The sequence below is a fragment of the Atractosteus spatula genome, chromosome 5 (genome assembly GCF_055471065.1).
Source record: "Atractosteus spatula isolate fAtrSpa1 chromosome 5, fAtrSpa1.hap1, whole genome shotgun sequence".
Classification (NCBI taxonomy): domain Eukaryota; kingdom Metazoa; phylum Chordata; class Actinopteri; order Semionotiformes; family Lepisosteidae; genus Atractosteus; species Atractosteus spatula.
Window position 1 is genome coordinate 43,964,263 of NC_142710.1, and position 72,089 is coordinate 44,036,351.

A 72,089-nucleotide genomic window follows, 5' to 3' on the forward strand; every position below is an offset into this window, starting at 1 on the left:
AGAATCAGCGGTTCTACAATATATATCGCCTTTAAAGGTGGCTTCTCAAAACGCTTTACGGGATAAAAACAACCAGAACAGCAGCAACAACAATATTGTATTTCATTGCACTTTGAAAATTGCATTTGAGCACGGTTTTTGACTTTTTTTAAATTGCATTTTGGGCGCGGACAGCACATACAAGGGTTAATGAACTGCGCCAAGAAATTTAAAATAGTTTTCTTTAGGTGTGAGGGTAGGAGTGGACCGCAGCAGGCATAATCGGCAAACCAGGAAAACAAAGAACAGGACAGGTGAGATGTGTATCCAGAAAGCGAGTGATCAGAAAAAGGAAATGGTGTTACGCCCAGGTTTTCGACCCAATTGTTTTAACTTGCTAATGCATCAGACACATTTCCTGGCGTATTGTGTTTTAAATAAAATAGGAGTGTCTTTCCCTGGCATTAGCTCATCGGTATGGTGTAAGTTTTATCTGTACCATACCATACAGTATATAGGTACAGAATTCAAGCTGCACCACTGTATCGCTTTGGTAAGGGGACGGACAATGGCCAAAATCACGAAGACTCTCTCACACCAAATAATGAAGATGAAAAGAAATGGGAAGTCAACACGGGACATTGTACAGCAGTTTGCTTCGATGGACATCTTCATTTCTGAAAGCACAGTGAGACGGCATTATAAAGGGGAGAGGAGGCAAAGAGAATCTAAACCGAGGACGATTCAAAGGTAAATAAATTTCTAAAAATACCTTTCTTGCATGTAAATACAACTACGCACATTATTTTTAAAACTAACTGCTGATCTCTTTTTTTTCAAGTCCTATTGTGCGAGCTATCGACAAACTGACTGATGAAAATGATGAGCTACCGGCGATGCAAGTCCAAAGACGGCTATGGGCTGACCTCGGTGCGAATATAAGCCCGACATCGATAAGAAGAGTACGCAGGAGGCTTGGATGGAGATACAGAAAAACCAACACATGCCCCATGATAAGGCTAAAAAACAAAGAGGAAAGACTCAAGCAAGCGCTCCAATGGATTGAACAGGGGGAGGCATTTCAGGATGTACTTTTTACCGACGAAACAACAGTGGCTCTGGAACAGTTTTCAACAATGGCATTTTGCAAAAAGGGGAGACATGTGGACAAGCCAAAGCCCAAACATCCACTGAAGGTTCACTTCTGGGGGGGTATATCTAGAAGAGGCCCGGGACCACTTCTTATTTTCGAAGGAATTATGGACCGTGTATTCTTCGAGGAAGTCGTGGTCACACAGCATGCTGCCCCATATATCAGGGAGCAGTTTGGATCAAGGCACCGTCTCTTTCAAGACAACGATCCGAAACACACAGCAGCAAGGGCGAGGCTTATAGCAGAAGGAGTGAACTGGGTGAAAACTCCAGCCGAATCCCCAGATCTAAATCCGATAGAAATGGTTTGGCATTCGTTGAAAGACTACGTTCGGAAAACCGCTAAGCCCGTCACAAAGCAGGAACTGATCGATGCGATCTATAAATTCTGGGAGGAAGAACTGACCGAACAAAATTGTAACAATTTTATTAACAGGCTGTTTCGTGTTCTTCCTAGGATTGTTGACCGGGGCGGGGGACATTCGGGAATGTAAGTCAGAGAAAGACAGTCTCACGTTTGTTAATTATAATTATTTCTTCGTAGCCTGTTCTTCAAGAAAACACCGCACGGGCGAAACGATCTACCACCAGGACAGTAAAAAAGAAAGCGGTAAGACGGAAAAAAAGAAAAGTTTATTTTGACTTCTGTTCCGCGACTGATGAATACTACTGTGTGAATTTATTTCTTACATGAATTATGTTATTTTGCCCCGCAGAGCACACACCGCCTCAGGACACTCCATCCCGGCCTCTCAGTTCACCACCGCGCAGGAATCTGTTGATGCTGTCCCCGCCGCCTATCTCCCCCCAGGAAGCACAGCGGAATTCACAGACGCCAGTGGGACGAATAATTCTCCCAGATGTCCAACTGCTACCCATCACCCAGGAGATGGAGGGGGGGTTGTACTTGCAGTGCATCGGCATAGACGGGAAAGCAAGAGCCAACCGCTACGCCGCCCTCGTGTTTCGAAATCTTGTGACTTTTGAAATTTACTGGGGGTGGACCACGTCTGTAAATTTCGATGGGTCCAGAGGCAAAAGTGCCTTGCCTTGCAATCTCCGGGAAACCATTAGTACGATGGTGAATCGGAGATTCTCAACCCTTGCTGCGTACGACTGGAAAAGAATTCGTGATCGGATCAACAAAATGCTTCGTAGGAGGAGGCGGTCTTTTCCTCTTGTCTAACAGTCTGTCCACAAACAAAACATTCCTGTTAGACAAGAGGAATTGAAAAAAAACAATTTTGTCAATGAAAACCGGTGTGTGTGTCTCTCCCTGCTGGATGTCCCTCTCACAAACTGCTGAATGAATAAAATAATTTTATTGAAAATGCGTTTGCGATTGTCTGGTCTTTAAATTCTTGAGATACGCGATTCCATATTATATTCCCTTTTAATCAAATTCTAAAAGTATGCTTGTTGACTCCGGTATCGCGTTAGTTAAAGACTTCGATGCTTAAAATGTTTAGGGAGAAATGGAATACTGGTGTGTATGTTTTCTTTAAAGTACCGAGACCAGCCATATACTGTATGTTTAAGTTCCAAAATTAATATTGTTTATGGACTTCACACGCGTTGCAGTATGCTCCTATTCTTTTTATGCTCAGGCACTAAGTAAAAGGAGATGCTTCATATTGCTTGACTAATTTTAAAAACTAAGTTATAAATGCAGACGCTCCCTCGGTGCGCTGCTCTGGTGCGCCGGCTCTTACACAGTGCCTGTCTGCCGTAAGCGTTACAATATACATACCCAACACTGCTTGTACCCATCTGTCATGCAAATAAAACACCTTGAATTGAATTGAATTGAGGGGAGAGGGGGGGAATACTAAAGCCAATACTGGCGACGTGCTAATGCGTTGGTTTAACAGTCCGGGTGTGGCAGGCTTCCAATGTCAACTCGACTCGATTGGAAGACAATGAACGTATTTTAGCCCTAAATGAATTAATAGCAAACATGGTTTACATAAAATACATTTTTCCAAGAAAGTTTATAATAATACGATCTATAGTTGAAATCTGAGCCTACTTTAAAAATAAAGGAAAAGCATTTTCAGAGAGCAATCACGCTGTGTTTATGTAGAAAAAGCGATTAGGTTTATGAGCAATCTAATTATCTATTCGCTTAAAACGCTATATAAAATAAAGTTTATTTAGAGATGAATGATCAGTGTCGCAGTTTAAATAATGGGAGTCAGGAAACTAACACACAGCGCCACCGGATTTAATAACGCAATAAAAACGCTATAAAATAATGTGACTAGGCACAGAAAAAGTTTACAGCACAGTACAATAATAAATGCTGACCATGACTTTAGAAGCATAAATTACCTTATACTCAATTTAAACACAAGCTGTCTTTCTGTATGAACCTCTAAGCTGGTTCATACAGAAAATGTAGAAATGCATTAGCCTGATTATGATTAAAAAACACATAATTAAACACGCGTTTGCGATTTAAATCAGAACACGATTTAAATCAATATAAATGTTTATATTGTAACGCATACTGTCCAGCCTCCATTTCTCTATAAAAATTTACTCTGTTGCACACACACACACAATAGAAGCAGGAACCGCTGTCAGAAGGGAAGATATGTTCAAAATATCGCAAATATCGATCATGTTGCGATATTTTGAAATATAAAAGTCAATTGATTGTCCATAATATCGCTATTCTATTTTTTCGAAGAAATGTTTGTTAAAAGAAAACTCCAGCACCAGCTGGATTCGAACACACAACCTGCTAGCTGGTAGTCATGCACCTAGACCAGTCGGCTACAAGACAGCTCGCATGAACAAGCAGGCGAAACAGCCCTACACAGCCCTGTCGCAGCACACGAATACCGTTATTAAATTCTTTAGATACGCGATTCCATATTATATTAGCAGAAAAGCTTAAAACTACCACTTTTTCACACGCTATTTCACATGCTAGTTAAATACTTCGATGCTTAAAATCGTTAGGGAGAAATGGAATACCGGTGTGTATTTTTCCTTTAAAGTGCCGATTCCTGGAATCTGACTGGCTGACACCCCTCTGAAGTGGTTCCATAAAATCTGGTATACGGAAAAGAAAGCGTTGATAAATACAAGTGTCTTTTAATACACTCTTTGCTGTGCTCTTGAGGATCCTTGTGATATTTTAAGCTCTAGTTGAATGATAGGTGTCGCATTTTAAACCATTTTCGTAGTTAGAAATTATGAAACGCCCTGTTAAAAGCAAGGAAGTTTTTATGCCCGTTGAAGTAAAACAAAATGCCTGACAAAGTATGGCTTGGACAGATTCCAAGTGCTTGTACAAATGTGCTAAAGAAATTATACTTTGAGTATACAGCTTGTCCAAAGTCATCCATTATTAATACTATTAGTAATATCTTCAGTAAAGGCTTTGATGCATAAATATTTCTGATAAAGGTACAGTAGGTTGTGTACTTTTGTCCAACTGAGCAATCTTGCTTTCATAAAATATACCAACATTTTAATGACTGATGATTAACATGCTGTAATACACAGTTCAAAATTAAAGGCTCAAATGCTGTACATGAGAGGTTAAGCTCCCCCTGGCGGTTTTACAAGGCGACGCCGGATAGTTAACCACGTGACACCACGTTAACTGCGTCATACCGCGTGATACTGCGACACGCCCACCGGGGTATGCCGCGAAATACCTCACGCATTTTGAATGGCTGCATCTGTTGTTCATGCTCAAAGCTTAACAACACAACATAGCTGTGACACTTTCTCTAATGACCAAATTAACCATCACTTCAAATGCTCACCTTGCTCTGCTGGGTAATGGGTCTCTGCTAGCTTACACATGGTGTTACGATGTCGGTTAAACAGATACCTCATACATACTATGTGAAAAAATCTCTTACAAATTGAAGGGAAAATCCTTTGTTTTCTCAAATTTAGGGTGAATTTCTTGACTTTGTAAACTCTTTTAATTATACTCAACTGCATCAAAGTACATAATTTAAAACCTTTTCTTTTTTCTTGTCCCCAAATCATAACTCCTTTTTTATTCATTTACCCATTTTTCTAATTTCCAAAGGGATTCTACATGAACCTTTGATGGTTCTGTTACTGTGATGGATCTTTGGTTATTTGGCAGCAGTGTGAAGTAATGGTAGAGATCTGCACTTCACTGAGATGTGTTAATGAAACCTGATAATGTAATTGATCTAAATGTAAGCTGCTATGGATAAAAGCATTATCCAAATTAATATCTGAAAATTTATTCATAACTGTCATCATAAAACACACAGCATTTTATTTTCCACACCACAGGATGATTACCAAGGTACTGTATATGTAGTTTATAACACAAAACACTGTATGAACTACTGTTTACAGGATTGTTAATAGTGCCATGGATAAGTGGAAAACAAATGACAAGTATTATTTTATCTATTATATCATAAAGTATCAACTTTATCTAGGATATCATAAGTTCACTTAAAGGAAAAAATAGATTTGGAAACAATGACACAAAGTAGTGGAACATCTAACAAACAGGAACAATGTTTTGAACAGCTCAAGTCCACATACCTAACTATAAATAACACTATACATGAAAATATTCTGTAAGAAAGTATGTTAAAGTTTCACAGAACTAATAGTTATGTAGCAAACACAAATTTTAGAAAAATTTCACAGGACTAATATTTATGTATCAAACACAAATTTTAGAAATTCAATTAAAACTACAATCTATGAATTAACCAATCTGATGCAACTTTATCCTCTTGCGAATAAATCTACGTCTCAAAAGAAATTTGCTTTAATACTAATGTTACTGTAATGTATTATCTATAAAGTGAATGTATGAGGTTCTGAAGGTCAGCAAGTTTTACACAGATACACAGGGTTTGTAAGAACTTCAACAGTCTAGTTGATAGACTGTTAAACAGATAGTTAATTTTATCAAATATATTTTTATAAACAGCTGCTTACACATTCATATTGGCAGTTATAAAAAAGGGAAACTACAGTAAATATAAAAAGATTCCTGAAGTGATAGCACCCCTGAGGAACTGGACAGAGCTTAATTTCGTTTTTCTTGCATCATCTGGGCTGTCACCAGTGTGTTTCTGACTAGAGAGCTGCCCACTGCTTCTATTTTTTTTTGCTTCTTCTCTAAGGCAGTATTGGAGCCACAATTAGGGGTGACAGAATTAATCAAGTCTGCGGCAAATTCACTGTTTGCCAGCTCCATCGGCAGCTTGAAAACACTGGACCACTCTCCTTGATGTTGAAGGGAATCAAGAGTCTTTGCTGTTGAAGTGATTTGTTCTGGATGGACTAGTGGTTGAGACCTTGTATCAAATTCCTTGAGGTTTGTCAAAGTGTGCTTATCCTGGAGGACAAAATACAAAGAAAGGTGCGATCAAGTGAGAACAGTCTAAATGTCTGCTACATTGTTTTTTTCCAAAGATGAGTTACGTATCTGGGATGTGATCATCAGGTTTATGCTGATGCTGCATATGCTGCATAAAACAGTTCCCCCCGATTTCATTTAATCTTTCAGTAGAGAGTATTCTTATTTTTTTTTGCTATTCACAGTTGAAATCTTAAGTATTCTTTCGTATGTACAGTATAACAACAATACAGTATATAAAGGCTTACCTTCTGGAGTCTACCTTCCGTGTTGTAAGATGTTGCTAGGAATGGGTGCAAACCCCATTAAAGGGTAATAATGTAATTATTTTAGATTTTACAGGGGGGATTTCAAAGCCTGTTGCTCCAGATCACAGTTCACTCCACATTAACTTAAGGTAACTGTAAAGCAAATCAAAGTCATTCAAATAGTTTAAAGCTATAAATATAACAAAAAACAACAGACACAAATACATTTTTATTGAAACATACATTTAGAAAATTATCCAAGGCCTATAAGGACTTAGAAGTACTAGAGCAAATACTGCAATGGACTTTGCTATTCTTCTAGCATCTTTTGCTGTCAACTGTCATCATTAATTAGACAAGCAGACTTCCTTTTTTCATGAACGCAGGACCAATGCCTCAAAATCATAATCCCTAATTATAAACAAGACTGTCTGATAAGGCAGGTGCCACCCTCAAACAAGAGGTCTATCGATATTGAAAACAGAATATGCAATTCCACATACTTTAAATGTCATCAGTAAGATCAAACTTGGACTTCAGGCACTGTTTATAGAAGGTTATATGTTATTTTTCTTTTTTTTTTAAATTATTTTAGAGAACAAAACAAAACCATTTTACATATGAACAACCATTATTCAGCCTTACATCGCAGGCACAAATTCCTGTTTGTTCCCCTAGTTTTTTACAATTATATAACTTTTTAACAAAACTATATACATTCAAAAGAAGGAAGATGTATACATTTATGAATATGAAAAGGGAGGAGACTATATTTCAATACTAACAGAGGATTTCTATAAAGAGTTAGTACAAAATATGTAATTTGCTACAAATCTTGTGTGTAGGTTTTTTTTCTGAGCAGTCTTATAAAATCCCTCAACAGAGAGAAAGACATTTATGACAGGTTTTTTATTTTTTTCTAACTTTCTATAAATTAAATTAAAGAGTAAAATGTATTAAAAACAGAAGTATACTAAGACAACACACCTCTGCTGAGTACTGTAGAGCTTCTGTTGCTAGACTCTCAGGAATACCTGCGTACAACAAAAGTGAAAAACTGAAATATTGCCACTACTCCTTTTAATCTAGGTCATTAGAACAGAAATGGGTTGAAAAAGAGAGGGGTCATTTGACTCACTTCCTCACTTGATAGTTTAAAGGGGAACTGTAATCCCAATTTCTCAGACAGGTTATTAACTCTTACTTATAGTATGGTATAAATTTTTTTTACAAATTTCACAATTACATTTTTCTAATTAATTTAATAATTTCAAAAAATCAGGTAAGATCAAGAGTTACCAGGAATTACGATGTGATGCAGCCCCTTCCTGCTCACTAGTTTCTGTAATGACTAATGTACAGTATGCGATGAACAGCAAATAAGTACAGGTTGTGCAGCAGACATTTCACCTCAGAATACGTCAGTGATCTGCATGCAGAGTTAACAAGTACTATCAGTAGTATTTGTTAACAAAACCATCTTGAAGTTGAGAGCGATATTTTTAGTGGATTAGAAGAGACAGAGACAGAGATGTGTTCACAAGCCTTGATTCCTTATTAGCTTTTCGCTTCATCTCACTGGAAGTTTTGTTGAGCTGTTTTGAATCATAGAATATGGCGCTGTGCATACCTAGAAATTTATTCTATTTTGTGATGTAAGTTGGAGATTTTACTGTGCACATTTTATTTTTATTATGGTTTGAAATGCACTCAAATCTGATTCTTTCAAACCCTAAAATATAAAAATAGTGTTGCAGTTCCCCTTTAAGAGCAATTTCAGGGGGCAGAATTCAGGGTTCTTGACTAATAACTGGGAGTTTGTGGGTTCATATCCCATATACTGTAATAATGTAATGTGTACATTTTAACAATGAAAATTTCACTTCTGTATTCCCTATCACAATATCTCAACTTATGTGGGGAAAGTTAAAATCTCTTTATGAGAGGAAATATAAAGCCATCTTTGCTATTCAGATTCCTGATTGCAGTATAGATGTTACTTGTAGTACTTTTGTGCACAACAGATGTTCTTAGAATTTGTATTTTCCCAGTTTAGCCCATATACTGTAGCTTGTAAACTGCCTGTACTCTCTTGCTTCAGTATTATACCCTGCAGGTTATTTTTGATATATACGTAGTCCCATACCGTCACCTCTTGTTATGACTGTATTTCTGAAAAATTGTGTACCAATTAATTTTATATTTGTCTACATCATCATCCCTAAGCCATATTTCAGTTATTTCATATTTCAGTTATTTCCTAGTTTCACATTAATGCGGCAGCCTTAAGTTCTTATAAGAGGTAGCATCACAGAAAATGGATAACACAAGCGTTTTATACAGCTACCATGTTTCTAATTATAAAGGTGAAAAACAAGATTCTAGTTCCAAATTGTTTCCCTATTACTTCAGTTAGATGAGTGGTCCACAGAGTTGCAGCATATACAGTATATTAAAAATGATTTATTTTGTGTACAGCATTAAATGTCTCTCGAGTTTTTAAAACAGAAATGTATATAAATCTTAAATGAGGTTTATATACAGTTTAAAGATTTTCATATATTTTGAGAAGGACTGAACACTAAAATTCCAACTTTTGAACATACAGTATAGTCCTTTACCAGTCTATTTTCAAGAATAGACATTATATTAATAACATTTTAAAATGTAGATCTGATTTCTAGTGAGTTTTTCAGTACGGACATACAGTACATTTTGGATGACTTGATTTAAATTTATTGCACAATCGAATCAAAGGACATAAGTGGTGAGTGACCCTGAACTATAAAATAGTTTGAAAATACTTGAATAAATTATTTATTAGACATTATACTATTCTCTGAAGTGAAACAATATGTTAAACCCCTTGATTTCATAAACACTATAATTTTTTCGAAAAAAAAATTATATGGTTTTCATACTCACTGGGAAGGGGTTCCCACTTATTCAGGCTCAGAGCGCTCTTTCCTTGCACTATTGAAGTCACACCAGTAGGAGACTCCACAACATTAGCTTTCAGTGACTTCACCTAACGAGGTAGAAAAAGATGTTTTATACCACAGCCTACTATATTTCTTTAGACTGAACTGTATAAAGCAAACTAAAGAGGGGTGGAAATTTTATAAATCACTTTTGAAAACGACAAAAATGTTGATATATTGCTGATATCAGGGTTGCCCAACCATTTTCCGTGGCTGGACTACACAGACCCAAAATCAATCTTACACTGCCCAAATAGAGATTACTTTTTCATATAGAATTTTAAACTGCTAAACATTTTTAGTATTTTTGTATTTGCTGCATTTACTGTTTCCTGTGTGCAAAACATTTAACATACAGTAAGTTATAACATAACTATCTTACATGTACCAAGTTATTGAGCACTCTGAACTTGTTTTTCACTAACCTAATCTCTTAAAGTGGGACTCAGAGTGAGATACTGACATCCATAGCACACCATGTACAGTAGATTGTCATCTGCCAAGCACAACCTTAATTTGAATTTGTTAAGGCTCATTACTGAGAACATTCCTTTGGTAGATACTGGAATTAATCACTAGGAAACAGGGTGTAAAACACAACCAGTTTCTACTCATTAATTTTATTAGTTGCTGCAGTACAATCAATTCCAACTTTAGAGAGGTGAAGTAATTTTACTGTATTGCATTGTATCACACAGGGGAGTGAAACACTGACTTTTTATCCTGGTGCAGTTCTTCACAAGAGCTTAAGTGATGTAGAGTACTGCATATTATCGGAAGAGTTCAGTTTTGCCTGAAAGAATTTTATGTCTGAGAAAGAGTGAGAGAGAAAGCTTTTTTACCTGAAACTTAAAAACGGAAGTCAAGTGATTTATTAAGTTTGTCTGAATCATAAGATACTACAGTTATACCCAGTCTGAGATATTTGGTCTAGTTTACAGATATCACTACACTTTTCTTACATTAAGTTCTAAATTGAAGTGTTGTCAAGTGTTGAGGACATGTGCTTGAATGAATCAGCTTCTGCCGTAAAGTTTGAAATTCGATGATTCTGTCTATTTGTTCCGAGTATATTTACTGTCCTAACCATGATTTGGATGATATTCTCCAAACTATGCTTTGTCATACAGTACTTGCTGGTGGACAATGCAATGCAGATCCATTGGCCCTTCAGCATTACAAGAAACAGTCTTCTTATGCAGCTGGCTAATCAGCACACTTCATTACCATGCTTTCTTACAAACCATCAGAAAACTCCTCACACTTCCAGTAAATGACCACTGGGGTAGCATGCCTTCACTGCATCTGCCTTTTTGTCTGCCTCCTTTTAAGAATCTATTGAATATATTTAACCAATTATATCAAAGTAAAGGTGCCCCTGTACTCATTGTATGTTTTGTATAATAGAGTTACTCAATATTGTATTCTTTACTCACGAGACACACAGAGTTTCCATGATGGGGCATAGAAAATAATCAATCAACCCATGTCTTCTGGAAAACATGACTTGCAAACACCACTTTTAGTATCTTTAATTAATGCAAAGTGAAAATACCCAGTACTCCAGCTTAATGACAGGACTATGATCAACTGAGCATGTACAAAATAAGTTCTCTTTGCTGATATCCATCCATCCATTTTCTAACCATTTCTTCCAATTCAGAGTCACAGGGGAGCCAATGGGCTTATGTCAAGATGCACCCTAAATGCCCTGAATGGGATGTCAGTTTGTCACAGGAAATAATGATGACAAGTGCTTTCTCAATAACACTGATTCACAAATGTGAATAGCAATAATATCTGGGGAATTTAAAGATGCTTGGTAGATGATGAGATTTTGATTTTGTTTTGTTTTCTACTGTAGCTTTTGTGCTGTTTACAGCTCTATACATACATGAAGAACAATGACATACACCCTAACATGACAGTTTAAGAAAAACAATGAATGAATGAATTGATTGCAGGTTGGTGTGTCGACAAGCAGATGGATGTTTGTATGTATCCAACCAATATGGTCATATGTTAGGCAACTCTAGCTTCTGTTTAGCTTTTCTGTATGTAACATCATTTTCTTGAAGAAAATGTACTGTTTTTACTGGCACAATTTCAAGGTCGCTGGAATAGTGAATTTTGTGCAGATTATTCTAATGTAGTTGTGAGGAAGGATTAGCTCACCAGCTCTTCATTCAAGCTTCAAGGGCACTAAAATAATAATTTGAATCTATCATATAAATTATAGTTATCACATTACACATTTATTTTGTGGCATATGGTATCATACATAATTTACTAAATGAAATGTACTGTAATATTATTTACAATACTATATTATTACTAATACCAACACATTATAATACATCAAGAAGAACCACAATCATTTTGAGGCATTTATTATTTTAGCAATGTATTATCACAGCTGTAGGTGACTGAGATGTGTCTCTTTTTAGGTAAAGTTTGTGACACTTGGAAGAGTAAACACTTATAGCTTCAAAGCAGAGAGGATGTTTGCTGAGGTCTGGGGGGGTCCCTTCAGCAAAAACAATCACAGAAACACACAATATAAGACCACATTAAGAGCATAGAGAAAAACAACAAGAAGCAGGGAAGAAGGAGGAGAGGACAGGAGAGAGGAGAGGCAAGAATCCAAAGGAGTTGGAACTTGTTGGAGTTGGAAGTTGGACGAGAGCCCCTACTTCAGGATCATTCAAACAAAACCTGACTTAAGTATTTGAACCTTGCTAAAGAGTTTTAGCTGTGTTTTTAAGGAACTTGGGTTTACAGGGCAAAATATCCCTCAGTTAGATATGTCTTTCCTGCTTAGCGTGCATTTTTAGAATAGGGAAATAGGCTCCCATTTATTTTGTGGCATCGAGGGGGGAAGTGAGAGAGATTTAACTGCAGATCGCACTGTATTTAGTTAGAAGGCAGCTTATCTCTTATGTGGCCTCTGTAGGCATTAAGAATTTAATGCTTAATAGCAGTCTAGGGTTTTCTGGGTGACCAGAATGTAAGGCCTCTGAAATGCCTTGTTTGTAAATGCTGTACATAGAGTAACTTGTGTGTTGTATGTTTTGCTTTGCATAGTGTAGTTTGTGTCTTGTCATTGTAATAAATATTTGTTTAAGCAAGTGTGCCTGGATTCTTACTGTTCTCACCCAAAGCTGTGCCAGAGAATAAAGAATTCATGTGCCTCTAATTATACTAGCCGCTTGGGTATGTTCTGGAGAGATCACTTACACGTTGGAGGTTATGAATATTTATTTCACTTACTGACTAAACCACTCAATCAATTCCTGATTTTGCTTACTGAAAAAATTTGTCTTTCAAATATTTTAATTTTCTTATCCTTTTCTTTGCACAATTATTATCGAAGTATACCTTTTGAAATTTTAAATATACTGTATATTGTATTTTTTATAATTTATTTAATTTTAAAAGCTAAAATCTTTTAAAATTAAAGTGACATTTTTACTAGGTACAGACACATGAAATAAAAACAGAGAAAACTAAAACTGACCATTATTATATCTGACGTTCCTGGAATAAGTGACTCTTCTTTGATGGGTCTGCCTTGTTGAGCAGCTGCAGAAACACTAGATGCTGCAAATAATGATGTGACATCCTGAGAATCTGAGGGAAACAATTTTATTCAGTTATTTTGTTTTGTTCTTTATAGGATGTAAAAAACACATATTGCTGCATATTGGGGGTGTAACAATGTCACAATTACATATAAAATTATAATATATTTAATTACAGCCATTGATGGGTACTCATTAAGTCAGCTTTCTTAAAGCATCAATAAAGACAATAGGATAAAAGACCATGTAGACATAAAATTGGAGAGAAAGATGGGAGATAGAAGAGAGTAGGAGAGCCATAGAGAATCAAATGGACAGTGAGGGTGTCCTGCATAGTCTGTGACTACAGAACTTCCAGGTAATTTGAACACTAAGGAGACTATAGCCATTACATACAGGACTGTTGATTTTATTAGAAATCTAGATTTCCAATTTGTGGTTACTTTTTGAAATAGGGAAAAAGGTACACTATTCCACATAGGATATATTCTTAATACTCTGGTTTAGCATCAGTTTTAGGTAGCGATTTAATCTTAAATTGGACTGTTTATTTATAAAACACAGGTTACCACTTTTTCCTTTACTGTAGTTGTTCCTTAAATCGAGCGCGAGTTGCATTTCTTTGTGTTTGTAGAAAACATTGTGGAACCACAATATTATAAACATCTGTAAAACTTAGTAATAATCAGTGTTGAAGTGTTCATTCATGTTTTTAATATATTTGTAATAAACAACTGTCATTTTTGCCACTTGGTTATTACTTTGTTACCACACTGTACCAAAGAACAAAGAAAATGTGCTATATTACTGCTCATTATTCCCAGATAAACTTGGTGGTCTCAATTTTTTACTTTTTATAATTTGTTTACATAGCAAGCTGGCATCAGGACCTGATATTGATTTGCTTATTTATAATTTTAACAATCCATCATTTTACATTTAAAACCTCCTATTCTGTAACAATGTTAAAAGACACAATCCACTACACAATAGAAGTTTAGCTAGATGTTTCGTAAATCAAGACATTTTAAGTTAGGAATAAAATAAATATCTAATTCAGTTCAAAATATTTATAACTATCATTGACTATCATACAACATGTAAAATATCTGCCTCAGACTAGACCCAACCAGTAGCATGCTCAGTTAGCTCCTGCCTCTCATTTTATAAAATCTGATAGCATCCTGATTGACTCATTATTCTGGTCATCTTTTCAGAGACCTATTCAGTTCCTTGTCACACCCAGTTCATTGACCCTCTCATTGTTTGCACTTCTGGGAGTATTCTTTGAAAGAATTCAGTACAGTATGTCCAGTTGTTTTGCGGTGGAGCAAAACACTCCAAAACATGCAGCTATGACAGCCAGGTATTTCATTTTGTTTGCCTGCCCCACCCATATACCTTTGTGCTCAAGAGGTTGTTGAAGCTTCTTAATCTCTTTGATTCTTTTAGTATATAACTTTAAATTAATGAATAAATATTTATTTTATTTATACATATACAAAAAATACCAAAATATATAGGAGACAAGTGATCTATTTATAATTAAATTGATTGCGTATATAAATATAGCATTCAACAAATATTACAAAAAATGTAAATAAATCTGCAGGAAATTAAATGAATTCAATTCAATTAAACTTTACTTGTTATTATACTTACACAGGTGCATAGAATAGTGAAAAGTGTTTCTCATTAGTCTCTCAGGTGCAGTATATATACATGTACAGTATAGAACAGCAGACAGGACAATAGACAGAAATAGAATAACAATAACAGTGTAAACACCAGTATGGTGGCAGTGCAAATTGACAAAACTGTGCAAATACACAGAGAAAAGTATACAAACAGGACCAAAACAGTGCAAAACTAATACAGCGAACAGTGCAGAAATAATACGGAGATTATTAAATAGTAAAACTTAACAGTTTTCAGTACAGTTTCGGCTTACTACAATTTTGGCTTACATTCAGTTGTTGTGTATGTAGTGGTGTAGGAGTACAGTCATTGTGGGTACAGGAAGAAGTGAGGAGAGATCATAGTATGATGGGATGGAGTGGGGGCATCACCAGCTTGACAGTTCTGGGGAAAAAGCTATTTTGGAGTCTTGTTGTGTGCGACTGGAGCGTCCAGAACCTTCTACCAGATGGTAGGGGGACAAATAAGTTATGAGTGGGGTGAGTGGGGTCAGACATAATTTTGGTGGCTTTTTTCAGACTCCTGGTGTTGTAGATTTCCTGGATGGATGGTAAGGCACTGCCGATGATGTGTTGGGCAGTTTTGACCACCTGCTGCAGTGCCTTACGGTCATATGCAGCGCAGTTGCAGTACCAGACTGTGATGCAGCTGGTCATTATGTTCTCCAATGTACATCTGTAGATGTTGGTGAGACTCTGTGGATTTTCTTTAGCCTTTTCAGGAAGTACAGCCGTTGTTGTGCCTTCTTGATAAGACTGGAGGTGTTGAGTGCCCATGTGAGGTCCTTAGAGATGTGAACATCTAGGAATTTGAAGCTATTCACCATCTCCACTGCAGTCCCTTCAATGTAGATGAGGGAGTGGACTTTTCCTTGTCTCCTGAAGTCAACGATCAGCTCTTTGGTTTTGCTAATGTTAAGACATAGGCTGTTGGTTCAGCACCAGTCTACAAGATGTTTTATCTCCTCTTTGTAGGCTGTCTTATCGTTGTCAGTGATCAGGCCTACATCTGTGGTATCGTCGGAATACTTGATGATGGTGTTTGAGCTGAACTAGGCAGTACAGTCGTGGGTAAACATGGAGTAAAGCACTGGGCTGAGCACACAGCCTTGAGGGGCACTGGTGTTAAGGGTGAACGTGTTGGAGGTGAGGTTGCCAATCCTGACAGTCTGGGGTCTGCTGGTGAGGAAGTCTAGGATCCAGCTACAGAGGGTGGTATCTAGACCCAGAGCCCTGAGCTTGGTAGCAAGTTTTATGGGTATGATGGTGTTAAATGCTGAGTTAAGGTCAATGAACAGCATTCTTGTATAGGTGTTCCTTTTATCCAGGTGGATTAGTGTGATGTGTAGAGCTAAAGAATGTCTAAAAAAAATGAGCTACGTGCATAAAAATATAACACATAATATAAAAAACTACCATCATAGTTGCACAAACACTCTCAAACTTTCTTTAAATATCCTAAATAAAAATAAAACATCACATAAGTTAATCAGAGGAAGAGCGGGCTTTAAAAACTTAGCCAATGATTATAAAATTACCATCATGCCACTGGATAAGTTATACCAATTATTTCTCAATATAAGGAAGACATTTTCACATCGCTCAAGTTGTTATACTAGTTTGACCTCTGTGCTCACTCTTTCTACTTTGGGTATGATAAAATGTCCTTTACATTTTTTAATATTACATCCACAATAAAATTATCTTTTGATAAAAATAAAAATCTTTTCAATATGATTTTTTTTAAAAAAGACTGACACAATCTCTGACAACCCTGAGAAGAGTTCAAATTTATGAAACCACAAAGCAGAATTGTCTGTACAAATCTTGACCAATTCAGGACCTATGTAAAAGTTAGGATTATTGGCTGAATTACCTCTCATTTTGTTTTCAACTGTTCTTAAAGCATTTCAATAACATATTCTTGAATACAGGAAGTACAATAGTATAAAAGACCAGTATTTCAGATGCCTCAATAAACAGCGGGCAGAAAAAATAATTTGTGAATCCTGTTAAGTTATATTTGACTGTGGCAATAAAAAAACTCACATATACATAAAACATAATTTTCAACAACATTTTTCAATGTCCATATATTGATCCGGGCAAGTTCATGCCCTGACTGAAATGCAGTGCCATGTAATTAATTGTTGGATCTTCTACAGCTACAGTGTTGCATTTCATTAATAGTCTTGAGGTTTTTTAGGTAATAAATATGTACAGAGCCAACAGTGCCACAGGACCTGAATAACATAGATACCGATAAACAGAATGCTAAGGAACACATTTAGCTTTGTGTTACTAGCGCAGCTACAGATGCAGCCATTCAAAATGCGCGGGCGATACCGCATTATTTTTCGGTACGCTGTACGCAGTCTACCGCAAGTTACCGGTAAATACCGCAAGTTACCGGTAAATACCGCTAGCAAAATAATAGTATCCGGAATTTCCGCAAGGTGGAGCTAATAAAGCTCAACCTCTCATGTTTGAGCTGTAGCCATCAAAGTCTTTAACGAAGATATTACTAATAGTATTAATAATAAATGACCTTGGACAAGCTGTAAACTCAAAGTATTGCCCTGGTCCACATTCTTTTTTTCATTGACCGTCTTTGTAAAAGTAACACCACAGCATTTCGCAATCACGCATTTTTTTCCAATCATGCAAAGTACAGTAATTTTTGAGAATCGATTCACCATGCCTTACACATGCTCATAAAAGAGATTGATTTAGGAACATAAACATATTACCGTATGCAAACTGTACTGTATACAGTATGTATATGTATATTTAATGTCTTAACTGTGCCCGTTTAAGTATTGAATATTTATATGGGATTTTACCACTGAAGGTAAATCTTAGTGCCTGAGCATAAAAAGAATAGGAGCATACTGCAACGCGTGTGAAGGCCATAAACGATATTAATTTTGGAACATAAACATACAGTATATGGCTGGTCTCGGTACTTTAAAGAAAACATACACGAAACATGGTTTCATTATGACCAGAATCGGTCTTGAGATATTTTTAACTTGATTTATAGTATTTGAGAGGTATGTCTTGACACCGATACTACGTAAGTACTGCTCACGTACTGTATATGTTTCTAGGTTTATATTATGCATTTCATACAGTCAAATTACTTTTGAGCAACTGATAAGAAGCGCGAAACGGTATGCCCAACGGTTTTAGTTTCGTTTTGTGCGGGGACTGCTTTAACTATATCGCCGTGGATTGATTAGAGATATCAAGTACATACAAGTCATTTTTTAAATGTTGTAGTTTGTCTTGTAAAAAGAGACACGAGAACATCATCTGTCAACAATTACACAGGTTCTGTTTCCATATTGCGGATTTTGGTTACGTAATATTATTTTCTAATTTCACGTTGTGAATATATGATTTGGGCAAACAGAGCTGCAAAGAAGTACATTATGGGTTGTTGTTTTTTTTTGCAGTTTTATCTAGAACAAGCGATGCTTAAACCTTTGTCTGATTCTTGTGAAACTATCCACACGACAGTTACCTACAGTAGGAGTTGACTTCAGTGATGTCACTGATGGGATGTTTCTAAAAATCCATCCTCTGTAAAACCTCTTCTCTAGTTGTCCTGCATATGTATTCGCTAATGAAGCTGTGTGTTCTGAGCCTGGATCTCTACATTTCTGTATGAACCAGCTTAGAGGGCTAAAGACAGCTTGTGTTTAAATTGAGTGTAAGGTAATTTATGCTTCTAAAGTCATGGTCAGCATTTATTATTGTACTGTGCTGTAAACTTGTTCTGTGCCTAGTCACATTATTTTATAGCGTTTTTATAGTGTTATCAAATCTGGTGGCGCTGTGTGTTAGTTTCCTGACTCCCATGTCACATGGTCTGTGATTGAATCCCATGGAACTACAGTATGACTTTATATTTTAACAAACATTTCTTTGAAAAAATGAAACATTTCCCTTGGTCAGAGATTAAATAAAACCTCACTCGCACCAAACAAATTTATATTTCTAAATATCACAACATGATCGAATTTAAGTCTTTTTAATAACAATGAATAGTCACCTATGCGTTACAAAATAAACATTTATATTGATTTGAATCGCGTTTTGATTTAAATCGTAAACGCGTGTTTAAATATATGTGTTTAAAGGCGATATACTGTATAAAAGCGCTGATTCTTATGGAGTGTGTTCCGCCGGGGATTCAAAAAATTTTTTTTTAATTGCGTATCTAAGGAAAATTGCAGTATAACTTTGTTCATGCACAAACAGTGGCATGTTACATTATAATTTGGGTGTCTCCCCTTGCCAGAAAGCTCTAAATTGCATTTTGAGTGCGGTTTTTGACTTTTTCTAAATTGCAACCCATAAATAAAGCTGATAAAGCTTAGACTAACTGTATTCTAAACTGTATTACAACGTAAATTGCAAAAATGCACTTGGAATCTGTCCAAGCCCTCCTATGAAAATTATTTAAACTGCGACACTGATCATTCATCTCTAAATAAACTTTATTTTATATAGCGTTTTAGGCGAATAGGTAATTAGATTGCTCATAAACCTAATCGCTTTTTCTACATAAACACAGCGTGATTGCTCTCTGAAAATGCTTTTCCTTTATATTTAGGCTCAGATTTCAACTATAGATCGCATTATTATAAACTTTCTTGGAAAAATGTATTTTATGTAAACCATGTTTGCTATTAATTCATTTAGGGCTAAAATACGTTCATTGTCTTCCAATCGAGTCGAGTTGACATTAGAAGCTTGCCACTCCCGGACTGTTACACCAACGCATTAGCATGTTAAAGCGACTTAATTGAGGTGCCCAGCTACCAGTTAACACTGTACTTCCTACTTTAAAAATACCTGTGAAACCGGTTTAATTCGTCACAGCCAGCACTCCTGCAGAGAGGGGGTTGTACTCGTAAAGTAGAAGCAGGCGAGATTTCCAGCGAAAGACACCTCCCCCAAAAGCCAGTAAGCAGTAAGGCTTTATGTTGAAAATTGAGGTGGATTTTGTTTATGATAAAGAGGAGAAACTGGGATGGGAGGAGGGTTTGATTTTGCATAAGGGGCAGGATTATGATAATTGGAGGAATTTGCGAGAGTATAATGGTTTGATATATTTGATTTTGTATTGTGGTCGTTATCTATGTTTTTGGTTGGTATTATGTTTATATGGTTGTTTTTGTTGGTTGGTTGTTATTATGGTTATTAATAATACGATCTATAGTTGAAATCTGAGCCTAAATAAAAAGAAAAAGCAAGTGATTAGGTTTATGAGCAATCTAATTACTTATTCGTTTAAAACGCTATATAAAATAAAGTTTATTATTAATTTGCTGGACAGAGCGGTGAACATTATTATGCATAAGACAAAGATAACGATCCTGATCAGTTTAGAAATCTGTGTACGCTGTAAGGTTTTTACTTCTTAAACTTTTAAAATACACGTTTCGAATAGAAAGAAATCCTCTTCCTGGTACAGTCGCATGTAGAGAGAGGCGAAACAGCCCTACACAGCCCTGTCGCAGTACACGAATATAATCATATCGTTATTAAATTCTTTAGATACGCAATTCCATATTATATTAGCAGAAAAGCTTAAACTACCACTTTTTCACACGCTATTTCACATGTTAGTTAAATTTAATTTATTTATATATTATATATTTATATCTCTGACCAAGGGAAACGTCTCATTTTCTCAAAGAAATGTTTGTTCACAACAGCGACTGTCAGAAGATAGGACACAGCAGCTCAGGCACCCGCTGAATGGAAAAGGGGCACTTTAATGTTCTGTATGGCTAATACTAAAGCCAATACTAATATTCAATACTTTAATATCCTTTTCTGTATGTTTAACAATAGTGGGTACTGGCCTAATTCGTCCCTGCTCCCGTTGTTAGGTGTTAATGTGTTGTTAAGTGTGAATTTGTAGCTGTTTCCCTGGGGTCTGGCTTTTTTTCTGGAAAACCATAACTGGTCTTGTCCAGATTGACTGTCGGCGCCCAGGTCTGACAGTGCTGCTCCAGCAGTGCCAGATTCTGGCGCAGCCTCTGTTCTGTGGGCGACAGCGGGACCAGGTCGTCTGCACAGAGCAGGAACTCGATTTCCATAATTAATGCAGATCAGTAAATCAAGGGACAAAACAATTATTGCGCCCGGGTCCTCAATGGGCTTTGACGTGCTAATGCATTGGTTTAACAGTCCGGGTGTGGCAAGCCTCTAATGTCTCCCGACTTTGAAAACCAAGTAATATCTTAACTATATGTGCAAACGTTTCATATGTTGCTGTTGTGGATGCCTGTGGAGTGTATCTTATTTGCCGCGCGCCCTCCCACCCTCTTTCCTTCTATTCAATTCAATTCAAGGTGTTTTATTAGCATGGCAGATGGGTTCAATCAGTGTTGGGTATTTACTTTGCTTTGAGATTCCACTTTTAAAGGTGATATAAATTTTTGACTAAAATAAATTGATATCTTTGTCTTCTAAGCTCTCTGTGTACAGTGGAGCCTCCTGTCCAGCCAGCACATGTCCACAGACATTCACAACAGCGACATATCATAAAACGTTTGCACATATAGTGTGCAAAAATGCACTTTATTTACTAAAAATAAGACAGAGATACTGTATCAATTTATGTTGCATTAGCCTGATTATGATTAAAAAAACACATATAATTAAACACGCGTTTGTGATTTAAATTAAAACACGATTTAAATCAATATAAATGTTTATATTGTATCGCATACTGTCCAGCCTCCATTTCTCTATAAAAATTTACTCTATTACACACACACACAATAGAAGCAGGAAGCAGAAGCAGGGACCGTTCGTGTCGCAGTACACGAATATAATCATAACGTTATTAAATTCTTTAGATACGCGATTCCATATTATATTAGCAGAAAAGCTTAAAACTACCACTTTTTCACACGCTATTTCACATGCTAGTTAAATACTTCGATGCTTGAAATGTTTAGGGAGAAACGGAATACTATTTTTTTTTATTTTTTTTTATTTTTCCTTTAAAGTACCGATTCCTGGAATCTGACTGGCTGACACCCTTCTGAAGTGGTTCCATAAAATCTGGTATACGGAAAAGAAAGCATTGATAAAAAAAGCCTGGATTCTCATGTATCTCATACAAGTATCTTTTAATACAGTCTTTGCTGTGCTCTTGAGGATCCTTGTGATATTTTGAGCTCTAGTTGAATGATAAGTGTCGCATTTTAAATCATTTTCGTAGTTAGAAATTATGAAACGCCCTGTTAAAAGCAAGGGAGTTTTTATGCCCGTTGAAGTAAAACAAAATGCCTGACAAAGTATGGCTTGGACAGATTCCAAGTGCTTGTACAAATGTGCTAAAGAAATTATACTTTGAGTATACAGCTTGTCCAAAGTCATTCATTATTAATACTATTAGTAATATCTTCGGTAAAGGCTTTGATGCATAAATATTTCTGATAAGGTAGGTTGTGTACTTTTGTCCAGCTGAGCAATCTTGCTTTCATAAAATATATACGCGATTCAATATTATATTCCCTTTTAATCAAATTCTAAAAGTATGCCTGTTGACTCCGGTATCTCTTTAGTTAAAGACTTCGATGCTTAAAATGTTTAGAGAGAAATGGAATACTGGTGTGTATTTTTTCTTTAAAGTACCAAGACCAGCCATATACTGTATGTTTATGTTCCAAAATTAATATCGTTTATGGCCTTCACACGCGTTACAGTATGCTCCTATTCTTTTTATGCTCAGCTACTAAGATTTCCCTTCAGTGGTAAAATTCAATATCTACAACGGGCACAGCAAAGACGTTTACTGTAAGTCTTTCTACGACAGACCAACGGACCACGAGTGCCCCTGTCGGTCAACCAATCACGTACCTGCGGTACGTGACTGTAACGCGCACTTTGAATGGCTGCATCTGTAAATGGCTCTATCAACACAAAAATGTCCGCAGTTTTCTGCAACTTTTATTTTTTAACTGAGACAGCACAGCACTACTGTGTTTCTATCATATTAAACATTTTACTGTAGTTAAGCTTAACCTTTACATAAAAAATTTATTATTCTTATTTTTAACCATGCATCATTATTAGGGTTTATTTTATAACTATACTGTATAACTATGTTTTAAATTATTTTAGAACATTTTTGAGCTGTTTGACATATGGAGCTTTCTGGCTGGAAAGGAGGATAGTTAATGTTTAGATGTTATCACTATTTTCACAGTCTTATTACGATATGTCACTATTTTAAAAAATTAACCAATGGAACATATCCAGACAATCCCTTTACTTTCCCCATCTGTTGAGGGAAAGAGTCTCAGAGCAGGAAAACCTTATACAAGAAGGAGGTTGGATAATAGGTAAAAAGTTACCTATAAGGTATATACTGTAAAATAAATTGAGAAAGAAGAAACTAACAAAAAAGATGAATAATAAGAAATACAAAACATACAGTGGGATGGCTCAGTTCTCTGGGCAGCCTGCTTCCTTTTCATCCTGGCAACAGCCACAGCTACAGCCCTCCTCCTGGCATTTTTGGAGATCTTCACAGTGTCATAAATTAGCACTGTAGGGAAAAAAACACTAATGTCAGAGGGCATACAGATACTGAGTCAACATTCAGACTCTCACAGATTATCAAACTATACACTCATACTGTATCATAGTGACAGAACTCTAGCCCACCTGTCACCTCATAAGTACAAACCTGTTTCTTGACAGTTTTCATACTTTAGATTATGTTTTTAAAACTGATTATTTCAAAGTATGTAAAACTATATCAAATAGCACAAATTTTATAATTTTAGGCGCTACAAATGGTTCCAAAAAGTAATTCAATTCAATTTAATTCACCTTTATTATACCACGGGGGAAATTTGTTTTATAGGTAGAATCAAACACAATAATACAACAAAAACAAACACTAACAAAGTATTCAGTACAACAGTGTTTAGTGGAGCGGTGGCTCTGAGGCTAAGGATCCGCGCCTTTGGCTGGAAGATTGCCAGTACAAATCCCGTGGCTGGCAGAGGAATCCTACTCCGTTGGGCCCCTGAGCAAAGCCTTTAACCCCAGCTACTCCAGGGGTGCTGTACAATGGCTAACCCTGCGCTCTGACCCCAAGCTTCTCTCTCTGTCTGTGTGTCAAGCTGGGGTATGTGAAAAGATGAATTCCTAGTGCAAGAAATTGTATGTGGCCAATAAAGTGATCTTATCTAATAAGAATAATTCGCATTTTTTGGGAATGAGATAGCAGAGGGCCTAAAAAAATTGCTGATTCTATTTCCATTACACCTGGGGGCACAGAGGTACAGTATCTCCCAAATAGAAATAGTTTAAATTCACAATGAAGGGGTGTACTACACACTCCATAATGCTCTTAGTCTTAAGTACAAGACTATGTTCGTAGAGGGCATTTAGTTTGTTCTGTTTACCCCAGAGGTTTTGCTATTTACCTTTACTACAGTATCTTCCCTACTTATTATATCTCGCATTACTGGTGTTGTCAAACCAACAAGTTAAAACACTTTCAACAAATGATTTGTAGAAAGTATTAAAACAGATCTGTCTACCCTAAATTGTCAAAGAAAAAAGCCTCCTTTACGAAAACTGCAGGGAGTCAATAAGGTCTTGTATGTTCTTAGCAATGTTTTTCTTCACTATTCTTTCCAGTCCTTTCATTGGGAGAAATGCATGTTAACTTGGCCTGTAATTTTTGAGTAGGAAATAACACCAGATTTTTTAACTGAAGGGAGGATTTGTAAATTTAAGGACATCTAAAAAAGCAGACTGCTAATGTCCTAAATATTTTAAATAAATCTAATGTTTTGACAAGCCCTGTGGTATACTTAATTATAGTTATGCGCACATTTCCATTGTGTTATATAACAATGAAGTTAAGAACACTGCAGACTGAAGCATCACCATTACTGTGACACATTATTAGAGAGAGTTTTAAGTTTCAAAAGAAGGAAAACCAAGACATCTACTTCTAAAAGTGGTGTCCTTTAACAGAAATTTAATCTATAAACCTGCCTAGTGATTTCCACACATAGCGAAGTGTTACTGAAAGAAACAACTTCTAACATGCTTGGGTACACAATTAAACTTGGGTGGACACTAGATAAGTGACTTTTATGATAAAATGTGCACTCCACACAAGTGTCAGACTTAATAATAGAAGTGTGTAAACAAGCCTTTACACACAGTTCATATAATTCAATGTAAATATTTGTTAACATGACTTGTAAAAATGTTATTATTACTCATGTTAACTGTAGAAGGAGGAATCTTATGGAATATTATAGTTTCAGTCTACATGAGATTTTGTATTTACCTCCGTTTTTTAAATTAAACAAATGAAATAAAAACAAATTACAAGCAAACGTTGAGTAAGATCCCATTAAGACTTTCCTGTTTCATCACACCAGGAAATAACTTGTAAACATATCTGTAAATCTTATAAGATGTTATGCATTCATTAACTGCAAACATTTTTAAGTAAGGGAGTAATGTAATAAGTTACTTCCATAACTTCATATATATATAGTTGAGTTTTAAATACGAAGACATGAAAAGAGAGACATTGCAGTTTATTGTAAATAATTATTAGCCATCTAACATGCCATCCAAATCAGAAACATGACACCCTCACTGGCCATTTATCACTGGAAGTTCAAGGTAAGCTTGGATTGTTTCAGCTCCAATAGATTTTATTAAATTGCAAACACATGCTATTTGTGGAACTATGTTCACTTTTTTTCCAGAAAACACTCAATCCTGAATATCACATGCATTCAACAGAACAATAATCTTAATTTTACTTTCATTAATCAACCTATACCGTTTTTCCTAAAGAGTATAAACATGATTAGTTGGGACTATTGCCAGATTTAAACATTTGCCTCATAAGTGAACAACACCGATTAATGGAACAAGTAAAGGTTTATTCCATGCTGAAAAGAAAAGAAATGAAACACAATGTTTTGGCTGTGGAGCCTTCTTCAGGTGTGTCGAAGGCTTTGCAGCCTATGCATTCTAATGCAGCTACTGTACCAACCTGAACTATTTCAACCCCAATTAATGACCTCACATGTTCTAAAAATCATGTCAGTTTCTATTAACATTTTACATTTTGTGATAATCATAAAGCAGATGAGTATAAAAACAAAACACAGAAGGACAAAGTCAAAGATGGCAGAAAATAGACTTTTGCCACAGGGTTCAGGCGGTGGCAAAATGCCCTATCAAAGTGATATACCTAATATAATGAAGACGAAGAAGAAAAGTCCCAAAACCAGGTTGACTGTTCTGAAGGACTTTGAATAGGTAGGGTCTGCCATGATGTTCACCTTTGGCTTAAATTGGGCATTTCTCAGAACACGGGACAACCCTGCCACAGGGTTTTCATATCCTGCAAAAAAGTACAACATTAGAACTAAATCATATAAAAAATCATATTATTACGAAATCATACCCTGATCGTCTAGTTACTTCAAATTTAATACTGTAGGTGGGAGCTTTAAAATAGTGTATGGCTAGCTAGAAGGGATATATAGTTTTATATACAGTAGTAATGAAAAAGTGTAACAGGTATTTTTACTACGGATATATTATGATAAGATTATCTTGGAAGAGACATATCAGATTAAAAATAGCATTATCTTTTATTTTATTTAAATTATAATTATACACAAATTTAAAAAGTAAACTCACTATTCATTGTGTTTAATATCTAATATTAACATTAGATTATGCATTAGATTAAGATTATACAGAATTATGCAAAAAATAACTGTGAAATTGTTTACCAATTTAGTAACTTTACCAAGAGTACAAGGTAATATGATAAAATGTCCCCCATTTCCTCCCCAACATACACAACAATCTCATCTGTAGGCAGTGAAAAAGATCAGAATTTCTTTCTACATTCCATCTCCATCACATGCATACTGTACATCCTCACAGACTTGCAATGTCCTCACAATTATGCTTGCATATATAGCAGAACATATAGTATATTCCTTGGCTTTTAATTAAACTCTTATTTTAAAGGTATCTGTGTTATTTGTTGTATGATTACACTAACAAGTATGATAATTTGATGTATGCATTACAGAAATTAATGAGCTATTTTTAGCTATACCTGAGTTTTATGGTTTATGACTGCAGAAGTACTGCACATAAGAGAAAAGGGAAAGAAACCAGATGGCCTCTTTACCTTGCCACATAGCATGCTTGACTTGCTGCAGGAGAACAAGCATAGTTACAAGCTCCTGGTCCAGAGGGGGTATACTCCTGGTGTTACCCAAGAAGAATGTGAAGTTCTCCAGGACTGGATTTGGATCACCTTCAGTACTTACCTCATGTTCTGCATCGTCTAGGAAACCATCAAATGATGGCCAACAAATGAAAATAAACAATAACACTTTAATTAATTTTACATAGCATAATATTTCATACCAGATAAAAAATAAGCAGTCTACTGTATATCTCTTCTACTATTACATAGCCATTTTATTACAAGAAAGAGGACAAAACATAGTGAATGCAACAATTCTTTGGTTGACTTTTTAAACCACTTAAAATAATAGTAATTATAGCTTAAGAGAATGCACTTTCTTCACAACCCCTTGTGTTATTAGCTTTAAGACAGTTATAGTACTACTTTCAATGTACATCAATCTGTTTCTCTTCTCCTCCTTGGAGGACGCATGGTAAATGTTAAATGCAGAAATGCTCCTTTCACACAGAATTGTAAATCATTCCCTGGTATATGATTATAGTGCAAAACAGACCATGCCAAAGACAACTCCGTGTTACATAAAACTTTCACTTTCCACTTTCAATCAATGAAAATATCAGACCTAAGAAGAGCCAACATCCCTCAACTACGTGCTGGTACATATGCTTTTTTACAGTAATCCCAATAGCTTAGCTTGAATCTGTGATACAGATTCAATGCACTTATAAACTGGGTAAACATGATTTTGTAACCAAAAAAGACTCTTTTATATCGGTAAGGTAATTTTCACTAGTAATACTTATAATGTATTTATAAGGTCTGGATTTTGGTTTTGGTAGAGGGATACCAATCTGACATTTTTATAACACTCCATTACATTATTTCAGCACTAAATGCATGATGTACACTGATATTGTTTATTAGCAATTAAAAAGGTAAGGAGTTCGAGTGCTTGTAACCTATAAAGATCAAATATTACAATTAATTTTATTTTTTCGACCTGTATTTTGTATATGCGCATAAAAAGTTTGGGCATTAAATCTAACTTTCCGAGAAATTGCTAAATAACGAACTTAAAATCACACAAAAATCAATATCACGGTAGCCACGAAGCATTAAGACTCCCAATGTGAACTGTACTCAGATAATGGGAGGGTTTCACTTCGATTAACTTTTTATTTGTACCAATGTAAAGAAGTAGAATAAGAAGCGCGTACCGTACACCTCTCTCCTTGTGTTCAGCACCTAAATTATTTCGAACATTGTGTGGTGACGAACAATACACTTGACAAAAATCACCCTTTCAGGAGGAAGTTTTCACCCAGCGTAGGCTACAACACGGTTAAGAGGCGTAAAACACTACTTCAGGTGACTAATCTCGAAATATTAGTGTTTCGACACTGCAAATCGTTTATTAAATGTTATTAATGGAATGAACATAAATATATGAAAATAATTCCCCCTGTAGACGTTAAACGTAAGACAGGCCCGAAGCAGCTGGAATGTTGCTGTTCTCGAGGCAGAAATCACGTACTGTACCATCCCTTCTGTTGAGTCTTTGGGATTTTCAGCCCTTGACGATTTTGAGTTCTTCACATTGATTTTTTTTCCCCAATAAGCCTCCACCTAAACACCATACTGACTTCCCTAACCCCAAAACCAAGCAGGCCGACAGACTGAACCCTGATCTGGTGTATCTTTATATGTCACCTACCTGTGAATAACAGATTGCTAAACTGCCTCAATAATTTCAGGTGAAAGTCCTGCGCCCGGGCGCTGTCAGTATACTTTCCCTCATCTTTGTGTATCTCTTTGCTGAAGCCCGGGAGTACCGAACACATTAAAAAAGGTAACAGTGTTAAACTCATGTTACTGTTGAGAAAGGAGATAAAATGGATCATTTTACTTACTACAGCTCTAGATCATTATTAGATTATTTCTTTAGACACCTCTGATCTGGGCTCTACCACAGTTCCGTTTAGCTACTACAGTTCAAGAACTTTCCAGAAGCTTGGTCACCTTGGAAACCAACCGACCGGCAACCAACGCCTAAGGGGTGTGTCGCGGGAGCTGAAGCAGCTTTTTCCCTTGTAACGTTTCTCGTACGAGAAGGATGACAATACTCCACCGAGAGCAAATGACAGAGGACCGTCAGGTTTCTATTGAGAACTGTGATATTGCTATAGAAACCTTTCTTTATTTTCCTAGGGGTAACCTCTGAGAACAAATAACTTGCAACCTACGGAACTAAACTTTGCATATGGTTATTTTAACATGACCATGAGTACTTCAGAAATTAGAACATTTCATGCTCTATAAAGTTTAATCTATTTTTGTAGCTAATATTTATATATCAAATTCAGTGTACAGTAAAATAATATTTGACCCGGTAAAATTTATAACGTTGAATCACTGATAAGGACCACTTACTACAGGTTTAACTCAACAAAGTAATAAGTAAACTGTTTACTCCTTTTTCCTCAACGAACCTGACGGTAGGACGACGAAACGCTGTATTCTGCATTTTATATTTTTGAGAGAAAAGGCTGACTTCAGTGTTTTTTTCGCCTTCAAGGTACTTTGTGGCGACCTCCACCAGGCAGAGCCATGATGGCCTCAGCTTCACAGGGCGACAGAGAAACGACCCCCTTTCATCCGTCGTGTTGGTTTATTATGAGCTGCAACGGTAGATCCAAAATGGCGTCATTTTTTCAGCCGCTTAAAAATGTTCGACCCCTCCCGATGCTTCGCCACTCCCATCGTTGGGAGGAGGTGTCTGCGCTCCTGTCCTGCCCGGCGCCCCTATTGCTTAGTGCTTGCCGGCCGGGAAGAAAATCCGTTTGCAGGTGTCTCTGTTCGCACTAGAGCGCAACGGCTAATGCGCACAGATATTGATTTAAGTAAAGCAAGCAGTTTATTTGTATATTTGTATGTATACTGAATACGAGCATTTATTCATATCATAAAGACATAAAGTCACAGAAGGCCAGCTACACGTTATTGATAACCCTGTGGTTTAAAATGAATGAGACGGAGCATCCTCTTCCCCTCTCGGAATATGAATTCGAGCAGCGATTTGACGAGAGAGGTGCAATCGACTGGATGCAGGAAAACTGGTGAGTAACCATACTTTCTCAACATGCGGTATTTAAAACAGCATAGTCCGAAGAGCAGATGAATTCCTCCCGTGTCATCGTAAAGTGCGACGGCGTGTAATCCTTTTCTCCGAGCGATCGCATGTACATCTCGCTATTGTAATGATAGTGTTCTTATTTTTAAATGTACAGGCACGTAGAGGACAAAATTAATAAAATAAAACTAGGATGTCAGTTCCGTATATGCATTCGCAATCCGACAATGTGCGCCTTAACGCACCCAGAAAAAAGATGCATTTTTCTAAAATAAATGCTACAGATTATCATCTGTTCGAGTGTATGAATATCTCATGAGATGTTTTAAATAAATTAGTATGAACACTGTGTAGATAGATGTAACCTCCCACAAACTGACACTGCGACGAATAGTTAAAATTACTATGACTTTTATATTATCAACATATATGGACACTACACATTCTAAACATTACTACAAAAAACAGTGGGTCAACAGAGACATGTTAAGCCAGTGAGTAACATGCTGTGTATTATTTCAGTGTTACTGTGTCCATCTCAGCATGTCCTTGGCTCTTCTCCGCAAGCGGAGCCCGGCGGCGAGCAGATAGTTGAAGGTGGCGCGTGTGTGGGTGGTGTGCGAGCTCGCGGGCCGTGGCAGCGCAGCTCCTGCAGACACATTGGCTGCGTTCTGGCGCATGATGTACTTTCGGAGAATATAAGTGGGGTGGGATGAGAGTGCTCTAGTCTTAACCGGTTTACTTCTATTTGCAAAACATTAATACAGGCACTTAAGGCTGGACTGTCTGTACCGATACTTCATCGTTAATGAAGAGACATGCTCAATAGACAAAGCGGATATGAAACCGCTCGCTTCAGGTTACATAATTCAGCCTCGGGGGTAATGTTGCGTGTGTACTGTAATAATACTTTACACTTCTGGACACCGCACTCAAAGCACTTTACAGGTAATGGTGATTCCCCGTTACCATCAATGTGCAGCCCCACCTGGAATATGTACTGTTACTGCAGCCAGAGTACACCAGTCCACTCACAACACAGGACGAGAACAGAGTGACAGAGATTATTGGGAGGCCATCATTAGTAAAAACCAATGGGAAAATTGGTCAGGATGCCAGGGTAACTGACCACAGACATGTCAGGCCCTTTTTACATCTCGTCTGAAGGATGGCGCCTTTTACAGTATAGTGTCCCCATCGCTTTACTGGGGTATGCAGTATTAGGTAGGTATTAGGGCCCACAAAGACTGCAGGGTGAGTGCTCCCTACTGACCCCACTATAACACCTCTTCCAGCTGCAACCTTAGCTTTCCCAGGAGGTCTCCCATCCAGGTACAGGCCAGGCTCCTATCCTGCTTAGCTACAGTGGGCTGCCAGTTGTGAGTTGCAGGGTGATATGGTTGCTGGCTGATAGTACACCCCCTATCATGTGTATGTGTCAAAACCATACAGGTGGAGCAGTGAGGAAGAACAGATCATCCTATGAAGTCCCTGTTGAGTAGGGTGTCATTTATCAGCTAAAGGAATTTTGTACACTTAACCTTGGAAGACCCAGTGCTTGCAAAGGGATTATTGTAACACCAGAACAATAAACAGTATAAATAAAAATATGTATTGCCAGATGTTGAAAGTTGCTAATGCGAGGCATGAGGGTGCATTGCCGTGATGTTTTAGGTTTAATTCAACTGCCTTGCGTTGTCTGACCTCTTGGTGTGCTGCCATGTGTGACCAACACAGACCGCATGGTGATATGGTCAGCAATAAGCTACCAGGACCTCCAAATGGGAATAACCCAAGACTTCACCTCTTGACATATTGCTTGGGTGTACTTTATCTATCTTGATTGCTTTGTGACTCTTATTTATTTGTATCACAACTGAGGTCACCTGCTGATTTAATTGATTTATTTTATTTAATGCAATTTGCTTTACACTGACTTTGTATCAATCAGGTACATTGCCTGGTAGTATAAGCTGTTCCCCTAAGGTACCACTGTGCCTGAGCCTGTATCTGCTCTTCAGTGTGGAGGTACAATTGTAATGTCTTCAGTTGCTTGGTAGCAAACAAGAAAGCTTTACAGGAAGACTGACCTAAGTTCTGGCACAGGTGTGTATTTACAGTGAAGGAGCAGATTGACCTCAGTTCTGACACAGGTGTGTATTTACAGTGAAGGAGCAGATTGACCTCAGTTCTGAAACAGGTGTGTATTTACAGTGAAGAAGCAGATTGACCTCATTTCTGACACAGGTGTATATTTACAGAGAAATTGCAGAGTGGCCTCGGTTCTGATATGGTTGTGTATTTACAGAGAAGGTGCAGATTGATCTAAGTTCTAAACACAGGTATATTGACGCTGAAGGTGCAGACTGGACTTCTGACACAGGTGTGTATTTCTAATAAAGGAGCAGCATGACTTCAGTTCTGACACAGGTGTATTTACAGGGAAGGTGCAGACTCAATTTTCAGTTCTGACACAGGTGTGTATTTACAGTGAAGGTGCATAGTGGCCTCAGTTCTGATACGGGTGTGTATTTACAGTGAAGGTGCAGACTGGACTCACTTCAGACACAGCTGTATTTACAGTGAAGGAGCAGATTGACCTCAGTTCTGAAACAGGTGTATTTACAGTGAAGGTGCAGACTGGACTCAGTTCTGACAGGTGTATTTACAATGAAGGTGCAGAGTGGCCTCAGTTCTGACACAGGTGTGTATTTACAGTGAAGGAGCAGACTGGACTTAGTTCTGAAACAGGTGTGTATTTACAGTGAAGGAGCAGACTGGACTCAGTTCTGACACAGGTGTGTATTTACAGTGAAGGAGCAGACTGGACTTAGTTCTGAAAAAGGTGTGTATTTACAGTGAAGGTGCAGACTGGACTCACTTCAGACACAGGTATACTGTATTTACAGTGAAGGTGCAGACTGGACTCACTTCAGACACAGGTGTATTTACAGTGAAGGTGCAGACTGGACTCAGTTATGATGCAGGTGTGTACTTACAGTGAACGAGCAGACTGGACTCAGTTCTGAAACAGGTGTATTTACAGTGAAGGTGCAGACTGGACTCAGTTCTGACACAGGTGTATTTACAATGAAGATGCAGAGTGGCCTCAGTTCGGACACAGGTGTGTATTTACAGTGAAGGAGCAGACTGGACTTAGTTCTGAAACAGGTGTGTATTTACAGTAAAGGTGTGGACTGGCCTCAGTTCTGATACAGGTGCGTATTTACAGTGAAGGTGCAGAAGTGCCTCAGTTCTGACACAGATACTTACGGTGAAGAAGTGCTATGTGGGTGTATTGGGAAACATGTACTGATACACCTGGAAGGCTGTATTTTTCATATAGGAAAACAAGGATTAGATTTGTCAAGAAGACTTCCATGCCAGGTTAGGCACAACCTTGAAAAAAGGCAGAGAAGTGACGTGATGTTCAGAACATTACGGTAAACAGGAGTGAGGAATGCTTTCCCTGTGTTTTATATGCTGCAGTCACATCTTCCCTGAGGTGTAAATGTCTGTCAAAAATATTTAGGAAAGAAACTTTTATTGTAGCCCTTGTCATTTTAAAAAAAATCTTTGATTGTATTACAGCATAGAGCTGTGACTATTGACTGTGACTGTGACTAGCATAGAGCAGACTATTACTGTAAAAGGAGCTATCATGCAAATCATATGATGAAACTGATAATTCAAAGACTCTGAATGTTTTCTTATCATTTTGTCACTGTTGTCAGTATTGTAAATGTTGAAGCAGCAGCGAGACAAGCAAAAAAGGAAGACAGATGCTTTGTTAGTATAATATACAGTACTGCTACTCTGTGGCTTCAGCTCTGTGATGAATGCCTCAGAGCTGCATCAGCAACTATGCAGATTACAGATTTCATCTGAAAAAGCACCTGTTGCACTCTTCCTCCTCTTGCCCTTACTGTCCTGCCTTCCGCCCCTGACCTACAGTATGTGATGGCTTGAATTCTTGATGATGGCATGTCAGGCCCTGCTGGCTGACCAAGACACTCCAATGTGTTTGGTTGATTCTACTCTTTCACTGATGCTGCTGTGTCTTATTTAGAGACTGCCAAATAAAGCTGTTTGAATTAAGCATTAATTAATTAAGATTAAGCAGTCGAGGACAGCAGAAGATGGATTTCTTTTTTTATGTCTTATAAACTACATAAGGGAGTCTAGAGGCAAGAGGAGGCTATTGGTTCCATGTAGCATTTTTGTAGTTAGTAGCTAGGCTAATTGTTGTAAGGCTCTCGCCTAGATGTTTAATGAAAGAAGCCTTTAACAGTGAGATTGGTCACTGTGAGAGAACTGTTGAGGTCTCTGCTCACTGACCACTGACCACTGTGAGAGGGCTGTTAAGAACTGTGTTCACTGGTCACTGTGAGAGGACCATTAAGGACTCTCTTCACAAACTACTGTGAGATTGTTCACTGTGAGAGGCCTGTTAAGGACTCTTCTCACCGGTCACTGTAAGACTGATCATTGTGAGAGGGCTGTTAAGGACTCTGTTCAGTAGTCTAGCTGCTCCTCAGGGATGTCAGAGGCCAGGGCTGTAACAGGGTGCCAGCACTCACCTTTTTATTTTATGTGCCAAATAACAATTAGATAATAATAGTAATAGTAAGGCTATTTTGTTGAGTGAATAAAATTTAATATTATTTTAAAGAGATTTTAAAGTTGATTAAGTGAGGAGCTTGTTTGATCGTGCAGTAGCTGTACATGATCTTCTGGCCTGGGTGGGAGTGTTTTTGCAGGGAAGCATGAGAGATATGTGTCCTATAGTTCAGACTGTTCCCAAGGCACAGGGGACAGCAGGAGGAGCCAGGTCCAGGGCAGTGCTCGTTGCTGACAGCTGTGGCATGTTGTCTGCCCACAGGAGCAAGGCCTTCATGTTCTGTGGTTTGTACGCGGCACTCATCTTCGGGGGACAGCAATTCATGAGGCAGAGGCCGAAGCTGGAGCTGCGCAAGCCGCTGGTGGTGTGGTCCTTCAGCCTGGCCGTCTTCAGGTAGGAGCCTGTCAGGGAGGTCAGGCAGCGAGAAGGATCTGTACATAGAGTCGCTCATTACCTTGAATCAGCTTTCCATCCAATTTAAAATAGGGGTTCCTTATTTTTAGCCTTAATTCTATAAAACAAATCCTTGATTTGGAATATTTTCACACTTTTTTCTCCTCTCAAAAGTTTGGAATGTTGTTGCTTATGAAATGCAATAGTTAAAAGGCTACTCTAAGAGCTAAAGACAGTCAGTCAATTCAAATTAATTCTTTTATTAAAGAATTTTATTATTTAATTTATATTTGTTCTTTTATTAAGCCAATTAATTTCTCTATGGTGTGACTGAGAGCTCAGTACAAATGAAAAAACTCTGCAGTCCAGAAGAAAGGAGATTTGAGAGGAGATTTGATTCAAGTCTATAAGATCCTAAGGGGTATAGATATGGTCAACCAAGAGGACAGAGTATAGTGAAATAAGGACTAAGAGAGTAATAACTCCTTTCTGCTCTCTCAGACTCTTGTCAAATGAATGAGTTTCTGTCATTTCTTCCCATGGTGCGAGGAGTCACCAGAAGTGCCTACAGTTGTCCTTCGGTTTTTAATCACCTCTGTCATGGTTATTCTAGCTTTTTAAAAAAACAAAGGAGTGGGTTTTCCATACATGTGTACAAGAAGCACATTCTTCCCTCTGTTATTGTATTCAGGGATTCGGTGATTCTCAATGCTGGTGAAAAAAAGACCTAATATTTTGCCTGTTGGCCAATTCAGGTCCTGCCCAGTTATTACATTTTCTAGTTCTAAAGTATATCTGTGTAGGAGTACAAAAGTGATGGTTTGCTTTATTTCTTACAGTGACTAAGTATTTTTTACCATGTGGTTATATTGAACTTGTTATAAACATTATTAAAAGATGCAATAAAGAGCTTTCATAGGAGTTGATTTACAATCAAGTGTTGTAGTGTTATCTCTTCTTCAGTGCACTTCCTATCCAATACTTATGCACTAACATAAAATTAAAGCATTCATTTAATTCTCACTGTAGTCTGGCAGGGGGCATGTACAGTAGCTGTGTTTGTTTCCCTGTTTGAGAAAAAGAAAAAATTGTGTTGCAAGCCCAGGTATGGTTCCTTCTCTAACTGGGAGTGCCATCCCTGAACAGGAGATTGCCATGGAGACAAAAAGGCCAACACCAGCCTGGCTTTTAACAACAACCAAGCAATTGTTTCTGTGTTAGTAAGGGATAAAGAGGGTTTTTTGTTTATCTTGCTTCTTAATTAATTGCTGGGGGCCTTGTGAAATGATAGCAGTTTACCAGTGAACACCATAATGAAAACAACATTATCAGGAAGTCAGGAAGTGTAATGCATGAAGAAACAAGTACAATGCGACCCAAGTTAGTGAATTTAAACCTCATAAAATGATGTTCACTGCCTACTGAACACAAGAAACCGTTTGTAACGGTCTGTTGCCCTGTCCTGTATCAGCATGCACCTTGTTCCTGGTAAGGGTCGAAACACCAATAGCGTAAAGGGACTGTTCTGTTTAAATATGCCAATCTGGTCAGCACAGTCAGCATGGTCATCATGTCTAACCTGGTCAGCGTGTCTGTGGAGGCTGGGGGTAAACCGGCGCAACAGGAAAAAACCTGCAACCCTGGTTAAAACATGCAGACTCCACAGAGATCAAGCTTTTGTCAGATTAAATCCAGAGCCCAAGATGAACATGCATCTGTGCCACCCCACACACTTAATGTATGGGTGCAACATACGTACAGCAAGGAGATGCATAAAGATGATCAAGGAAATGGCAGATGCTCGAAATTCTGCAAGTGTATCACTTAAAGAAAAAATGCATCTTCTATTTTGTAAAATGCTTTTATTCTTTAAATGCTATAGTTATCAGTCAGTCAAAGTTTCCAGTCAAATTTGATTAAAAAAATGTCTTTTTATTTAGTTGTAGATAGTTATTCATCTTAGAAAAATTGCATAGTTGATTTTGTTACTTTTATAGGATGAAGCAGAACTCAGTACTTTTAAAGTAGTTATTTGTTTTGAAAGCATGTTTTGAAGCAAGGAGCTGGGCAAGGAGAGCAAGATGAGCTGTATGCAGAATGTCTAGTGTTCCTGAACCAGGAGTGTCATTTCAAGAATAGGGATTATTCTGACAGCTTAGTGGCTTTGAGGCACTGTTCTCAGGGCTTTATTGTTCCAGGTTGCTACCAGGGCTTTTTGAAAGCTTTGTTTTGGTGTATTAATTTGATGCTTGTATCCAAGGTGACTTCACAATAGAAGTGCATCAGGTGTAACGGCCCATTATAATTTCAGTTACAACTGTAAAAATGTTGCTCATTGGCCAAACTATTAAAAAAATCTGGTCAAACACAAAGGTTCTTGGTGGCCAGCAGTGCTTGGTTGCCTTAAGCAAGAGACTGACTGCCATAACCTCCCCTGGCCAAAGCAATTCCCAGGTCAATAGCTATTTAGCGTCCTCTAGGAAACTTACTGGCCACCTAATGAAATTAATTTCTACATTAAACCTCAAGGTAGGATACAATATGGCCAACTGCTTTAAACAATATGGACAATCTTAAGAAAAATATTTTAAAATAATTTAATTAGATATAAACAGAAACCCCTTATAAATCAGCCAAATATTTGACATTTTAGACTTTTCCTCTGTGTTTTCATAATGAAGTACAGGAACTGCTCCTCTCAGTCTCACCAGACTGTCTGCAGGATGTGATGTGATATATTTCTCCTACATTTTTTAATTATGCAGAGCAAAATCTTCAATTACTCAAGGTCTCAAACTTATTTCATAAGTTATACTGGAACACAAACCAATGAATGAGACCCTTGAGTTACAGGTAATGTTGTTTTTATTTTGGTTTGTGAACCAGTTTTTCTTTATTATATTTTTATTTTTTCTTTATTTCTTTATATTTTGATCATGGAGGCCAGTGCTGACTGACCGCCTATCTACTCTCTCCACAGCATCATTGGGGCAGTGAGGACAGGGCTGTACATGGTGTATGTCCTCAGCACCAGCGGCTTCAAGCAGTCTGTCTGTGACCAGAGCTTCTACAGTGGACCTGTCAGCAAGTTCTGGGCATACGCCTTTGTACTGAGCAAGGCTCCTGAGCTGGGTAAGAGAGAAGAGGAGGAATGTAGGCAAGTTGAGCATTAATCACATCAATACTAGGTCAAGGAGAAGGCTGGGTTTGGGCAACGTCTGTTCTTCAATGGGGAAACACTGCCAACTCTGTGGAAATGCCTCAGACAGCCAGTTTTACCCTTTGGATGATGTGGTTCCATTTCCTACTCCTCCCGCTGAATGCATGCTTATGCAGTAAGAATTTGAAAGAACAGTAAAAGAACGGCAGGAAGAAGCGGCACCACTCAACAGTAAGTGAGCATTGGTGTGCCAGATGTTGCCTGATGTGTCTGGCATCTTGTCCCCCTGCAGGTGACACTGTGTTCATCGTGTTGCGCAAGCAGCGGCTCATCTTCCTGCACTGGTACCACCACATGACCGTACTGCTGTACTCCTGGTACTCCTACAAGGACCGCGTGGCCGGCGGGGGCTGGTTCATGACCATGAACTACATGGTCCACGCCCTGATGTACAGCTACTACGCAGTGCGGGCAGCTGGAGTGCGAGTCCCACGTCCCTTAGCCATGCTCATCACCGCCACACAAATTATGCAGATGGTGATGGGGCTGGCGGTGAGCGGGCTGGTGTACCTGTGGATGCAGGATGGCCTCTGCCCCTCCTATGTGGACAATATCATGTGGTCCTCCCTCATGTACCTTAGCTACCTGCTACTGTTCTCGTCCTTCTTCTATAACACTTACCTCAAGGGCAACAGTAGCCGCAAAACCTCCAAGGCTGAATAGACCTTGAAGATAAAGGATTCCCAAGTGCTGGCCTTATATGTGGGTGTGCACCAGACGATTACATTGCAGTACACTGTCCTTTTCTCTTTGCTGGTTCCCAGGTCTTTCTGTCTCGCCAGGAGGCTCAATTCAGATTGTGCCACCTGGCTACTAATGTGTCGGCACCCCTGCCCTGCCACCTAGGAGATTATTACGGATCATGGAGCACAAGAGAGAGACCTGGGAGCCAGCAAAGGCATCTGCACACTTCACAATGACCATAAGGAGTGCCCTGGTGGGTAACTGGTCCGCAGGGGGAGGGAAGAAAGTTTTGCTTGTTACTGCATATATCTGTGCTTCCTGGCCACTTCATTAGTCTCCCTTGCTCTTGCTCTTGTGCCTCTGCTGTGGCTGTCAGTTTGAAATGAGCACTTCAGAGCATCTCCAGTTATCTTGAAAGCCCAGAAGAGCAATGACTTTCGGAAGGTGCTCAAATTCTTTCACTGTACAGTATTAGTCAACTGCTATCCAATTCTGGCAGTCTGACACAGGATCATAGGCACTTGTGAGAAGAGGTCACATTCCTGCTTCTCCTATCAGCAGAAAGACAAGTATCTATGCAGTTCTCTCAGCCTCATAGTTAGCATTAAATGTTGTCTCTCTATTGGTCTGAGAGGCAGTCTCATAAATGGACTAGTTGGTGGAGCAGAGATGTGTCGAAGGAGAGGTCTATCTCACTATTTCAAAATATACATTTCTATATTGATCAATCCATAAATATTGCTCTTTAGACCTCAGAAGTGCTTAATACCATGATGGTCTGACATGAAAGGCATAGTTTATTTAGAAGCTACCAAGTGACCTTTTGTCATAATGATTTTGTCAGACTTGACCCCAGCGTGCCTGTGAACAGAAAGTGCTTAGTTAAATTCCATTTAATTCTGGAAACTGTCCTGCCTGCTGTACAATCCGCTGCACCATGTCCAAGAGCTGCTGGTGCATCAAAGTCACTATTTTTAGCAGATGGAAGAGGAAGTTATCCTGTTACTAATTACTACAAACTAATTATTAGGGGTTATTCCTCTTACTAATGAATTGGCCACAGGGGGCTGTAGTTACATCAGTTGTTCTACCCATAACTGTTCTTATCAGTTTTGCTGAATATGAATATTTCAAACCAACCACTTATACTGCAAAACATGAAGTTATATCAGAAAATGGCATACTTTGAAATGTTTAAGTGAGAAGGAATGAAACAGTTTGTAGTTTAACTTAACCATCATGAAGACTTACACATCTGATGAAAGCTTGTCCCTCAGGGATATTTCATACTATGACTGAATTCCCTTCTACATATCAGAAAAGTAATTCTTAACCTGTTTTGGAAATGGGTCTGCACTGATCTTTGGTTATTTCAATACAAATGACAAATGAAAGCACATTAATTAAACAGATACTATCCACCTTGCAGTGGATTGAGAGAAGAACATGTATGGCTGATATCAAAGATTTGAAAAAATCAATGTTCCTAAAGATCATTGACATAAACATCTTATCTACTTTACTTTATAAATATTCTTTCTGAAGATGAGTTCTAAGGAAGAGAGGCTATTACACTTAATCAGCCAATGTGAAGCACTTCAGTATTAAGACAGGTTAGGCTTGGCTGTGTTGTCATAGCTAAGAGGAGTAGGCTGGCATGGCAGGAATGACAATTACAGACCTGCAAGACAACGTTTTTTCTGTTAATGTGCTCCGGAGAGGTATGGAAATGTGCCTCTGTGCTGCAGATGACATGCCAGTAGAGATTCTCTGGAATGTCTGTCATTCCTGTACCACAGCACAAATCCAGAATAACCTGAACCCAGCAGCCCAGCTCCTCATGGTTTGCAAACCCTTTCCTCATTCTTGCAATATCTTACGTTACCTTCAGGGGACTAACTTGTAGCTTGAAGTGCTGATGAGGCCGGATATGTTGTCCCTGAGTCGGGTCCCTCCTGTTCTCTTCTGGTTCGGGTTGAGTGGTGAGTGATGGAAACAGGCCTGCTTTCTAGGGATTGTTGCTCTTCTGGGTGATCTCCTGCTGGGATACCAGCCTCGACCTGTGAAGAGACATGTTTTTCAAATAATCTGGTTAAAGGGGACATAGAAAGCCCTCTTGCTTGATGTGATATTGTATGTTATAAATCAGGAGAATGTATTTTTTTATTTATTGGCAGATTTGGAGGTGGTATTAGGTACAAATAGTACCATACTCTGATTTTTTTACACCAACATAATGCAGATTGTCTGAAGTTATATATAAATATATAAATATATTTATTTTTGCTCTCGGGAGATTACAAAATGTGTTTTTTTACAACTACAGAGGGCTGCTTTTTGAGGCATTGCTGTATGTCGTAGACTAGCTTATCAGTGAATTGGTAAATGTTTTGTCCTGACCTCTTTTTCTAGTGTCGGTACCCAGTATGCTTAGGGCCGAAGATTGTAAGCAGACCTTCAGGAAGTGGAGTTTATTCCTTCAGCACAGAGGACATGTAAAGGCTGCAACCGAGGTTTCCTTTAGGATTGACTACCTCGCTCTAAAGCAAATAAGCAATCTTCTTATTGCAATAACATTTGATAAATTGGACTTTTTAATTAGTATTTAACACCAAGTTAGATATTAACTTTCCCTTAAGAAAAAGTTCTTCCTCACTCCAAACACTTTGGTTCTGGATTGTCCTCCATCTCTTTAATGTTTTATTAAATACTTAAAATAATAATTTAAATTGTTTTATCAATACATACACAATATGTGTATGTATTGTGAAGAGATGTATTTTTTTCTGGACAAAAAAATAAATTGCTTATTTAATTAGAAATGGGAAATTAAAGCATAATCTTAAAGACACATCATTCATACAAACACACATACTGTGCACGAGCAGTTAAGTGTGTTATTTAACTGCTCTTGGGAAAATGTTGGAAGACCAGTTTGATGTTACAGTTATTCCAGTGTTTACAGAAAGACTGAAATGACTTCTGGCTAATGATTGCCCTTCTGAAACAGTTGTCAAGCTTTTGAGAGTCCTGCTGAGTGAAAATATCAGTGTCCAGTTTGTATGTTTTATTACATTTTGGTGTGGTCTATTTCTTGGTACGTACCGTGCTAAATAAAAAGCAGCTTTAAACACGGAACAATGAACGATAGGGAGATGAGCAATACATTGTTAAGAGAAGCTTGTGGGAATTAAAATTATAATTTTAGCATCTGGAAACATCTTTTCTATCGTGACTTGAAGTGGAACTTGTATCAGTTGGTGTTGATAGGCATATTCTTTTGATAAATGGCAGCAGCAGAATTATTAAAATATTCAAAGCTTAAACTCTGCTAAGGGAATGTATTCTGCATGTGGTCTCTTTCCAGCACAAGAACTACAGGGTCTGTTGAATTCAAAGCCACATATTGTACTCATACAGATTCAAGGTCTTGTCTATAATGGGAACAACAAAAAACTACAGCTAGAGAAGTCACTAAATAATCTTGCACTGTATTTTTACATCTGCAAAGCAAACTGGTCCTGAAAACAATGTGAGCACTTTATAAAACATATAATCTAATTGCAAAAATGCTGTTAGCTCTTATATTGTGTCTTTGTGATAGGCTTGACCACTGAGCACATGAAGTTGTAGTTTGTATTTATTGCACACAATACAGTAAATAATGTACAGGGAAACAAAGCAATGCAGTAGTGAATGTGATTCCCTTCCACAACATGCTGAGTGTTTTTCTCCAGTTCACCAGGTGAGTGTTACCACTATTGCTGTCTTGTTCTTATGTGTGTTGTCATGTAGCATCAATGACACTTGCTTCCACAGTGAACCTGGGGGTCTTGTGCAGGTGTCACATATATATTCCAGTTTAAAATAAACCTTTAAAAAAGGGATTTTCTGTTTAATGAAAATGCATAAAATAAAAATAAATTTTATTATGTTGTCCCAATCTTTATTTAATACAGGTGAAGGCTGTACTGCATGTCTTGATTGTCATTTTCTGAAGACTGTTTTGAAAGGCTAGTGCCCATGGCATGCTGATAGTAATGCAACTTTTTTGAAAGCCACACCCAATACATATTACTGTGCAACAAATGTTTGCATTACCCTAGAAGAGGAAACTCAGCAGACAGATGTGTACAGCTGCAGAGTACAGAGCATTCACAAAAGCACCTACAGCCATTCTTAGCAAGCCACAGCCCAACAGCATAACACTGCCCTGGTCTTTCTGTAAAACAGATATATTTAGATGCAATAGGGTGATTTTGCATGCCAAGACAGGACCTTGGTTTGACATCCCCATCTGAAGGGTTTAGGCGTGGCAAGGAGTGTGTCTGATGTGATTGAGTGGCTGCTGTACAGTATGTTTGCACTTTTATAGGATAATCAGTTACCAGTTGGACCAGTACTGTGTATGTGACTTAAACAGCAAAGAATGCCAACCTCTTATATGTAGCCATTCTGAGGTCTGTTGTTTGAAGGAAGTGCAGTAATTTGGGGATTCTCTTAAATAAAAATAAATTATTTACACTTGGTGGCACAATGCAGGGAGTGTCTTGTGTGGGGAGCAGAGCTCCGGATTAAGGGAGACGCGTTGCCGTGGAAACCACACCTGACGTGAATAAGTGAATAAACGGCAGGTGTAGAAGTGGTTTAAAGGAGGTTCCTAGCCGGCTGCAGTGGTGAGAGAACAAATGTGGAGGTTCTGCTGTGAGAGAGCTGGGCTGAAGCATGACCGTAGCATGATAGTAGCGGGTGTGAGACGCTACTAGTCGGGGCGATAATTAGACGATTAACCGCTGTAGTAACCCCGTGAGGGGGGTGGAGAAGGACGACAACTGCGGAGGAGATTGTGAGAGAAATAGCCTGCGAGGAAAAGAGTGAAAACGTCAGTCTGTGAGGAGACTGACACAAGAAACAGCTTTATGAGATCGTCTAAAGATTTAAAGGGACAGCATCCTGCTAGGGTGTGAGAGCAGGGGTCTTGTCTGCTTATGAGTGAGTTGTGATTTGATCAGTGAGTTAGTGTGTGTGAACCAGAGTGGGTTGTGTGGTAGAGGGACCCTCACCCTGGCAATACATTGGTATCGAGGAAGCAAGTGGGGTCTATCTAGCTGCTGGGCACAGTGAGGTGCGCTGGCAGCTGCATGGTGTAATGTAGTGGTGGCTGGGCACAGTGAGGTGCGCTGGCAGCTGCATGGTGTAATGCAGTGGTGGCTGGGCACAGTGAGGTGCGCTGGCAGCTGCATGGTGTAATGCAGTGGTGGCTGGGCACAGTGAGGTGTGCGGGCAGCTGTGTAGATGTAACACAGTGGTGGTTGGGCACAATGTGAGGTGCGCTGGCAGCTGTGAGTTCATTACCTAAGGGCGTGAGAGTGAGGCGCCAGAGAGGTTGTGAGTGTGTGTTAGAGATGGACAGTGTGTTGGGTCTTGGCATGGTGTGTAGTGCTGAAGATACTCGGTTATGTAAATAGTGTGTATTTGTGTAACCCAACCTGGTGGCGTTACTAGGAGGATGTTAGGGCTGGAGGCAGACCTGGGAGTCTGAGGCACTGGTTGAGTGTGAAACAGTGACCTAATGGAGTAGGAGCAGGAGGTTCCTAAAAAGGAACCTAAAGGGGCGTGACAGGGGAGATTGTGAGCCTGTCCACGCCCAATCCGGTGTCGACTACCCCCATGGCACTACAACTTATATAGCACTTTTCTAGATACTCCACTCAAAGTGCTTTACAGGTAATCTGGACTCGTCTCCACCACCACTAATGTGCAGCACCCACCTGGATGAAGTGATGGCACCCATAGTGCACCAATGGGAAATCTGGCCATGACACAAAGGTGAGGTTTTTGAGGAACTCCCAGGGATTTTTAATTACCACAGAGAGTCGGGACTTTGGTTTTATGCCTCATCCAAAGGACGGTGCCTTTTCTACAGTATAGTATCCCCGTCACTATACTGTGAAATTAGGACCCACACAAACTGCAGGGTGTGCACCTCAATAACACCTTATCCAGCACTAACCTTAGTTTTTTCCCCAGTAGGTCTCCCATCCAGTTACAGACCAGGTTCATTCCTGCTGAGTTTCAGTGGGTTGCCAGTTGTGAAATGCAGGATGATATAGCTGCTGGGTCTGGTGCTCTTGGGGCTGCCTAAATCAGCTGGGATGTATCCCAACAATCTCATGAAATATAAGACAAGTTGTGTGGAAAGACAGGCTAAATCAAGCTCTCAGTTCTCTACATAGGTTAGTGAACAAACTCCAGACTAAATAAGCACCATACTAAACAATTAAACCTACTTACTATTCTTCAGAAAATAACCCCAAATACATCTAGAAAATTTCTTAGTAGCTGGAAAATGTAGTGTTTATGCAAATACTTTGAACTAATCTTGGCAGAACAAACTGTACCCTAAGCATGATGAATCATGCAATTGTTGTTCAAAATTTCATACTTTGTGTATGTGGGTCATGTGTACCACTTCCACGCTCGTACACTGCTGAAGAATAGTGCTGTAGGAATTTAAGCTTAAAAAAGGCTTACCGTCAAATTGACTGACTACTATTTACTTGATGCCTTAATAAAGTTCACAGACTAGAGGATGTTTACCCATGTAATTCTTCTCTAAAGAAGCCAGAGTGTCAGTTTCCTCAAAATGACAAGGATAGAGACTGGATCATAAAATTTACTTCATTTTTTAACAAAAGTTAAATGTTTACTTCAAAAATTTAAGTAAAAACTTGTTAAAAGATACTTTTAATGTATTCTGTCTAAGGACCTTAAAGTGAACTGCAGGTAGCAAAAGGGGTCTCTGCACTGAAGAAGCTGGTCTAGCAGGGCCACGGTGGTGACTGGTGATGACGCAGATGTGAAAGCACCCTTGAGCCCGGTCACTGCAAGGCCACCTGCCCCATCTCCCTCCAGCTCTTCCATACCAGCAGATTCATGCTCTTTCCCTGCACCACCAGGGTCCTGGCCAGTCGGATGCCACTGAACTGTCCCACCACACCGTCTAGTCCAGCCAGCATGGTCACATACCCTGGGGAAGGGTGAAGAGCACACAGGAGGGAAACCACTGGTATGAGGAAGTGTGTCCCGGGAGTCACTATCAACAGACTGTAAAACTGTATAGCCTCAACTTGTTTGCTTATCGTTCTCCTGCATGAAAAGCCTCTTGTGTGCTTCTGTTATACCTATCTTCAGACCTTGATTGGGCACTGAAGGGCACTCATCAGCCTGAGGACACTGAGCATCACTCTTGCTGACCTGAAGTCTTGTTTTACAAAGGAGCTACAGTATGTGGGGAATTAACTGTGCAGCCCAGCCCTGACAACATGACTGCAGTTAGGAAGGTTTCCATTTTATTTCCTTAATGACACCTGACCCAGATTCCACTGAGTAGACTTAAGCATGATCACCATGCTGTAACACACAAGGAGTCCCAGTTCATCCTTCCTGTTATTGTCTCCCTGGTGTCTAAGAACAGGAAAAACTGGTCCAGCCAAACGTAGCAGGACTGGGAGTAGCACCCTGCAAACTACTGATAACCAGACTTCCAGTTTTTGATGTTGACATTCTTTAAACCATATTGTATAGCCATTTGGCCTCCTTTATAGGCTGGTTAATCACTACTGGTATAGAATGAAATTACAAAGTAATTCATTTCAAAACATTTCTTTTCAACCACAATTTTGAAAATGCTACCTCCTCTGATCATAACATTATATTCAAAGTTTAGCCCAATTTCCATTCTCTGTCAAGACTCTTCTATGCCAAAGATTTTCAATGATGGTAATTATTTTCAGGTATTTGCTTAGCAGGCTATGGACTAAGAGGCAAGTAAACACAGGCGATTTAGTAAAGTTCATTAATTTCCCAGTGTGCTACAGAGCTCAGAGTGATTGCATGTGCTTCTAAAAGAGAATAAATTAGTACCTGGCTTGTAGCAAGTGAGAGGCTTGTTGGTCAGACTGTGGATGATGTTGGTAACTGCCACCCCCGCATGCAGGCCAGCATGGTAGGCCATTTTTGGCTCCTTGACATCAGCACAATCACCCACTGCATACACATTCTCCCAGCCCTCCACCTGGAGGTGAGCATTCACTCGCAATGCTCCATTATCTACCATAGCTGCACCTGAAAAACATACTTGTTGAATAAAGCTGGGCTCCTTCTCAAACACCAGAAAAAGAAAAGACCAAAAAATGTATGATCCCCTCTACCACCACCATAATACAAATCAGGAGCATAAACAGAGATTATTCTGACACTGAAATCTTGTGCTCCCGGCACTCTTGATTTTAACACATGGCTATACTTATTAAGTCAGAAGTGAACGAATATTGCATAGAGGTTTGACTAATATCTGCCTCCCTGCTGTCCTACAGAGACGCATCCAATGCAGGAATCTGGATTCCATCCACATCTTCCCAGCAGTATCTTTATGAGATGCATGATAAGATGCACATATCCTGCAATCACATGAGGAGGGCACTGTTGAACTCAACAGGTAGCAGGTTGAAGGAAACTAAACATTGCATCATTTGTTTCTAAATGCTAAGACAAAGAGGCCTAGGAGATTGTAGAGACTGTTACTACAAGAATGATGGTTACAGGCTATGCAGCAGGCCTCTAGAAACTAGTTTTGTACCTCACATTGTTCTTATTGTTTAATGGCCACAGTCTTTCCAGAATTAACATTCTGACTGCGCTTTAATATTTGGATGCGAAAGGTTGAAATCTGATTTTTTTTCAAAGTGTTTTGCTGTTCTCTTTCAGCAGAAAAAAACTACAGGAACTTGTATTTACATATTGACTAACTTCAACACACTGACAAGCAGCTGTTCTTGGACTCTGAAGTACAGGTCTCCCTCGTCAACTGTGGTGTTGCATCCCTGAACCACTTGGATAAATACTGACAGTAGGGGGTTAGGTTCACATGGTCCCTGTTTCAATCATCTACCCCTAACATAACTTGCACCTTAAAAATCACAAATTTTACACCAGAAAGAAAGAAAATATATTTAAGTGTAAAATGAAATGTTTATTTTGAAGACTAAGAACTGAATACAGTAGGGTCTTGACATTCAAGAGTGTTTGGTGCAGAGAACCAGCATGAAGATCCAAATTCACATATTACAAGTCAACTGATACATAACACACATAACACACAACGTACATGTATACATGTACAGTGCAGTATTTGGACAGTGACAGAATTTTTATTGTTTTTGCTCTGTACTCCAGCACATTGGATTTGAAATGAAACAATGACTATGAGGTTAAAGTGCAGAATGTCAGCTTTAATTAGAGGGTCTTTATATTGGGTGAACCATAGAGGAATCACAACCTTTTTATACATAGTCCTCCCATTTTAGGGCACCAAAAGTAATTGGACACATTAACAATCTTAAATAAAATTGTCATGTTTAGTACTTGGTTGTAAATCCTTTTCAAATTTAAGTACTAATGCACTGGCTTTAAGTTAATTAAAATAACACTAACAAATTAAAACAACAGTAATCATCCCTCCACTACACCCAGAGGAAGCCTGCACTTTCTCTCTCTGCCTTCACAGTGATGCTGTTTACTGCCCGTCTTCCCAAAAGGTGCTATCACAGAACCAAGAGCATTGTTACAATCAAGACCACGTTTAGAAGCTGGGTAACAAGTACTTGGGCAGGGGGCATGGAGAGTCTCACTAATCTAATGATCCTAGGCTGTTGCGTAGCTAATTTGAAAGTTGTGCTTTACTTCAGCTTTGTTTCATCCTGCTCTACACTTTTCCCATCCAAGACCCTGTCAACTAGACCAATTCGTGAAATAACAAATGTTCATATGTTAAACTTACAGATTTACAGAGCCTAATGTATAGTTAAGGGAAAACTAAATTCAAGTCTGCATGCTCACAGGAAAAAATGCCACTGAACAGCAGCTGAGAGGTGTGCACGGGACACAAGAGGGCAGCAGAGTGTCTCCTGTTGGTGAAATGGCCAAGTACAAGGGTTTCCCTTTCCTCCCTGAGTGCCCTGTCTCCAATTTCTTACAGCAGCAAAAGCCTCAATCCAACAGCTGAGCTCAAAACATGCTTCACATCCCACTTTTCCATAGTGCCTGAGTCTTACCCAGGGCAGAGGCATAGGCAGTGGAGCTGACCTTATTCCCTGTGAAAGGGATGACCAGGTCAGCAGTGATCTCTGTGCCTTTGTCTGTGATGACCGTTGTATCCTTCTGGGTCATATTGAGTGAGAGACTCAAGGTTGCTCACCTTCTCTCCTAAATGCAATAAGAGGATGATTTCAGCAGGGAAGAGTAATAACAGTTGACAGTAATGATGGAGTTCAAGGAAGAATAAACACCAAAAGTTTGTGCCACTTAAAAGCAATGGTTCTCATCATTGCTCAGAAATTAGAGACCCTGTTTCACATGATTTCCTTTTTCTCACAGCCTTGCTGTGCCTGTGAGCACAATGATGGAAGGTGATTCTGAAAGAGGCAACAATAATTCTGCTCCAGTTTCGGTTTGTTATTGTAACAGTTGCAGAGTGTTTATAATGTCAGTTAACCTATTCAAACAACTGTACTATGAGCACTGTGAACTATAAAGGCACCTTCATAAAAGGGAGCAATGTAAGGAGCACACACTAGAGAAAACTAAGCCAACTACAGTGGCTTCATGTGAGCATCGATTCTGTACATCTATTGCACAAGTGAACATGTTCAGCTTGGTCCTTTTTGTAATTGATGTATACCATAACTTCATCACACAGTAGACCATGATTTGCTTCCTATATATAAATCTGAAGACTTGACACAAAGATAAAGAACACACATAACAAAACCAAACACTAAATCGACAAAACTAGAGCAGTACCAGATACCCGAATCATGTGCACAATGCAGGGCCTGGTGAAAAAGCTCAGGCAGAATGCTGACATTTAAGCAAAGGTGCTAAACTGTAAAAAAGTTGCTATAAGTAAGAAACACACTGAGAAGTTTAAAGAGTCTGTCAGGAGTTTGTCTGTTTTTTAATACCTAACACCAGCTGGACCCCTTTACCTAACAAGACCTTCTTGGCTTGCTGTCGGACACTGTGAGTGTATCAAGACAACCTAGATAGAAACCAGAAAAAGAACTGTGTTTCGTTACCACCCAGACAGTCACCAAGTGCCACCGACACTCAGAAAGAGACACACATACTGTACAGGTGCCCAGTGTCACCGGTACATAGACAGACCAACACACACAGACAGGTGCCCAGTGTCACAGGTATACGGCTACACAGAGAAACACTGAATGATGTCCAGTGTCATTGGCGCTCAGACAGACAGAGAAACACAGACTGGCACCCAGTTTTAACAGCACTCAGACAGAGACACATAAACAGGTGCCCAGTGTTACTGGAACATAGGCAGACAGAGACCCATAGATAGGAGCCCAGCATCACTGGTACACAGATAGACACTGGAGAAGCTCTTTACCTTCTTGTGAGAATACTCCGTTTTGATCTCAGCTGCCATTTCTATTCCTGTTGATCCTCTGCCAATCACCACCACGCTTTGTGCCATCTGAATCTGCAGAGTACAAGCACAGTCTCTGCCCTGTCGCATTCAGATCCTGGTCCAGAGTAGTGGTACTGGCCAGGTCATCATCCTATTAAGCAGGGCTTTGAAAAGTAGGACTGTCAATTCAATTACCTTCTTATTAATGGTAAAATTTGTAAAATCCCTTAAAATATAATTTGAAAAACAGGGTCTTTATGAAATTTTTTTTACATTATTATGTCTCAAAACATCCACCATGCTGCCCCATTGAAAAGTGAGTTTTTAAAAGTGAATATGTTAAATCACTTTCACTTTCAGTGATACATCTTTTACATTTACCACACACCTCTTCATTGTATCAAGTGGTAGCCCAGATTTCCAGTTAATATACTAATTTAAAATTAATCCTATTTTAATTATGGGTGTGCTAAATGTACAGAACATGCTGGCTAATACATATTGTGGAAGACCGAGTGACATGGGTCAAGACAGTGAAAATGCGCAAGAAAGGTTTTCCGTTTGCACCCAAGACCACTGTCTTTCTGCAACTAAAGCCTGTGATTCTTCACACCCGTGTATTCAACCAGAGAGAAATGAAACAGATTGCAGGATGCCAAATGTCATCTTCTTGTCCTGTTTTGTTTATGTTTGAAAGACATCTGACACTGTCCCTTCCCTGTATGTTCCTTTGATATGTTAAAGTCTCCCTAATTTTAATGTACAAAAAGGAAAGTGTAACTTCAGTAAAGTGAGCATACTGTATCTTACTGAGTGCTAGGAGAAACCCTTTCTCTGTGATATGCTCCCCTTCAGCTGACTGAATTAAAGATCTCTGTTTGACAATCTCCTAACCTGAGTGAAGACTGAGTTTTCATCGACAATATATAACGCACACAAAAAGTACAGATATATTGGTTAAACTATATTTAAGTCAATATTTATTACACCTACATAAACATCAGGTAACTATCTCATTGCTACAGGGTGTTAATATTCATGGCTGAGTAGAATTCTCCTCAGGGCATCCTAGAACTAATCTCCACCATGAGAAAGAGCTGGTGGCATAGCTTCTGTGCTTGATACCAACAAAAACAAGAAATGACACAGCAGGACATAATTAATCAATCAGAGTGCTCACATGAAGCTCAATTTCACCATCAATTTTACCCTTTTCAATGCTACTAGTGTAAATGTCTGGCTTGCATTTTGTCAAGACCATGTCTTCAGACACTGTTTGCTTGTGCCTGCTCACTTTCACAGCTGTATTATCTGTGTGTGAAGGCAGGTGAACCTACCAGTATGGCTTTTAAGGAAGAACTTGTCACACAAATGATATTTAAGGAAGAAAGACTACATATCCCAGTCTGAGAAAAGGCAAAGTTCTATATTACTTAGCATTCACAGTAACAGGCAGTTTTACGGGTGCTAGAAGCACTTTAGATGAGGAAATCTGGAGGCCTTGATGGTATTCTACTAATTGCACATAGGAAAACTAGGGTTTCTCTTCATCAGTTCACAAAATTCTTCTAGCAATCTCTAAGGATATATGAAATACCTGTTGAGTGCTAACGTAGCACCATCCATATAAGCGATATCAAAAACCAAAAGCAATTATAGACCAATAAATCTTATTTCTGTTATATAGTTGTATAAGATAATGAAATGAAAACTATAATTTGAACTAAACCAGATGATCATCTCTTAAGTTTAAATAACATGACTAACTAGTTAGAGTTCTTTCAATAAGCAACAACAGTAATGGATTCAGACAGAGCATTTTAATATGGTGTTTTAGATTTTCTTAAGTCTTGATTAAGTTCTTCATAGAAGACTAAGTCTCAAAGTGCAGGGACTGGGCAATCACTAAAATCGCTAATATCACTTAAACACAAGAGTTCTCTGATATGGGGTGAATGTTCAAATTGGGGATTACAGTGTCATAGGGATCTATGCTAAAAATACTGTTCTTACTAATTCTTATCAATAAATATGAATACATGTGAAATTCTGGTATATTTAATAAACTACTAAAGTTCACACAAGAGAGATTAGCAAACAGTACAAGCTGTAAAGGAAATTCAGTAAGACATCAACAACATTCAATACCTGAATACCTGAAAGAGGTAGTGATGTAGACAAGTGCAAGGTATTGCACGCATGTACTGTAGTAAAGCCAAACTATAAATATAAAATGAGAAAAGCTAAGCTGGAAGAAGAAACTTCTCCTCAAAGGTGATGACTAAAGGATTTTTCAGTTTTAGAATAAAACTGAAATTTAGAATAAACAGTGAAACTGTTTATTGTAAAACTGTTATTTATTTTAGAATAAACAGTGAAACACAAAGTAGAGGGAACAAGTGGAAACCACAAGGAACAGCATTTAAATAAGTGAACAGGAAGCACTTGTTTACACAAAGTGTTGTGGGGGTCAAAGTGTTATTGATGCCGATACCCTAGTTTCTTTCAAAAAGAGAGGGATGAGAATATTTGATAAATTAACTATTAGCAACCGAATAAATGAGCCAACTGGCAATTTCTCTTTTCTTGTAGTAAGCATTCTAAAGTTGTTACATTCTAATGCGGTGTGTTTTGGGATTAAAGTATTGTAAAGTTCTCACGTTACCATATAAACATTCCAGATTTTAAAAAGTGGAGATGAACACTGACAGCTTATAGTCATCTCAAAGGCAGTTTCCCTCTGAGTCAAAGCCTCTGTCCAGAGATGATGCTTACCTGCTTCACCATGTCCTCATACATCCCAATGGCCGCGCCCATGATGGTCACCTCATTGAACTTCCATGGAAAGGGCCCATCACAACCAGTGCACAGGATGAGGTGAGAAAACCTGATTTACTGGAGCAAGGTCAACAAAAAAAAAAGTCAGCAAGAAACAGTGTATGTTTAAGAGTCTCACAGCAGTTTTCAGATATCTTTATAGCAAATGCCAAGGTGAACTTACAAGAGTATTACTGTGGCTATATAGTCTAGGTCCATTGAAAGTGTTAAAAGTGCTCAGTATAAAGACTGTAGATAATCCTCTGGCAGAACAGAAGTGGGGTAACAATTCACACCATACACCCGGACCCCAAAGTGAGGACCACTACTTCCCGCTCTCCCAGGTCGAGTGTGACCCAAGACCATACAGTACCTCTCTGAGCTCCAGTGCTCTGAGCTGTGCCTCCAAGTCAATCTGCACCACGCGGCCCTGCCGGAAACACTCCCCAAAGGTTTTAGCATAGGGGATGAAGGTCTGCTGGGCGAAACCTGGCTGGACAACATGCTATGTAAGAAAAGGATCTCCTTCAGCAGGAGAAGGAACCCCTTTTTCCTCCAGGGGGAGTGCACCCTCGGACACAGACACAGAGTGCAGGCTGAGAGGGTAGTCAGCTCCTGCCTGCCAGGACAGGCATAACATTACAATCAGCCCCTAAATAATGCAACAGATACAAAGCCCTAATTTCAGCTTGGAGGAGGTATAACCACAGCTCTGCTGAAGCTCAGTTCGATTCTTTTACATCTAATTCTATTGTGGTAATTCATAACTGCACTTGGAAATGGCAAAATAACTAATCAATGTGAGTCAGGGAGGATTAGGACATACATCTTTTAACCCATGAGCTCACCTTGAAGGTGTGAATGTCCCTGTATAAGGAGGGCATTCATGCTACTAGCCCTTGATGAGGGTACTGACCGCTCTGCACTGATGCTCGCAGGGAGCAGACGTTGTGGTGGAAGGCATCCCGGAGATCCACCAGAGTGAAGGGGACGCCCTTGGACTGCAGTTGCCTGGCGGCTGCAATGTCCCCAAAGCCTCCTCCCACAATCACAACATGGACGCTGGGGTCCACTGACAGCTGGCCTCCCATCTCACAGCCCTGAAACTGGACCAAGAGCACAGATTAGCCCTACTAATCTGGGTCCTGGCAGAACCAGCACCAAGGTGACTGAGTTCAGTCAGTGCTCACTGGTGAAGAGAGCTCTGGTCCAGGATCAGGACCCCCAACACATCACTGACATCAAAACACATAAAAAACAGGGTAAAAGCAATAATGAGTTAATCTGACTAAACGCATAATAACACAAAGTGATAGCCTTAATTTGTGCCTTTTATGCTTTTATAAAACTATAGGCCACTAATATTACACCAAAATGCCCAATATCCATGAGGAAAGATAAACCAATGGAAGTACCAACAGTATCATGATACCAGACCTGATCAACATCAGTCATGCTGAAACCTGAAATAGTCTCCTGCTTCTTGCAATCTGGGGTGCACACTGTGGCTGAGACTGACTGTACCAACGAAATTCTCTACATGCTATTTAATGTCCTGAGGGGCAACACTCACAAACTAATTTATTAATAAGGAAATATAAAGTTAATTATAAATCATATGATTATAGTGTATCAAAGTAATGTATCTTTGTATGTTTTTTTTTGCTCAGCAAGTTAAACTAAGACAAAACAAATATTGATAGACCCATCATTATCATTTTATTATTATTCTATTGCATCAAAGTGACATATCTACAGAACATTGTGCTCAGCAAGTTAAAACTGAAATTTTCTCTCTACATGAAAATAATCAAAAGCAAATAATTTCTAATAACTTTTGATGGTAATTCTACAACACTCTCCCCACGTGTTAAACGTCTGGGTGCCACACTTGATTCTGAGCTTTCATGAGACTGACATCTGAGGTCATTGACTTGAACAGATTTCGATGAGAGACATCGCTAAGCTCTAACCCGGCTTCAACAGGAATGAAACATGCTTCCCATCTTGACTGCTGCAACGTGTTTGCTGGTTTGCCTTAAAATACAGCCAAAATACTTCCGCTAGTTAAAAAATGCTGCTGCAAGGTACTGTTACTAGCTCGCACTCTCTTTCCAGACCACATCACTCCCATGCTGTTAGAAAACATCTCAAGGAAACTGAAACATAAAGCCCCACATACTGTAAGCCAGGGCCCTTCTGCCTTCCGGAGCTACTACGCCTGTTTAACCGGCTGCACTTACAGAACCAATGACTAAGCTTTGAGATTTCGAGACCTACTGTATGCAACTGTCACGCCGAGTCTTATCTTAAAGGACGAGGGAGCAAGTTTTCTGAAGTTTTTCTAAATTTTAACAATTCCATTAAATGCTTCTTAATCAAATAATATGTTTTTTTAACCAAAGTTTTATAAAATACCTGACAACAGCAGGAACGAAAACCAGCAGCCCTCAGTTGTTTTGCACTGTGCGCTTATATTAGGTCACCTTGGCTGCAGGCAGTGCTCAGATTCAACCCGGGCAGTCGACAGCGAAACGTCCTGTCACGAAACTCTTGCCGCGGCCGCTGCTCTTGTTGTTTTCTGTCCAAATCGACCAGCCTGTGTTCTGTTCCGTCCAGATCAGCAGTCCATTTGGAACAGTCTTTCTTGCCTTGATTCAGCCCCATGAAAGAGCTGACGGCTCCGAGTCTCCGCCCTCTCTCCGCCTTCCTGCCTGCCTACTTTTGGAGCGGACAAAACGGCGGTCTGTTTTGCAAGTTTTTGAACACCCCTTGAGCCCGGTTCGAGTCGCCTGGGAAAGAACCACCACATAAATAAATTATTTATAAATTAATAAATTAAGTCGTACTTAAGGTCACGATGATTAATCGTTTTTAGATTGTTTAACCTTGTTTTCAATCTCAGAGGTTTGCATGACGTAGCGATACCTCAGCATCGGGAGTATTTTGGACTATAAAACTCTAACTCTTCGTCATTTGTTCGCACCTGGTATTGCGGATTGCTTCTGCTCTCACGGCACTTCTTAAATTTGTTAAATTTTGTAATTTATTTTTATATGTATTATAGCGGTCCCCCTTAATCTCCATCTCCACTTGCGGCGGTATCAAGAGGGGCAGGAGAGTGGAACTGCAGCTCACTAGCGTACGGGCTCAGGTGCACACTCGTGCTATTCGGTCAGGTAAGGGTAGGAATGTCACAAACGAGGAGAAAGTGCAACAAAGCCGATTGCTGAGCTTGGGATTTGGCGCGAGAATGTGGTACAAAGGAAAACGATATCCTTATTTATAAAGGAGGGGAAAGGGAGATGAGTGCAATATTGAAGGCTTAGGGTCATGTTCTTAGGCTCAAGGGACGCTACAGTATCTTATTGAAAATAGTGTATCTGTGTATTTACATCTGATTCATTCTCTTGATTTAAAAATAATGCAGTTGACAGATGAAGAAAAAAAGAACAAGGAACAATAGTTTATTGTCTTGGAGAAATTTCAGTCCTTTTGTCCTGTCAAAAAGAGATATACAGTATGAAAGATATGTTTTCAGCAGCACAGTAGAGAGCAAAACAGAGTTGACAGAAGAGTTTATCATGGATCTGAAATTGAGAAGCCATACATGTAACTTTGTGACCCTAGCTGACTTGTTGAAACATTACATAATTGTGAGAGAAAGGGACAGTGAGAAAAATTACTTGATGAAGTAATTCAGGTGAGCCAGGCCCAGGGAAGAGACACAAACCAGAGAAAAGTCCATGGAAAGGAACCAGCCAAGTGAGATGGTTTTTAAAATCGACTGAAAAAAAGGAAAACATGAGTTGAAAGAATAGAAATCCACAGAAAACAAGCAATGGTGATGTCCTAGACTCTATGGACAGTAAACAGAAAGAGCTGCACACCAGGTGTAGTGGAGGATATAGGGAATGCCCAGTTTGAGGGAATTGCGGGTATAAAAGTAAACACTTCACCAGAGACTGAAGACATTTTAGGAAGATATACAGAAAGCATATCTACACAGCTTGTACAGCTTCATGTGCATATGACCAGCGTCGCATGTACATACAGTACATGGCAATCCAGTGTGCAGAGACACTGATCGCAAACAGTTGCAGAAAAGGGCTTAGGAACCACACCACCTCAGATACACCTAGATTAAAACAATCTAAGATACAGAAATATGAACTAAATCTAGAGTACAGACCAGGTGATGAAATGATAGTGGCAGAGACATTATCAAGAGAATTTGACAAGTCAATGCAAGCAGAAAATATAGAACAGGATGAAATTATACATTTAAATCTGATCAAAAAGAATTGCCTGGTGTCTGATGAAATGTGGACTGTAATAGCAAGAACCACAGCAGAGGATGATAGGAACAGGAAAAGTAGCACTACATTTCAGCTGTAGAGCCATAAAAGTGCCTGAGTAGGAAACTGATGAGACAGGATCAGAGAGAGATCCCACTGCATCACTTGAGTCCAACAACTGAACCTCATGATAATGGTAAGAAAAAGTAATCTGACCTGGTGTTTCTTATTGTCACTGAGTCTATAGTTTAAGTTTCTATAACTATATATTATTATAGTTTGAGCTCGGCATGCATTAGCTGCAAAGGAAAAAGTAAATTTTACATTGAAAACGCTTCTTCAGGTATGAATCATAGGATGATTGCAATCAGTGTACAACAGACTTGTGTCATTTTCAATTATACCTCAAGATGTCGCTGTACATTCACCCGGCGAGATGTTTGTCTCTAACAGAAGCATACCGCAAGGTCTCCAGCGTCTGTAAGCTCATTTAGAGCAAAATTTAGTAAAAAATGAGTAAGAAGAATATGATGTCTTCATGATCAACAGCTGTTAAGAACTCAAACTACAGTGATTTACAGTTTTCATAACATAAAATAAGAATTAGCAGGGCTTGAGTGAACCAGAAATACAGACAGCATTATATATTATAATACATAATACCCTTGTGTGAGCCTTGAATTGTGTGCTGACTACCTGTGTGTGAACCATGTGTTCTGCTTCTGTGTAAAGAGTACAGTACAAAGGAACAAGTAATAGGTTTACTCCATGCTGAAAAGAGAAGAAAGAAAACACAATTTTTTGGCCATGGAGCCTTCTTCAGGTGTGAGAAAGACAGGGCATAAGCAAAGGTAATGTAGCGGGCGAACAAAAGCTGGGACAGAGGAGAGGTGGGAGGAGGGAGCAAGGGACAGACAGAGTGGCCAATCACGAAGTGTGAAGTCAGGATAGATGAAGAGAGGTGTGAAATGAAACCAACAATGAATAGAGAGAATTTAGAAGAAAATGAGTCTGTCGTTGAGATACGAGGAAAGGTGTGATCCTAGCTGCAGGGTAATTTTAGTTTCTGTAGTCTTTCTGATGTGGGAGTTTTGAAAACCTCGTTTGAGAACACAGATGGAGAGATTGTCACGATTGTAATCCCTCCTCTTACGGGCGCTCCGGCTCTATCACATTTTAGTTGATTATGTGCACCTGCCTCCAATCCTTCCCCTGCTTATTTAAGTCGGGCACTCTCGCTACTCCCGGCTCTGCATTGGAAGACGGATGCCCGGAGGCCCGCCTACCACCAAGTCGCCCTACGTCCACGGCTTGAGCGCATAGGCCTCCTATCGGCGTCCTGACCCAGCTGAGTCCAGGGCTCAGAGCGCCTGGTCCAGTTATTCCCATTTTTATTCCCTCTCCCTACACTGGATCCCATTCCCGTTTTTAACTGTGTCTTCGTTTTCGTCTCATCGTCTCATCTGGATTTCCCGGTTTTGGACTCTTGGACTTCACCCCGGATTTTCCCCCTGGACTCCCCCGGACTTGTTTGCCGTGGTCATGTCCCCCGAGCACCAGTTCACCATCGCCACACCCGACTGTTCATCAACTTTCCCACTTCCTAGTCGTTTCTTCCCTGTGTCTGTTTCCCTCCCTTCCGGATTCTGCATAGGTTCCTGATCTATGTTTCGTAACATTAGTGTGATCATGGCCGTCAGAGGTGAAATGAAAAACAAAAGGCTTGGAGTAATCTTTAATCTTCACAGCCCTAACATGTTCTCTGAAGTGGTCTCTGAGTCTCTTTCCTGTTTCTCCAATGTAGATGGCTGGGCATTTACTGCAAGAGATACAGTAAATAAGGTTGCTGGAGGTACAAGATGTTATCTGAGTGATCCGGTATTGTCCTGAGGGGCCTTGAATGAGTGTGGTGTTAGAAATGTACTTGCAGGTGAGAGTAGAATAGTTTATTGTTGTATGTACACATACAGTACAGTACATTGGAATTAATCGCGCTGATCTCTCGGGGCGTACACAGTACAACAGACAACACCACACAATGTAGACAGTACATTACAAACATAATAAATAATAACAACAGGAATAATAAATACCATATGTTATGGTACAGTGGTGGGAATAAAACAAGGTAGACCTTGCAAAAAAAGCATAGTGCATGTTTATTGATTCTAGGGCTGCCACTAACAATTATTTTGTAAACGATTAATCTATCGAATATTTTATCGATTAATCTAACAACTAATTTCGTCCAAATAATGCAAGTAGGCATATGAATGTTTTCCATCTTAAATTGCGATTTACATACATGATTATACATTGACGTTATGAATATAGCTACTAGATTATTTTTCTGAATCCAAAGGGGTTTGCTTGGCTATGGATCTTGTTAAACGGGCATAAAGAGGCTAAATAATATTTGTAAAGTATGAAATTATACCAGAATTTGAAAGCTTAGGGCAGGGGACAGCAGCTCCTATCTCTTGAAGAGAAGACTGAAGTGGAACAAATATACTATACCTTTGGAGTCGCAATGCGTGAAATAATTATATATATGAAAAGTTAAACATTTCTGTAACAGTTAATTTTTGCACCGCAGACTCTGGTACAGGCTAGTGCTCCTTCCCGAAGACAATGTCTGCACAACGAGCAATTTTTCTATTTACTGCTGTTTGTTATTGCCGTCATTTAAACATTAAACAAACATTTAGGCCTACCTTTTCAGTGCAACTTCTGTGTATCGTTTCTTTGCAGAGTTTCTCTCAACATTTGATTTCTTATTGTTTGACAATTTATTTTAATATATGTCTAAACACATATTAAATGTAAATGGAGACAAGCAGGGCTGACTATAAATGCAAATAAATCATCTTTAAATTCTTGATGTTCGTTGCCAATTTCTTTCTTTTTGGAAAGCCAACCAACTATCTTAAACAGCAGGTTACAACATAAGTGTAACGTGCATTCTTAAACCGGCAAAAATTCTGTGATCTTCACTATATTTAACAATATATCTCTCTGGGTCAGCCTGATTGTTTGTTTAATGTGATTTATTTACAATTTAATCACCAGAGAAAATAATTAAAAATAACTTAATAAAGCTCTCATATGGTTATGTGGGATTTTATTGCTGCTCAATTTTGACAGACCGCTAATTTGTATTTTTCTTTTGGATCCACAAGGTGACAGTTAAAGAGCCACAAGTTGCAGAGCCCTGGCTATATATATATATCTGGCAAAGGGTGAAAATCCTACTCTGCCCATAATAAAGCTAGCAAGTGCATTTAGCAGAAGAGTCAATCGTATTTAGCTAGCCTATCTATTGAAACATTACAGTGCACTCATGCGTGATTAAGGTGTCAAGTGTATTTAGCGGACTAACCGACTGTATTCATCTATCCTATCCAAGGAAATACCAGAAATATTGTGCCTCTAAATTTCGTCCCAACCCTAGTTATTTGCATTATTTTCTCTAGTTAATCAGCTTCACATCACTACAAGAACGGACGGCTAAACAAGTGTGAATGGAGGCACCTTCCTTGACAGAATGTGATGCAGCTGATTACCCTACTCAAAAACTGTACAGAGCATCGTAGCATCCTATTTACGGCTCACAATTTCGGGGGGAGGGGGGAGATTAGTCGATTAAGAAAATACAACTAGATTTTTGTTTTTGCGTCGATTACATCGATTAATCGTAGAAGCCCTAATTGAGTCTGAGGCATTGCAGTTAACTGTTGAGGATGCGTACTGCAGTAGGATAGAAGCTGTTCTTGAGTCTAGTGGTCCTTGCTTTAATAGTGCAGTACCGCTTGCCAGAGCGCAGGGGAGAGAACAGTTTGTGGCTGGGATGGTTGGGATTATGAATGATGGATTGTGCTTTATTGCGACAGTGGATGGTGTGAATCTCACTGATTTATAGTAAATCACATCCTATAATCCTCTGTGCCAGTGCCACAACCCTCTGTAGTGCGTCTCTGTCATGCATTATAGTATTGCTGTACCACACTAGTAAGGACACTTTCTATGGTGCTGCGGAAAAAGTTAATGAGGAACTGCTTCCCCAAACCGCATTTCTTTAAGAACTGCAGAAAGTGCAAGTGCTGCTGTGCCTTTTTCAGAATGGCTACAGTGTTGTGAGACCAAGCCAAGTCAGTGAAGATCTGCAGGTCAAGGAACCTGAAGCAGCTGACAGGTTCCACTGCTGTTCCATTGATGCCAACTGGGGTGTGACTCCCTCTGGGTCTCCTGACGTTCATAATGACTTCTTTTGTCTTGTTGACATTCAAGGCCAGATTGTTATCAAGACATCTTGTAAGATGCTCCACCTCACTCCTGTATGCGGACTCATCTTTGTTGTTGATTGGCCCAATAATAGTGGTGTCATCTGCACACTTAGAATGTGGTTGCTGTTGTAAGTGGCTGTACAGTCGTAGTTGAACATGGAGTACAGCCTAGGACTGAGACAACAGCCCTGGGGAGCTCCAGTGTTTAGGATCACTGTAGAGGTCTGCACATCAGGAAATCCAGTATCCAGTTGCAGATAGAGTTGTATAAGCCCAGCTTGCTGAGGTTTGGGACCAGCTTGGTGGGAACAATTGTGTTGAAGGCCAAGCTATAATCTCTAAACAACTTCCTACCATAGGTGCTCCACCTGTCTAAACGTTCTAGGGCACTATGTAGTGCTAGAGATATGGCATCATCAACTGACCTACAGTATTCGGGCAGTAAGCAAACAGAAGTGGGTTAAGGGAGTCTGGGATACAGCAATGTATATATGACAATAGGCTTTCCAAGCACGTCATGATCACTGAAGTGAGTGCCACTGGGCGGTAATCGTTCAAACAAGTTACCTTGTTCTTCTTGGGCAGTGGCACAATTGTGGTGTTCTTAAAGCACTCTGGTACAACTGACAGGGACAGAGAGGTTAAAAATGTCTGTACAGGATATACAGGAGATAGCTGTCCTGTACAGGTTTTAAGGACACCAGGGAAGACATTATCTGGGCTGGCTGCTTTACGGGTTTTCACTCTCTTAAAGCCTCTACACACCTCATGTTTAGAGAGCTATAACACAACGTCCCCTGGTTCACTGGGAGCCTTGATAGCGGGCTGGGTGTTCTGAGCTTCAAAGCAGGATAAAAAGTTTTTAGCTCATCTGGTAGAGATGCATCAGTGGAGGAAACACCTCTGGTGTTGCCTTTATAGTTTGTGATAGCCTGCAAGCCTTGCCACATGTGCCATGAGTAACTCCCAAGCTGTTTTTCTAATTTGTTCTTGTATTCCTGTTTTGCCAGTTTAATAGCTTTCTACAGGTCATACCTTGATTTTTATACAGTTCTCTGTCACCTGATTGGAAGACAGCGGCTCATGCTTTAAGTCTGCAGCGAATGTCATTGTTTATCCAGGGCTTGTGAGCTGTGTGTGATTAGTGTATGAATGGTGTAAGCTCAACCCTGGCAGACAACCAGGATACACCATGATACCCTGGCAGAATACAACATGGAAATGACATGGGACAATAGGACAATTTAGAGATGTAGTTCAGGTGGGTAGCTACCCAGCCATCTACATTGGGGAAACAGGAAGGAGACTAGGAGACCGCTTCAGAGAACATGTTAGGTCTGTGAAGATTAAAGATTTCTCCAAGCCCATAGTTTCTCATTTCACCTCTGATGGCCATGATCACACTGATCTCTCTGTCTGTGTTCTCAAAGTAGGGTTTCTTAACTCCTATAGCAGAAAGACATCAGAAACTAAAATTATCCTGAAACGTGGTTCATACCTTCCCCCTTCTCTCAATGACAGACTTGTTTTCTTCTAATTCTGTCTATTTACCAGTAGGTTTCGTTTCATACCTCTCCTCACCTCTCTCGACCTCGCACCACTTGATTGGCCACTCTGCCTCTCCCCTGCTCCCGCCTCCTCCACTCTCTTGGCTTTTGTTTTTCCATTCTACTGTATATTATCTTTGTTGATAGCCCTATCTTTCTTACACCTGAAGAAGGCTCCACAGCCGAAACATTGTATTTTCTTTTTTCTCCTTTCAGCATGGAATAAACCTATTACTTGTTCCAATTTAGAGATGTCAACTAACCTAGACAGAATGTCTTTATACTGTGTTAAGAAACCAGTGCACTAAAAGATAACTCACATGATCATAAGAGAACATACAAACGTCAAACAGACATTCTCCAGGGCCAGCAGCAAACCGGGCTAACCGAGAAGGAACAGTGCTCTCTGCCAGTCCAAAATGCTGCCCATGAAAACATGTACAAAAGCCCTATCATCTATCATCAAATTTAAGTTTTTTAAATGTGCTTCAAATCAAGTGGCCCTTTTCTGAACACTTTCTGAGATATCCAAGTCCTTTTATGTACTTTGGTGACCCAGACCCAAAACAGTACTTGAATACTGCTCAGGTCCAACATGGTGACCCTCAGGGACGACATGAGCACTCATAGACTCACATTTCAAGATTAACTGCTCATGAAATACCTTTCTAGGAAAGGCATTCTAGAAGTTTCAGTATACCAGTGTGTACATTTGGCCTATCAGACCCCTCCCCTTACACTGTAATCTTACACACTAATGACTCAGCTGTATTGTGAATAATTCTGGGGAACTAAGGTGGAGAATGGCTGGTGCGCAGAAGTGTCAGTGCTTCACAGTACTACAGGGGTGTCCATGTAGAAATTAATATAGATATTATATTATTATATAGATATTTCTGCAGAAACTAGAGGTTAACAGATGAATCCCTAAAACAGACATGATGTTTTATCGTCCTGGCTAAACTGGTTACTAATAGCACGTGAATGATAAGGAGATTTTTTATTTTTCAACATTTTGCAGACGATTGTACATGAATAACATAACATGAAAGGGATTTCTTTAAAGATCAGAGTAAAATGTGGCATGTTTTTAAATTTGTACTACAGTTCTGTTCTGCAAAAACATTCTTTTTCTACAAAGACAAACATAAAGCACTGCTTACAGGGCTCAATTAGGCTGATATCCTTTGGTAATTAATACCAAAAGAGAGCAATGAAATATTGTCTACACCAAAAAGCACTCCTACCATGTCCTACCAGAACTTCTACCACAATAAGGCCCTACTTAGCCACTGGCAAACTAGAATGCTGCTGGACCCTACAAAGATGAACCATACTTACTGATCTGCTGATCTGATTGCAAGACAATGAGGAGAAACAGACACTGACAAAGAACATATTCGGTGACCACAGCCTGGCCATAGGAACTGTCCAACACAAGAGAGGACCTCAGTTACCACAACTTGGCCATAGAAACTGGGTGACACAGCAGACCTGGCCAATCAGAAAGGACAAGAACAGTGACCACAGTCTGGCCATAGAAACTGGATAACACAGGCAGATCTGTCCAGAGAGGACAGGCTCAGTGATCACAGCCTTGCTATAGAAACTGGGCTACAGAGACAGACCTATCTCTTCAAAGAGGACAGGCTCTGGACCCACTGCCAGCTGGGAGAAAAAGAGACAGAGATGCAGTTTCTGCTACGATGCAAAGAATATTCATGGGTTAGCATCATTCTTTTCCAATATAACAAATTAAATCCCACCATTTCCTACATTTTGTCCTGTTGGACAGAAGGGAGCATAGCAGGTTTGTAGACCTGGGCTTATAGGCCAGAGCCAATACTGCTTTCTGTAGCATTAAGTAAACTGCAAGTATAAGGTTCTTCCTGGATGGGACATTGTAGCTAGGCTGAATAAACCAGTTAGGGTAAACAGCAATGTTCTGAGATACCAAGGCAATGATTGCTCGAGGGATGGATTTGATCCACGATACTCTGGCGATGAGCCCAGATCTTATACAAATAGTTGAGACGGTTGTGGTAAGAACATTCATTAATTAATTGAAAATCCTTTAGTAATGACATTTAATAGAAACCCCTTAAACCCACAGACACCCTAGCATGATATAAAATGCAAAGATACAAATGTCATTTTCAGTTTCCATGGCTCAGACAACACTAACCAGTAATCAAGAGCCTCAGTCCAACCTCTTGCTACAGATTACAAGCCCAGCCCTGATGGCAGCTCTTCATGGGACAGACATGAAACACCAGACAAAAGATACAAAACACAAGAAGCTGCAGCCAGTGTGCAATATTTGGAATTTGAATGTGGTTGGTAAATGGTTTAGAAGTTTAGAGTTTAGAGTTTGTCTGGACCTGGGATATCTTAGAATTGTAAGTATGGGGCAATCTTTAGAGCAGAGGAGAATGAAGCCAGAATGCTTTGATGAACATACAGTATTTATCTGTTTACTGGAAATGGCAATTTACAGTACATCATTATAAGAAACATCAGAAATAGCTGGATTACTGTAACAGCCTAGAGGGTGAAACCAATCTGTAACACTGGTTAGGTTCAGCTGTGACGTGCTGCATACAAAAACCCAATGCTTGGTTTAGACTTTTGCTTCTGTCCTCATTGGCAGTGAATAAGAGAAATAAACCTCTCAACCTCTCAATTCCCTACTTTTTTTGTCAGTGCAAAAAAACATTGCCTTAAAAAGTTTACTGAAATATTTACGTAATTCCAAGATCCACAAAAATCATTGCTAAAATGTTTGAAATGTCTAATTAATTCCTTTGAGATTACTACTGTATTCATGTACAATTAGGGTGTTTACGTCACTGTTCTACATACACAACATAAAAGAGCTTGCAAACACAAGGAGCCCATTTAGCTCTATTTGTTGAGTTATTGATCTGGGGATACTGTCCTGCCAGTTCTTGAAAGAAGCCAGGGTATCACTTTCAATAACATGGCTGAGTAACGTGTCTCAGACCCTCACAACCCTTTTCTTGGCACCTCCCTGTTGCACACCTGGGATGCAGGAGAAGGCAGAGACTGGCTTCCAACACATTCAACACTTTGCACAGTGGCTTTATGTATCAATCTATACCACCTGTAGGCATTTATTCCTAAATTGGCATGTATTTTTAATAAGAATAATTCCTTTGCATTATATAGCTCTTTTCATTCCAAGGGATCGTCAAAAAGCTCCACACATTGGAGGGGACAGAAAGAAGCCATGCTGCAACAGTACCCACAGCACAGCAAGTCTGGGGGAGGAGTAAAAAACTATTTCACTAGATGAATTAAGGGAGAACTTCTGTGAGGCCAGAGTAGAAGTCAACAAGGACCCTACCCAGTGGGCAAAAGATGTAGAATATACCTCTATTAAATGCATACCTTAGATGTATAAATGTGGTCCGCAATTTGTCTAGAATGAAATTCTAATATAAGTCTATCGTTATACGTCAATTATACGTCTATGATTATATGTTCATTATACATAAATGGTTGGAGTTCTATTATACGGATAAATTTAGAGGACTATTATACATATATGGTTGGAGTTCCGGATAACTTTAGAGGACTATTATACGTATATAGTTAGAGGTCTATTATACAGATAACTTTAGAGGACTATTATACATATATGGTTAGAGGTCTATTATGCAGATAACTTTAGAGGACTATTATACATACATGGTTAGAGGTCTATTATACGGATAACTTTAGAGGGGTATTATACATATATGGTTAGAGGTCTATTATACGGATAACTTTAGAGGAGTATTATACATATATGGTTAGAGGTCTATTATACATCAAAGATAGGTTTTATAGGTGTTGAAACTAGTAAACCAAGCCAATGATTTGGTTTAGAAATTTATTCTGAAAATACACATTCACACCTGAAAAATGTGTATTTCAAATTATACATTGTATACAATCAATCAACAATCAACATATGGGCAATAATCATAAAAAAACACAACTAGTCTTAAACTTCAGCTACAAATTCTGGTAACATGGCAATATACAGTATAGTAATGACAAACATTAAAACAATTACAGTTAATTACATTAACACACTATCTAACTCAAAACCACATTTTGATTCAAATATACATTTTAAAATGTAAAACTTCTATATTTCCAAGAAAAAAAATATTACAATGGAAGTTAAGACGATTTTTGTCCACGATTTGCAAACCCTGTCTAATTGTCCTAACAGAACCAGAAACCTTATTTTCCGTGTCCAGATCTCCCGGCTCCCTGCCTTGCATATGCATTCTTCAAGTAACGCATTGCGTGCTTTATTTCTTTTTCTGTCGATGTAGGGTGGGACTTCAGCACCGCAGCTCGGAGAAAATTATATAATATTACTACTCAAATAAATGATGATTAATATCTTCTTGAGTATAATCTCAAAAATGAACCATTAAGGTTTACTAAGCTCAAAGCTGAAATAAATGTATAAAATTTGGCCTGCATCATAGCAATTGAGCAATAAAGTCTGTCCTAAAGAGTACCTAAAGTTTGAAAGTACAACATAGAATAAAAATAAGAATAATTAGAGAAACGGCAAAACGATTTTGTGTAATCTTCCCCTTCACACTATTTTTATGTGCCATTTTTTGCTTATTAACGTACTATTTTAATTAAAATAATATTAACTAAGATCTGTATGTATTCAGATATTATTATTATTATTATTATTATTATTATTTATACTTACTAGTCAAAAGAGGATTGCTGAGATATTTGCGGATTTCTTCTACGATTGAAAAACGCTGCCAAAATGGCGACCAACGAATACTAGCAATGAATATACATAACCGGTATATAACCGGAAAATATGCTGGGTTAGATATTTTCTCAATGTATGCCTTTATTAATGTTGTCGATATTATGGTTGAAATGTAACATTGATAATACATCGCGGCTATGTGCCCCCTGCTATGTGCTGATGTGCAATTTTAACGTATGCAGTTAATAAGGATTGGTCACTGTTCTATGGTATTGTAACGCTTACGGCCGACAGGCACTGTGTAAGAGCCGGCGTACCAGAGCAGGTGACGTCACCGCCCTTCCCTGTGATAGCAGGACTACAGCTTGGGCTGTAGGGAGATCTCTCTTTGGCTCACCGGGCTGGGTCACTGCTGAATAATGTGGGAGTCCCGGGTTCGAGCCCCGGACGGTATGGGTCTGACCTGATGCGGCAAGGGTGCCTGCCTGAGCCCCCGTTGTGTTACAGTATTATATATAATGACATTATGGAATAGGATGGGAACAGGCCTGGCGTCACGGGGGGAGGGAGGAGTGTTGTCCTTTCAGTTTTGGGGCAAAAGGATTTACTTAACTTGTGCCCTAGAAATATAGTTGTACTTTGTCAATGGTCAGACAACACTAATTGACACTAACAGTCACTCGGACTGTTTGATGTGCAGGAGGGCTATCCGTCCAGGAACAGCACATATCAGTGTCGTTATTGAGTGTCAACATTACGATCCTGTTTGCTCAGGTGGACCGATTCCTTGCAGTAGTTTATCCTTATACTTAAAATCATTATATAACTAGGACTAGTTATAGCAGTCTGTGCTTTCTGTTGGTTTTACAACTGCTTTTTCTTAACGATTCAGAACCTCGTTACCGTCGGATGTAGCTACAAAAATGAACGCGTGTGGTACTTTGTCGCTCCAGGCAATACTAACCGCGAGAGTGCAGAAAAATGTGAAACTGAACTTCATCGCAAATACCAGATTGCTAGTCGTTATCTTCTATCATGAAGCACTAATCAATGGCATAGCTGCGAGATTTCATCTGGGTAGCTGCACCGTACAGCTCCGTTTCAACCAAAATATCACCCCCCCTCAGCATTTCAGACGCCCCCTACAGATTTTTCCCCGGGCACCACGCGCTAATGGGTGTCCAGGAAATGGTATCAACTTTTCTTAAGAAAATAAAAATAGAAAATCTATAGGCACTCAAACATTTTACTGTTTTTTTTTTCAGGCAGGTGGGAAGACCCCCTCCGCAAATCCCTTGTATGCAAAGCTGTGTAAATAAATTAATTACTGCGAAAATAATTTACTTCGTACACTATGCAGATTGCCGTATACTCCTAGTTGCGGCACACATGATATATACAGTAAAAAGCTTCAGGCACTGTGTTAGATGTGTTTTCGACGTTATATATGCGTTTATTAATGTCGTCGATTTTACGGTTGCAATTCAACGTTGATTATACGTCGCGGCAATGTATATATACGTATAGCCGTATTTTCGCCGTGATATATACGTATATTTGACGAATCACTGCCCACTGGGTACTCTTAAGAACAGTGCCAGAGAGACTTTAATGACCAAGTTGTACAGGCCTAAACAGCTCATTTAACAAATGAGTGGGCCCTGTGTGGGTTCCAAAAGTCATAGAAGTCCACTAGAGTAATATAAACCACAATCCGCAACCCAAGTCTAGAAAAAGGTCAAAGTCCAGAACCAAGTAAATAATTCAAGGAGAATAAATAAAACACTGGGAGCAGGAAACAAAAAACAGAAAAATAGAATTTTTTTCTATTTTACTAGAAAAATAACAAGAACAAAAACAAAGATTCAGCTAAACAAGCAAAGGGATCAAGATAAGGAGGAGAACACAAAGAACAGGAAAAAACTCACTCAGCAAAGTAACGATCTGGAGCTCAAAGCAGAAGTAAACAATACTGAGCACTGGAAAGCTTGACAGTACAGTTTATAAAGGCTTGAGGAGGGGAGACATGGAGACCTAGGTAAACCGGAAAATCAGGGATTGGCTACAGAAGTGTGCTTGGTCTGTGCCTCTAATGCACAGCAGGAGCAGCAAACAGAGATTGTAACACCCATTAGCAGAGAGATCATAAAACCGTAACAGTTCAGCCATTTCTTGAGCCCCAGGTGAAGCAGGCAAAGGAATAAAATGTGCGGCCTTAGAAAATCTATCCACTATGACTAAACTAGTGGAGTTGCCATGAGATTCAGGTAATTCCATAATAACATCTGATACATGCGGCCAGGGGTGTTCAGGTACTGACAGGGGTTAGTGGACTGACTGGTCGAGATGACTTCATCCTGGAGCAAACTGTACCAGCTTGTGAGTCAGACATTAGCAACAATGTTCAGAATGTGAGAAAACGTCATTTTCAGCTCAAATAAACACTGTTCTACAACCTTTTACATCCCACTGTAACTGCAGTGACTAGAAATGCAAAATAAGTCACATATTAACAGCAATGTCCAGAATGTGTCAAAACTTCATTTTAAGCTCAAATGAATGCATTTTTGCAAACTTTAACATCCCACTCTAACTGCTGTGGCCAGAATTGCATACTGAGTTAGATATTAGGAACAATGTTCAGAATGTGAGAACACACCATTTTCAGCTCAAATAAATGCATCTGTGCAACCTTTTACATCCCACTGTGACTGCTGTGGCCAGAACTGCATACTGAGTTAGATATTAGCAGCAATGTTCAGAATGTGAGAAGACGCCATTTTCAGCTCAAATAAACACATTTTTGCAACCTCTTACATCGACTGTAGCATCTGTGGCCAGAACTGCATCCTGAGTGAGATATTAGCAACAATGTACAGCATTTGACAAAACGTCATTTTCAGCTCAAATACACGCGTTTTTGCAACCTCTTACATCGACTGAAACTTCTGTGGACAGAACTGCAGCCTGAATGAGATATTAGCAACACTGTTCAGCATTTGACAAAACGTCATTTTCAGCTTTAAATAAGCCCGTTTTTGAAACCTCTTACATCCACTGGATCCTCTGTGGCCAGAACTACATCCTGAGTGAGATATTACCTACAATGTTTAAAAATTGACAAAACAATATTTTCAGCTCAAATAAACACGTTCTTGTAACCTCTTACATCCACTGGAACTTCTGCGTCCAGAACTGCATCCTGAGTGAGATGATAGCAAAAATGTCTTGCATTTGACAAAAAGTGTTTTTCAGGCGAAATAAACCCGTTTTTGCAGACTTAGAAATCCCAACATAACTGCTGGGCTCAGAAGAGCACTCTGAGTCAGCTCTTAGCACCACTGTGCAGAAGTTGTCAAAACGTGTTTTTCAACAGAGATAAACGTGTTTTTTCAACCTTGAGCACCCCAATGTAAGTGTTGGGCTCAGAAGAGCACACTGAGTCAGCTCTTAGCCCCACAGTGCAGAAGTTGTCAAGACGTGTTTTTCAGCCGAGATAAACACGTTTTTGCAATTTTGGGCACCCCAATATAACATATGTGGCCAGAATAGCACACTTTTCAAAA

At 39.1% G+C, this 72,089-nt stretch overlaps 2 protein-coding genes across 2 annotated transcripts; one reads left to right on the top strand and one right to left on the bottom strand.

Moving 5' to 3' along the window:
• Positions 1 to 27,345: 27,345 nt before the first annotated feature.
• aifm2 (AIF family member 2, ferroptosis suppressor) lies at positions 27,346 to 56,304 on the bottom strand. The gene is given in 13 exon segments (XM_088917195.1): positions 27,346 to 27,415; positions 41,214 to 41,388; positions 45,342 to 45,478; positions 46,098 to 46,358; positions 47,255 to 47,455; positions 49,444 to 49,571; positions 49,573 to 49,594; positions 50,353 to 50,408; positions 50,725 to 50,891; positions 53,595 to 53,714; positions 54,010 to 54,125; positions 54,553 to 54,742; positions 56,055 to 56,304. Coding segments are annotated over 9 exon segments (1,134 nt in total). The 5' UTR covers positions 54,728 to 54,742; positions 56,055 to 56,304; the 3' UTR covers positions 27,346 to 27,415; positions 41,214 to 41,388; positions 45,342 to 45,478; positions 46,098 to 46,209.
• LOC148835147 (very long chain fatty acid elongase 6-like) lies at positions 30,092 to 43,257 on the top strand. Its single transcript, XM_088917194.1, has 4 exons — positions 30,092 to 30,396; positions 35,293 to 35,424; positions 38,405 to 38,556; positions 38,877 to 43,257. The coding sequence occupies exons 1-4, from the start codon at positions 30,302 to 30,304 to the stop codon at positions 39,305 to 39,307; spliced, it is 810 nt and encodes a 269-aa protein (XP_088773320.1). The 5' UTR covers positions 30,092 to 30,301; the 3' UTR covers positions 39,308 to 43,257.
• Positions 56,305 to 72,089: the final 15,785 nt, after the last annotated feature.

Bases quoted from the DNA above. Each gene is read 5' to 3' on its own strand.
- LOC148835147 (XM_088917194.1), top strand. From the start codon at position 30,302: ATGAATGAGACGGAGCATCCTCTTCCCCTCTCGGAATATGAATTCGAG. The intron at 35,425-38,404 runs GTAGGAGCCTGT...CTCTCTCCACAG, and splicing joins TTCAGCCTGGCCGTCTTCAG to CATCATTGGGGCAGTGAGGA. The intron at 38,557-38,876 runs GTAAGAGAGAAG...GTCCCCCTGCAG, and splicing joins GAGCAAGGCTCCTGAGCTGG to GTGACACTGTGTTCATCGTG.